At 36.3% G+C, this 70,173-nt stretch overlaps 4 protein-coding genes across 9 annotated transcripts in view; all 4 read left to right on the top strand.

Moving 5' to 3' along the window:
• Positions 1–5,284, top strand: part of LOC306878266 (serine protease hepsin-like) — a 12,369-nt gene extending 7,085 nt beyond the window's left edge. For all 3 annotated transcript variants that reach the window (XM_079430504.1, XM_079430505.1, XM_079430506.1), the window contains 5 exons: positions 980–1,176; positions 1,924–2,019; positions 4,330–4,472; positions 4,619–4,783; positions 4,863–5,284. In XM_079430504.1, coding sequence (XP_079286630.1) covers positions 980–1,176; positions 1,924–2,019; positions 4,330–4,472; positions 4,619–4,783; positions 4,863–4,916 — 655 coding nt within the window. In that variant the 3' untranslated portion in view covers positions 4,917–5,284. The remainder of the gene's footprint in view (positions 1–979; positions 1,177–1,923; positions 2,020–4,329; positions 4,473–4,618; positions 4,784–4,862) is intronic.
• Positions 5,285–9,892: 4,608 nt separating this feature from the next.
• Positions 9,893–14,096, top strand: LOC306877564 (uncharacterized protein). The gene is made up of 5 exons (XM_079429401.1): positions 9,893–10,211; positions 10,531–10,706; positions 11,758–11,902; positions 11,984–12,106; positions 12,226–14,096. Exons 1-5 carry the CDS (start codon positions 10,130–10,132, stop codon positions 12,258–12,260), a joined length of 561 nt encoding a protein of 186 aa, XP_079285527.1. The 5' UTR covers positions 9,893–10,129; the 3' UTR covers positions 12,261–14,096.
• A 6,326-nt stretch (positions 14,097–20,422) lies between these two features.
• Positions 20,423–29,640, top strand: LOC306878265 (phospholemman-like). Of its 4 annotated transcripts, XM_079430502.1 has the most exons (10): positions 20,455–20,591; positions 23,003–23,075; positions 25,205–25,256; positions 25,901–25,951; positions 26,050–26,085; positions 26,212–26,235; positions 26,352–26,426; positions 27,692–27,728; positions 27,835–27,875; positions 28,996–29,640. In XM_079430502.1, the coding sequence occupies exons 4-10, from the start codon at positions 25,918–25,920 to the stop codon at positions 29,013–29,015; spliced, it is 267 nt and encodes an 88-aa protein (XP_079286628.1). In that variant the 5' UTR covers positions 20,455–20,591; positions 23,003–23,075; positions 25,205–25,256; positions 25,901–25,917; the 3' UTR covers positions 29,016–29,640. The 4 variants fall into 4 exon arrangements, with proteins under 4 accessions (XP_079286626.1, XP_079286627.1, XP_079286628.1 ...); XM_079430501.1 differs by lacking the exon at positions 25,205–25,256 and having other exon boundaries at positions 20,450–20,591; XM_079430503.1 differs by lacking the exons at positions 20,455–20,591; positions 25,205–25,256 and adding an exon at positions 21,708–21,804.
• Positions 29,641–35,492: 5,852 nt separating this feature from the next.
• Positions 35,493–37,857, top strand: LOC306878264 (synapse differentiation-inducing gene protein 1-like). Its single transcript, XM_079430499.1, has 2 exons — positions 35,493–35,960; positions 37,333–37,857. Exons 1-2 carry the CDS (start codon positions 35,637–35,639, stop codon positions 37,489–37,491), a joined length of 483 nt encoding a protein of 160 aa, XP_079286625.1. The 5' UTR covers positions 35,493–35,636; the 3' UTR covers positions 37,492–37,857.
• The last annotated feature ends 32,316 nt before the right edge of the window (positions 37,858–70,173 follow it).

Genomic DNA, 70,173 nt, shown 5'->3' with positions numbered 1-70,173 from the left:
TATCAGACTCTGACATTGTGTGATAGAATAACATTATAGATGGTGGAGTACAGAAGCCTACTTCATTTGGGACACAACTTACAACTTAAATCATGTTAACAATGTGCTAAAACATACCAGCAGTGTCCTATAATAAGCTAGAAACTATGGTAAAAACTTGTTAATCCATGTGAGAAACAATGTGCAAAAATTTGCTATAAACATTAAATTATCCTAGAAATGTGTTAAAAACATGCAATGCATAGCCACATAGTAATACATGCTAAGAACTCTAGAACCAAGCTAAAACTAGTTTCACCCTAAATATTGTAGCAATGTCTGTGTATACAGACTGCATTGCTTTGAAAGCTTGAAATTAAAGGGTTTTAAATTACTTTAATCTTCAAAATATATTTTTTAAACTATTTCAAACTTTCGGGCTAGGCTTTCTCTAGCCAACATCAAAATTTGTCTACAGACTTTGCTATCTAGTACGCACCTCTAAGTCTGACAAAACTGAATTCTTCAGTTTTTATAAAATTTGGAGAAAGATAAAAAAAACATTTTTGTCACTTTAAAGATGCTTTAAGCAACTTCAATTGTTAGATGTGTATTGGCATTTTACAGTATTTAAAAACATCACTTACAACACCTTTAAGAACATTTATTTTCTTGTGGGGCCTCCACACAAGGAGGGCTTTGCTGTTTTCCATCGACAGTTAGACAAATGTAATTCTTTTGCAAAATATGCAACACACAATTTACAAAACCATATGCTACCTTTGAAAACTTTTTGAAAACAGTTTCTTATGCTCAACATGGCTGCATTTACTTGACCAAAAATACAGTATCAATATTGTGAAATATGATTACACTAAGTTTTCTATTTTAATATATTTTCAAATGTAATTCATTCCTGTGATACATTACTCCAGTCTTCAGTATCGCATGATCCTTCAGAAATCATTCTAATATGCTGATTTGCTGTCTCTATTGTCAGGAGGTATCGTCATGTGTCACGCTGGCGGGTTCTGATGGGATCGATCTACAACACTCCCATCCGTAAGAACATTGTGATCGCTGAAGTGAAGACCGTTGTCTACCACAGCAGCTACCTGCCCTTCGTCGATGCCAACATTGATGACAACAGTCGTGACATAGCAGTCCTGGCTCTGACAAAACCTCTGCAGTTCACTGGTGAGTTTTTACTCAGAGCAACAGGAAATACATAGCCCCACCCACAGTGAAACGTCATTGGCAGAAATCCTGCTCTATGCATAGTAAACATTACATATGTTCTGATTGGCTGTGATTATGCATATTCGCTTTCAGTTTGGACAGAAAAATGACTGGAAACGTTTGTTTTTAGCTCTCTGCATAAAATAATTTTTTATATGTTACTGTGAATGTCATGTTGGGTTTTTTTTGTGAGCAGTATTTGAAGGCATTTCAATACAAAAGTATGTTCATAAAAGAATGCATTCATAAATGAAATGGTTCTGTGTAACAAGGACAAGTCTTTACTGGCAGCAGTATAATCAGTCTGTTTTGAGGTGTTTTTCCTTAGGTACTGGTATGTTACATGCCTGTCTGACTGAACACCGCATTATAATAAAACCCCGCTCTGGTCTCAGGTTGCTCGTCCTGAGAACAAAGCTCCTTTATTTCCAAGGGGCCTTGAATCGAAACAAAAGGCAATACCGGCAGAATTTTCCAGAAGGACAAAGCTTTTCCTCATATCCACAGTTTTCTGTAACCATTAACCAGAATGTTACTCATGTAACCAATGTGATGGATTTGATTCTGAAATGCATTTGTTTCTCATAGAAGGAAATTGAGTGTGAGAAGCTAAAATTCGCTCCTCATTCCCTCTAGTGTCATTTCACAGTATTGCGTTTGACTGTGTTTTCCTCTCAGTTGACATCTTTTGTTTTGGTGTTTTAGATTATATCCAGCCGGTGTGTCTTCCTACCTATGGCCAGCGTTTGGCGGATGGGCAGATGGGTACAGTAACTGGCTGGGGTAACGTGGAGTATTATGGTTAGTAATGTCTCATTCTGTATCTTTAATTAAAGGTCACTGAAGTGCTGCATTCCAGTTTTTCTAATCAGATTACCTGGAACTGGAGACTGTCTGTCTGTCTGTCTGTCTGGCTTTGACCTTTGTGTCAGTGACCTGAGTGAGTGTTGCTGTGCTCGAATGTACCGCATGCATGACCAGCTATCTATTATCAGACAATAATTTCAGCTTCCCTTACAAGTACACTTATGATAGAAGCCTATCAGGCTTATCACATCATTCAAGTGTTGTTATTACTTGTGAAAAAGGAGTGTGTTTAATAGTATTGAATGTGCACTTGTACTCGTCTTAGAGTACAAAATTGTCTTGTACAAAAAAATCTTTAAGTATATTTTTTAAAACTGTTGCAGATATATACTTAATATAATATTCAAACTGTTTTGAAAAGAAGAGGAGATGCAACATTATGGTAAACATGCCCCCATCCCAACTATTTTGAGACCTGTAGCAGGCATCAAATTTGAAATGAGCTAATGTTGTGCATAATATTATAAAATTTCTCGGTTTAAACATTTGTTATGCTATCTATGTTCTATTTGAATAAAATATTGGCTCATGTGATTTGAAATTCTTTTAGTTTTCATTTTATTAAAATTTAGAAAAACGTCCCAACATTTCCGGAATTCGGGTTGTAAATAACATGCAAGGGTCTGAAACATTACATTCATTTTCTTTTAAAGTATATTTTTTTCCATAGTAAGTACTCTTTTATAATGTATGCTAAAGTGCATTTTTTCCACAAGAATAACTAAAATTGTGCTAATATAATATACTGTAAATATTAGATGAAAAAATAAAACTTACACTAAAATAAAATCTTAGAATTTTAAAAAGTAGACAAATAAATAAAAAAATAAACAACAAAAAGAAGAATAAGAAAAGCCTATTTGAAATATGAATAAATACTATGATAGTATGTAATACTAAATAGCACTGCATCGTTATCATTCTAGTATTTCAGTTATGATGGCTATACTTGTACAAAAAAATTGTACAAAATATAGTTATATTTTTTGGAAAAGTTTTAAATGTTTATTCATGACACTGTCCACTTACCTGCTAAGCCTTCATTTACTGTAAACGCATTTCCTGTTTGTTCATAAACACTGAGGGTCATGTATTATTGTCTGTGTAGTAATTGACACATTGGCTGCCTTCATGTCATGTCAAAAAGATCATATTGGTGGTCCTGCGAGGCACGACATTTCGTTCCACTGTATGTCCCCACATGCAGCGGAATGACAATAAAGCTCAACTTGAACTTGAACATATTCAAGAGAAGTGTACATAAACATTGCCAATTTGCAACTCAAATTCCATTAAGTTCAGATTTTTTTTTAATATTTGTTTTTTTATTTTCTTGGCTATGCATTAGCAAAAACATTAAAGGATTATTGTTTTGCAAACATTATGGGAATGTTGACTGGACAATCTGACACAAGCAGTAACATAAAAAAAAAAACCTAGGCGAACATTCAAATAAAATATTTCAGGAAAAAAAGTTCTATGAATGATCACGTTTTTGTGCTAATATTGAGAATGTTATTAAATACCTATTTTGAAGAAATGTTCTACTAACATTACTGGACGAACATGTCTTCATAATTTAGAGAAATTTTGAGAAAAGCAAAGTTCTGAGAACATTTCCTGTTAGCTGGATGTGAGAGAAATTCACAATTATTATTTTTATATCCCAAAAGTGAGAAAAACTAAAGCAAACGTTACTTTCCATAAAAAGGGACAATGCAACACACTGTGATTAATTGCTTTTTACAATAGTAATGTAATTTTGTAACAAATGTGCACCCAAAACCCAAAATTCTGACTTCATTTACTCATTCCAAACCTGTATGACTTTATTTTTTACAACATTCTTCAAAGTAACTTCTTTTATGTTCTACCAAAGAAAGAAAGTCATACAGATTTGGAACGAAGTAAGGGTGAGTAAATGATGGCACAATTTTCATTTTGGGTTGTACAGTCTGTTTAAATATGATAATTCCAACATGACATGACGTCAACAGTAGACATTAGTTTGAAAAAGCATGAATATGCCTTTAAGTGGCCAAGTGGATGCTGCACACTGGTGGTGGTTGAGGAGAGACCCCCACACATGATTGTAAAGCGCTTTGGGTGTACAGCAATACACAATAAAGCGCTATATAAATGCATCATTCATTCATTCATTGATTCATTAAGGACTAAAGAGACTTTCAGAAAAGTTTCAGTTTCACACAAACGCTCTCCTTCACGTCTCTTGATTTCTTGTAGGCACTCAAGCCAACGTCCTCCAGGAAGCCCACGTGCCCATCATCAGCGATGCAGTGTGCAATGGTCCGGATTATTATGACAACCAGGTCACAACCACCATGTTCTGTGCAGGTTATGAGAAAGGAGGAACCGACTCCTGCCAGGTATCTGCCACTCAGCTCTGACATCATCGGTCCAGTGGACAGAGCAGCACATGTCCACTAGAGGGCGACATTCATAACTAGTGTGCATGATGTGGCTGTATGGAATAATGAAGTGATATGAGATACTGTCTCTCATATGATGTCAGGGGGACAGCGGTGGTCCATTCGTAGCTGCAGATATCCTGTCTAAGACCAGCCGCTATCGTTTGCTGGGGGTGGTGAGCTGGGGCACAGGCTGTGCCATGGCCAAAAAGCCTGGCGTCTACACACGTGTGTCACGCTTTCTGCCCTGGATATCCACAGCCATGAGGGTGAGTGATACAGAATCACACTTCAACAGCATATCTATGTAACATAAAAGCAAACTTCCTCTCATGTTTGCCTCCATAGATGTATGAAAACTCCCCAGGAGTGCACAAAATGGCACGGGCGGTCACACCATAGCCATTCAGAGTGGAAAAATGTTTAATATAAGACTGAAATGTTGCCTGTTGAGGGCAGATGTGTTGCTCAGATCAGTCTGAGATCAGACGTCTGGTGTTGATCAGATGTTCTGTGATGATCAACCTGTCCCAAGGACAATATCTGACTCACGGAGGCCAAGAACCATTTCTGATGCTGTACTTTGGGTAAATATGTTTATGAACATAGCATGTGTCATTAACATAGAATATGCCATTTTTCTCTGAAAATCTACCAAAACACAGTTTAATAAGATAGGGTAATCAAGTTAGCAATATTGACTGAGCCCAAAAATACTCATTATATATATATTAGTGCTGTCAAAAGATTAATCGCAATTAATCACATCCAAAATAAAGGTTTTGTTTACATAATGTGTACACAGTGTATACTTATTATTTATATATAAATACAAACACATGCATGTAAATATATTTAAGAAAAATATGTTATGTTTATATATTAAATATATTTATATATTATATAAAATATAAATGTATATACATGTAAATATTTTCTAAATATATACTGTATGTGTGTGTGTATTTATATATACATAAATATACACAGTACACACATATATTATGTAAACAAAAACTTTTATTTTGGATGTGATTAATCACGATTAATCGTTTGACAGCAGTAATATATATATATATATATATTATATATACAGTGCCCTCCACTAATATTGGCACCCTTGACAAATATGAGCATCTGCATTCAGTGCATTGTTTATCCTTTTGATCTTTCACTCAAAAAATGCACAAAATTCTGACCTATCATTGAAGTAAAACAATTGAAAGTGGGGAGAAAATCTCATGATGAAATGAATGTTTTTCTCCAATGAATGTTGGCCACAACCGTTGGCACCCCTAGAAAGTCTCTTGTTTTTCTGCCAGAGGTCCTGAACATTTTGTTCAGATGCATGGCATCGTGGATTCTATCAAATACCAACAAATAAAAAATCAAAACCTGACTGCCTCTGTTAGAAATCTTATAATGGGCCATGTTTGGGTCTTCCACCAGGACAACAATCCAAAACAAACATCAAAATAAACACAAAAAATGGGTCACTGAGCACAAAATGAATCTTTTACCACTGTCCCTGTCCTCTGACCTGAACCCTACAGAAATGAGTGAGGTGAACTGAAGAGTTCTAACATGGAGCTGTAAATCTGAAGGATATGGAGAGATTCTGTATGAAGAAAATGGTCTCTGATCTCTTATTAGGTGTTCTCCAAACTCCTCAGGGTGCCAATAATTATGGCCAACATGAACTAGAGAAAGCATTTATTTCACAATGAGATTTTCCCCCCACTTTCAATTATTTTACTTCATTGACAGGTTGCAATTTTGTGAATTTTTTGAATGACAGATAAAAAGGATAAATAATGCAGATTTATTTTCACAGCTGCCTTTGCTCATATTTACCAAGGGTGCCAATATTAGTGGAGGGCACTGTATGTATATATATGTATATATATATATATATATATATATATATATATATACACACATACTGTATTATTTCCCGACACACAAAAACGTAAATGAAAAATTCATATTTTTAGAATATAGGGTATATTTATCCTACTTTATTACAGGTTTGTACATAATGTATGGTAGCAAAACAAATTAAATCCATTGTCATGTTCAGCTCAGATTGCAAAAATGTTGTTATTCATTTACCTGTAAAAAACAAACAAACAAACAAAAAAAATATTAAAACGTATTTTTCTGTTAATTTAAATAATATAATGCTATACGAAAAGACATAATATAGCCTCCAGACAACAACATACACAAAAAATACAATTTATTTTTAGCACAATCCTCGATCTGATAAGGACTCTCAACTTTATATCAATCTACAGTATTTATCTCAATTTTGTTTACTAGTGGCACAGGTACAGTACAGTATGATACATAAGTCATGATTAAATTTGTACTTAAATAGGTTTTATAAATTGAAATGGCCAGAACGGTTACATTTGAAAATGTTTCATGAAAACCTCACTTTCATGTGTTTTACATGTAATATATTTAATTTTCTCTTCTTTTTTCTTGAAAGATGGGTTAAGCATTGATGTGACGAGCACTAAATGTAAAGATACAAACCAAAGACTGGTTTAGAAAGCAGTATGAATAAACTCGTCGCTGTGGCAGTCAGTATTGTTGCTTGTATTGTTGTACATATGAATAGCTTCCTTATTACGCGATGCACTGTTTAATTAAATTTTTGTCTAATTGTATGTTAAGCTGCTATATTGTTATCCAGATTTTGTCCCATAACCTTCTGAGTAACATCATGTAATAATTTGGTAGCTCTTTAGCACTGTTGAATATGACAACAATAAAACTCCAACAGCATTTAGCTTTTATTCTATAAATATGCTTATTTTCATGTTCATGAAACTGTTATGAATATATGTACAATACAGAAATTCTGACTTTTGATATATAGTAATCTCGCTACTTTTTCTTTTCAGTTCTTTTCAACCAAATACAAATGCTGCACCCATAATATGACTTTTAAATGCTGAAATAAAGACTTAATTTTTTTATATAAAAATTGTTTGTGCTTTAGAAACTTGACATAAAATCACCTAAGCATGTAAACGTTTAAATATATACTTATAAATATATTAAATAAATTAAAAATATTTGTCTTTTCTGTGTGATATATATATCTAACACACACACACACACACACACACACACACACACACACAGAGTATAAATAAATACTTATAAAGTAATACATTTTTTATTTTAATAAAAAAACTATTCATTTGTGGTTACTTTTGTTTGTGCTATATGTATATATATATACAGGTCCTTTTCAAAAAATTAGCATATTGTGATAAAGTTCATTATTTTCTGTAATGTACTGATAAACATTAGACTTTCATATATTTTAGATTCATTACAACACAACTGAAGTAGTTCAAGCCTTTTATTGTTTTAATATTGATGATTTTGGCATACAGCTCATGAAAACCCAAAATTCCTATCTCAAAAAATCATTATTAACTATTAACCTAATCATCTGAATCAACTAATTAACTCTAAACACCTGCAAAAGATTCCTGAGGCTTTTAAAAACTCCCAGCCTGGTTCATTACTCAAAACCGCAATCATGGGTAAGACTGCCGACCTGACTGCTGTCCAGAAGGCCATCATTGACACCCTCAAGCAAGAGGGTAAGACACAGAAAGAAATTTCTGAACGAATAGGCTGTTCCCAGAGTGCTGTATCAAGGCACCTCAGTGGGAAGTCTGTGGGAAGGAAAAAGTGTGGCAGAAAACGCAGCACAACGAGAAGAGGTGACCGGACCCTGAGGAAGATTGTGGAGAAGGACCGATTCCAGACCTTGGGGGACCTGCGGAAGCAGTGGACTGAGTCTGGAGTAGAAACATCCAGAGCCACCGTGTACAGGCGTGTGCAGGAAATGGGCTACAGGTGCCGCATTCCCCAGGTCAAGCCACTTTTGAACCAGAAACAGCGGCAGAAGTGCCTGACCTGGGCTACAGAGAAGCAGCACTGGACTGTTGCTCAGTGGTCCAAAGTACTTTTTTCGGATGAAAGCAAATTTTGCATGTCATTCGGAAATAAAGGTGCTAGAGTCTGGAGGAAGACTGGGGAGAGGGAAATGCCAAAATGCCTGAAGTCCAGTGTCAAGTACCCACAGTCAGTGATGCTGGTGTTGGTCCACTGTGTTTTATCAAGGGCAGGGTCAATGCAGCTAGCTATCAGGAGATTTTGGAGCACTTCATGCTTCCATCTGCTGAAAAGCTTTATGGAGATGAAGATTTCATTTTTCAGCACGACCTGGCACCTGCTCACAGTGCCAAAACCACTGGTAAATGGTTTACTGACCATGGTATTACTGTGCTCAATTGGCCTGCCAACTCTCCTGACCTGAACCCCATAGAGAATCTGTGGGATATTGTGAAGAGAAAGTTGAGAGACGCAAGACCCAACACTCTGGATGAGCTTAAGGCCGCTATCGAAGCATCCTGGGCCTCCATAACACCTCAGCAGTGCCACAGGCTGATTGCCTCCATGCCACGCCGCATTGAAGCAGTCATTTCTGCAAAAGGATTCCCGACCAAGTATTGAGTGCATAACTGAACATAATTATTTGAAGGTTGTCTTTTTTTGTATTAAAAACACTTTTCTTTTATTGGTCGGATGAAATATGCTAATTTGTTGAGATAGGAATTTTGGGTTTTCATGAGCTGTATGCCAAAATCATCAATATTAAAACAATAAAAGGCTTGAACTACTTCAGTTGTGTTGTAATGAATCTAAAATATATGAAAGTCTAATGTTTATCAGTACATTACAGAAAATAATGAACTTTATCACAATATGCTAATTTTTTGAAAAGGACCTGTATATATATATATACACAAACAAACACATTTTTATATATTATAAATAAAGTACTTAATTTTCAAATTTTAGTATATACAATTTTATTTATAGTTTAGTTATTTTTGTTTGTGCTTTAGAAACATATATATATAGAGAGAGAGAGAGCTTTGCTTAATTGCTTTATTATTATTAATATTATTATTAATGCAGTAGAAGTAACAACAACAACAACAACAATAATAATAAGATAATGTGTAATTTAGTTATTGCAATCCTGTTAACTGCTCTAATGTTAGACTCTTATTTTTTTATTTTTTTTTACATTCGGTTTAATCTTTATTAAAGGTTTGTACAAATGAATGCAACACATATCAAATCTGAATGTGTGCAAGATAACTCCTTCATTCATAAAAACTACCTGGGATCCATGGAACTATTGCTGGGTGGAAAAAATGTGACTTTCTGGCTGATGTAAATTTTAGTTTTGGCAGTAAAATGCCTCATACTCAAATGGCAGTTCAGTAATGCTAGGAAGAAGGGAAAGCATAAAGAAATCAGTGCTAAGCACACAAGGAAGTGTACAGAGAGCGACGCGCGTGGCTGTAAAGGTTGGAACAGGGTATGTCCCAGCCCAGCCTAAAACTTTCTTGGAAGAGGTTCTTGCAAATGAGCATCCTCCATCCTACAGGGTGTTCTTCAGCGCATTGTCTACTAAGAAAGAGCACAGCTCTCATCTGCTCCGCTACTGAGATATCGCCCGAGGGACTGGACCAGCAGAGAGGGCTTTTTTTGGCCCTGTGACGACTGATGAAATGAGAAGGATGAAGACCCAAACCGCTGTCCATCTGATGTGGCTTCTGATTTTAGTGCTACAGTTTGCTTCGCTTACAAAAGGTCTGTTTTTAGATTTAATTTTAATGCTTACAGTTGACTGTTTTATGATAGATATGGATAGTTCACTTTCCTTGACTTTTAAACTTAAGTTAAATGTGCTGTTGCGTTTAATAGAACAATACAAACAGCTATTGGTAAAGAAGGATGTCTCGATCTTTTGTATTGTTCAATGGCTCAGAATGAGAGTATTTTATGTTATTTGGACTTTATTGACTAGTTTGTGTACAGGTGTGGTCATTAGAATAGTCAAGTTCATCATTTCTTAGTCAAATGAGTGAAACCCTCCTCCTTACCCTTTTGCTTCTCTGCTCTGCTTTAGGTGTGAATCACTTTATAGTTCCTCAGAATTTGACCTCGGAGACCGGAAAAACTGTCACCTTTGAATGTGGTGTTAGTGGATTGAACGGGCATAAAATCTGGTTTTACATTATGGGTTCAAAGGTCAATGATTCTGTGTCTTGTCCAGGAGGCAAAACCAAGTACCTGCCTGCTCAGGTGACTTCTCTTTAAACTATTGTGTACTGTACACTAGCAGTCGAGTTTGGACAGACCTATCATTATGACACTCTTCAACATTTCAGAATCATCAACACTAGGAAACAACACAAATGGAGTGATTAACAATCAAAACCAGATGATAAAGTAGCCAGACTTGCCTACACTCCTAAAAATAAAGGCTCCAATTGTGTGTTTCCATAGAAGTGACATAGAATAAAAAACATTTTTCCTCCAAAGAACATTTCAGTGATCAGTTCTTAAAAGAACCATTTGACTTTTTTCTTGGTGTAAAACATTTTAATAAAATATAGAACCTTTTACCATTATAAAGAACCTTTTGTGGAATGGAAAGGTTCTGGAAAGGTTACAAGTTCTTCATGAATCCATCAATGCCGAAAAGAGCCTTTATCTTTAAGAGTGCAGATTACAGCTCTGCACATTCATCTGGTGACACAATGATACAAAATAGGGCTCAAAACTCTATTTATTTACTTACTTAACTTCAAAATCATTACAATTATTTCAAACTAACCTCAGTAAAGTCTAAACTGTTTTTTTTAATATATAATTTGTAGTTATTGATATGAATTAAACTCCCATAAGTCAAAGAATTATTATTTTTTAAATTCTACAATAACGAGTGTAAATGAGCTTGACAAAACTGCTGAACACAACAAATTATGTAAGAAAATATTATTTACTGTCATTTCCTTGGTGTCATAATTTTATGGAATGTGTCATTTTTAATTTAAATATACAAATGATTTTTTTTTATTAATTTGATTTTAATATTTTTTAAATAATTTCATTTTTATGTATTTTTTCATCAAAATTTTATTTTTTTTAATAACATTTTAACACGTTTTTGTATATATTTTAACTTTTTTTTATTTTACATAACATGTATGTACAGTATGTATGTATGACTATAATATCTAATATATATTTTAAACAGTTTTTTAAGAAATAGAGTTATTTTCATTTCTCAGTTGTAAAATCATAGTGCCCTTAATTTATATTAAACCATTAATCTTCCTCTTTTCATCAGTCAATGAAAGCTTACTGTTATACAAAATCTAGTGGAGACGTAGCTGCTTGGGAAGTAGCAGGAACATCAGAAGATGACAATGGCACTATTTTTTTGTGCAAAGTCAATGATGCAGATGACAAAATCGGACACCTTTATGTGTACGGTATGTTACCAGCAATTAAAAAGTGTGTGTCGATGTGAACAGACACTTGTCTTCAAGTCTCTCGCTCTGTGTTTCTTTCAGAGAATGATTCCTACTATGCTAAGCTCATTGGATACGTGATTGGAGGATTTTTATCTGCCCTCGTTACCATCATTGTGGCTTATGTCCTGTTGAAAAGATCAGAGAAAGTACAGCATTGCTTCAGTAAGTTTCTCATTTCTCATGTACTTTGCACATTAGATTCTAAATGTTTTACTCACTGGAATACATGAAGAGATACAGACAGCTCGTTTCTAAAGTTTGGTCTTGTTCTGCGTTTTTAGGGTCAGTGGGTGGAATCCAAGATGACGTGCAATAGCCACAATCTAAGCAATACTGAAACCCCTCGAACAAATGTGGGTTTGAAGGGCTTATAATAACAGCACAAACATCGTAATATAATATATGTAATATACAACACACAATTAGTTTCTATAGATTTGAATGAAGGCCTGTGTTTCTCAAGTTTCAGTCTTGTCCAGTAGAGGACGTCTTCACTTCTCTGTTCACAGCCATCAATGTTTTAGTTTCTCATGTTCCTGCTTCAAAATCCTTTTTTTTGGTCATAGAGATTTTATGCTATATATAGTAACTTTAAATATAGTTACTATCACAACTATATTTCAATAACTAACCCTAATTTACCCTAAAATCAGAGGGATATGATCCAGGAGTATCTATAGGCTAATCCGCTTTAAGCATCAAATAATTAATTAATGTTTATCATAAAAATACAAAGATTGGATTATTTAATCGTGGATCTGCTGTTTAATGAATATTCAAGTACTCTGTGTCATTGTCGTGCTGCTTACAATATGCATTTTAGTTAGTTTCAATTTTGACTGATTTAATTGAATTTTATACTGCTTTAAAAGGCTAAATGACAAAATTCACAGCACACAAATGAGGCTTTTGGGTTGCGTGGAGTAGATCAATAGTAGATGGGTCAATATTGACTCAGGTGGTTCACTGCACCCTGGAACGGCCGTGTTTTATTGTACTATGCTTTTCATAGTAAATATCAGTCCGTGAGCATTTAGTCTTAAAGTTTTAAGGGCTCAGAAACTGCGCATTTAAGCCTGTTTTGAAGCTTTGACAATTTGCATATGTGCTCTGGCATTTGTAAACACTCAAGAAGTCACATTACAGCGCACAACAACCATCTGCTTTAGCTCACAGTCACACTTAAGTTTAATGTTGTTTGATATTTTCAGAATGTGCTCATATCAATTGAAAATGTAAACATTCTTGTAAACATCTGAAATGTAGATGAGAGCATTTCAAATCAGATTAGACAGTCAAATCTAAAACATTTATTTTGTTATTTTTGGTTTAATTTGGACTTTATTTTAATGCTTTCTGTTCTCCTGAGAGACTCCAATGCTGTTTGTGTAAAAATAATCATAGTAATTGAATTAACCTATTATTTTCATTTTAAATTCTTGTAATATGTTCCACTGACCTTATCAAAACCCAGTAGACAGATATTATTGAGGCTTCTACTCTCTGTTTTATCAGCCTGTACTTTTCATAAAGGTGATTATCTTGTATAGAGACTTTTGTTTGGGGTCAGTTTGACCTCGGTATAAATGTATTTTAGAATAATACAATAAAACGAATAAAAATCAACAAGTGGCAGGTGTATTTCTACGGTGTGTACACCAACTAAAAAATTAAAATGTGAAAATTCATTGCATTTACTAAAGGTGTTTCTAAAACCCCTGATAGATAATAGTTTTTCATGGAGAATTTTAACATGTTCAAATTTTATTTATAACCAGTTCTTAAAAGATTCAGAAAAGTCAACCTAAACTGAAAATGTTATGCTCAAATCAGTCAGCAGATTTATATCTTTATATTTCGTAAGTCTTGGTATATGTTAAAAAAAATTATATTTAGTTTTATTTTTTATGGTATTTGGGCCATCACAGCAAAATAATGATGAAAGAGTCACATAAGCTGAGAGTTTCTGCATGTCATTTTTCAGTTGACTGCTTCTGATTCATGTGTTTGCTGGAGATGCCCCAGAGAGCAGCTCCTCCCTGACTGCCTGTCCAGGCTTAAATACTGCGGTTAGGACATATCATTTCTTCTGTAATGGTGCAGTAGGGCAGATTTTTGTTCTCTATGTGCATGACTGTAATTGGTACTGTATAAAAAATAAAAATAAAATAAATAAAAAAACTAAAACTATTCCTGGACTACAAAATTTTCTTTGCAGTGATTAGTATGATTTCTCAAGCACACACTTAAAAAAAGGGACATTACTTTGCTTATAACCACCGCTTTGGTTACTTGGTTGCTTGACTTGAAGCCTTTCTAGAGACTTCCACAACTATAAGATATACATCAAGGTATAGGCTAATTATTTTTTTTCAAGCTGAAAATGTGTAGTAAGTACTGCTGCTCCATAGTATAAACAGAAGTTGTGTCCGAAACCGCTCCCTATCCACTACATTTGGATTTTTTTGCCATTGTCATTTTGTAGTGCTGTCTGATTTCTGAGTTAACTACATTCCCTACATTTGTTCACTACTTTTTACCCACATTGCATTCTGATTTCTACACTCGCTGAAGCACTATTTCCCACAATCCAATGCGGAGAACCGACAAGCTGGAAGAGAGAGCAGGAGCGAGCAGGTTTGAATGAGAGATGCCGTTTAAATGACATAAATTATGATAATTTGGTATATATTTAAATGTTCGTTGGTGGCAAATTCATTCTGATGTCAAATTAACGGTCGCCTGAGAGCACTCTACGGACATTGTCATCTTATATGTGAGGAAAAAACGCTGCTCAGGAGAGTTTTAAGATACAAACAATAAATACATAAAATTATGAACGTGTTAATGTGAGTTTTTTGTTGACAGTATTTTAATAGTATTTAATGATTATGAACATAAGCATTACAAAACAAATTAATAATATACCATCAATTAAACCACAAAGCTGATTACAATATCGTGATGTCTATCAGCCATCGGCGATGGACGATGGCATCGTCTATCGGCCCAACCCTAATATATAATATGCATTTTTTTATATACACTGAACAAAATTATAAACGCAACACTTTTATTTTTGCCCCCATTTTTCATGAGCTGAACTCAAAGATCTAAGACTTTTTCTATGTACACAAAAGGCCTATTTCTCTCAAATATTGTTCACAAATCTGTCTAAATCTGTGTTAGTGAGTACTTCTCCTTTGCCGAGATAATCCATCCACCTCACAGGTGTGGCATATCAAGATGCTGATTAGACAGCATGATTATTGCTCAGGTGTGCCTTAGGCTGGCCACAATAAAAGGCCACTTTAAAATGTGCAGTTTTACTGTATTGGGGGGTCCGAAAACCAGTCAGTATCTGGTATGACCACCATTTTCCTCACGCAGTGCAACACTTCACCTTCGCATAGAGTTGATCAGGTTGTCCACACCTCTCCAATGGCTGTACGAAGTTGCTGGATATTGGCAGGAACTGGAACATGCTGTCATATACGCCGATCCAGAGCATCCCAAACATGCTCAATGGGTGACATGTCCGATGAGTATGCTGGCCATGCAAAACTGGGATGTTTTCAGCTTCCAGGAATTGTGTACAGATCCTTGCAACATGGGGCCGTGCATTATCATGCTGCAACACGAGGTGATGGTCGTGGATGAAAGGCACAATAATGGGCCTCAGGATGTCGTCACGGTATTTCTGTGCATTCAAAATGTCATCAATAAAATGCACCTGTGTTCGTTGTCCATAACATATACCTGCCCATAGCATAACCCCACCGCCACCATGGGCCACTCAATCCACAACGTTGACATCAGCAAACCGCTTACCCACACGATGCCATACACGCTGTCTGCCATCTGCCCTGTACAGTGAAAACCGGGATTCAGCCGTGAAGAGAACACCTCTCCAAAGTGCCAGACGCCATCGAATTTGCCCACTCAAGTCGGTTACGACGACGAACTGCAGTCAGGTCGAGACCCCAATGAGGACGACGAGCATGCAGAGGAGCTTCCCTGAGACAGTTTCTACAGAAATTCTTTGGTTATGCAAACCGATTGTTGCAGCAGCTGTCCAGGTGTCTGGTCTCAGACGATCTTGGAGGTGAAGATGTGGAGGTCCTGGGCTGGTGTGTTTACACATGGTCTGCGGTTGTGAGGCCGGTTGGATGTACTGCCAAATTCTCTGAAAAGCTCAAAACTTGCGACACCTGTGGCATTGTGCTGTGTGATAAAACTGCACATTTTAGAGTGGCCTTTTATTGTGGCCTGCCTAAGGCACACCTGTGCAATAATCATGCTGTCTAATCAGCATGTTGTTATGCCACACCTGTGAGGTGGATGGATTATCTCGGCAAAGGAGAGGTGCTCACTAACACAGATTTAGACAGATTTGTGAACAATATTTGAGAGAAATAGGCCTTTTTTGTACATAGAAAAAGTCTTAGATCTTTGAGTTCAGCTCATGAAAAATGGGGGCAAAAACAAAAGTGTTGCGTTTATAATTTTGTTCAGTGTAAATATGTATTGTATAACTATTATTATCATTTTTGATATATTCCTACATTTTTTTCCTTTTTTATTTTTATTTAAAGTGAAAGAATATTTGGTGCAAATGGTTTTTGAAAATTTGTCTAAACATGAATTTTGCTGTTACCTTATTAAGGTAACATTCTAATTCAAAATCAAGTGCCAATGATGTATGTCCTTCTATAGGTTAAACCAAACAGAGAGACAGTAATGCTTTGCACCCTTCAAAGTGTTCACGTAATGTGCTCTGCCCTTCAGAATGATGCTTACTTCTGCCCACAGTGACACATTACCGGTGACTGTTGGGTAAAGGGCATCAGCTGTAGTAAAGAACATTTTAAAGGACACTGATTTGTAGGAGTACTCATGTCAGCCTCCATCTTAAACAACTTTTAAGATGTGTGTAATTCATCAACACGCAGGTCATGTTTTGGGCAAAACAGTGGACATGATGACGTGATGATGCACACACCCAAAATGCATCGATCTGATATGCTGTGCTGTGTTTATGTGTATACAGTGAGGAGGAGTTTTCTTTAAAGGTTATAGAAAAGACAGAAAGGTTGTGAGATCAGCCCACCTGAGGAGCTTCATCCAACATCTACTGCTCAGAGAGCCACCAGTTCCTCTGCTAAGGTGAGATCAGGGTTTTCTGATATATTGGATTGTGCTAAATGCGACATGGGAATGATTCAATGAAAAACTACTTCCTTTAATAGTATTTACTTATGTTGCATGCCAGTGTGGATCTTTGGAAAATCTTCATTAATGTTTGATTCATTGCCGTTTGTGATTTAATATATAATCCGAGCTCGGAGTTGTTCGTTTAAGTAAAAATTAACAGGGATTAGATAAAGATTCTGTCTCAGAATCACATCGATAGATGAAGGTGACCTCACACCTGCCATTTTGGATATGTGGACTTTTCGAGAACTGTTTTACATGAAAGTCCTGTAACTATTCCCCAGAAAGCCTTGTTTAAAAAGATAATTCATGCAAAAATTTAAATTCTGTTACCATTTACTCACCCTCAAGTTGTTCCAAGCCTTTATGAGTTTCTTTCCTCTGTTAAACACAAAAGAAGACTGTTAATAACCAAACAGTTGCTGGAGCCACTGACTTCTGGACTATGGAAAAAAAATACAATGGAAGTCAATGGCCAGCAACTGTTTGGTTATCAACAATATCCAAAATCTATGTTGTGTTCAACAGAAGAGAGAAACTCATACAGGTTTGGAACAACTTGAGGGTGAGAAAAATGTCAGAATTTTATTCAAAAATGGCATCCAGACTTCAAGGCCCATGTGTGGTCAGTGAGATCGAGAAAGCACTGAGCTACAAATCCAAAGCATTTCGAGACGATTCTATAACCAGAGGAGGTGGGAGGGCAAACTTTCCAAAACACCTCCAGGCGTTCAAGGGTACACCAGCAGTGTCCTGGAACGTGCTGCGTCCCGACTGCATCGACCCACGGTTTCTGTTTACTTTCAAAACACGAGTGCTGTTTTCTCTCAGCTGCACTTACAGCTGGAGTTTCTTACCAAACATTCCTCGTCTCACTGTTGACCTACATGGGAACGGAACATATTCCATCTAATTATATGTGCTGCAAGTAGCCAACATTATTATCAGACATTATGCTGATGTATACTGATAAATTATTTCAAAAATAAATCTGTTTAATATATTTAAGGGGGAAAATTAACAAAACCGTTTTTGTCATCAGTTGTCATCAAATTTTTGTCATCTTTTCCTCCCTCTTATGATGTTACAAACCTGTATGACTTTATTTTTTGGTGTTTTTAAAGAAATCTTGCACACTTATAATGATATAATGAATTTGATATAATCAAGATGAATTGGGGACTAGAGCTCCGAGCTCCAAAATGATGCATAAAAGCATCATAAGGTAGTCTATATGACTTGTGGATGGTTTTCTTAAGTCATATGAAAGCTTTATGTAAGAAATAGACCTAAATTTAAGTCGTCATTCACTTATAATCTACCACTTCCAAAATATAGTGTCTGATTGAGTGTGTGTGTGTGTCTTTGATCAGGAGGGGTAAAAATGAGCCAGCTCACAGAACTAGTTCTTCTTACAGGTAAGTCATGACTATTTATGTACACAGTAAAGGTCACAGACAGATCTGTGCCCTTGGGCCTGAAATGTCAAGCCTTTCTATCCACATTTACTGTATACTATGACTTAATGATTTGATGGAAGAAAAAAATAATAGCTAAATAAATAGTAAATTATTAAAAACAAAATTAAGTTCTCTTTACAATATATGTACACAGCAAGGTTTTATTTTTTAACTGAAATAGCTTATTTATTTTACAGAACAAAATATATACTTTTATTCTAAATCTTGAAGAAATGTGTTAGTTTGGTAATGTCATAAAGTAATTTCTTCTTTGTGTATGATTTTTCACAAATCTTTATTTTCATTTACAGTCGTCTTGGCGCTCTTCGGTCAAGCTGAAGCAAGTAAGTCAAAAGAGTTTGTTTTTAACAACCGTAACACTATTCAACTTTTGAGCCTATCAGTCTCATGCGTTAAGAACATTAATTTTCTGGCATCATTTTTGTCTGTTTTCAAGAGCAGTCTAACTTTGATCCTTTTTTTTGCCTTTGCAGATCCTTTCGTTTACAGTACGTACTCTGAGGCAGATGCTCAGGAGATCCTTATAATATAACATTTATTATTTTTTTATAATAAATATATAAATGTATAAATATGATAAATATAAATGTATAATAATATATCATTTATAAAATATTTTTCAGTTAGATTAAACAGTCTTAAAATGCTTCTGTTTTTAGACTATGAGGCGCTGAGGATCGGGGGTTTGATCTTCACAGCTCTGCTTGTAGCCGGAGGGGTTGGAGTTCTGTGTTGTAAGTAGCTCTGAAGTTTTACACATGCATTTTCTACCTAACAAAAACCTTATGTTTGACATTATATGCAGAAAGCGTAACAGATTGTTCTCTTCACAGGGGGGCAGTGCAAACCAAAAAGAAAGTAGGTCACCAGTTCTCACTGTCATATTCACATAAAATCATGTACATTTTGAAATCAAAATATTATTTATGATTAATAGAGAAAAATGCTATAATTACTGCATCTCTTTGACATAGGAATAATGAAGACGCAAGCAAAATTTAAAGATTGGGGACTTTCCACTGGATTTTTGACTGAGTAGAAGACTGTTTTTGTTTTCTAGAAACTGCTGATGACTAACTAACTCCACTTCTCACCTGTACTTTATTTTATGGGCGATTTTCCATTATTTCAATATTTTTCAACCATTTAATTTATGCATTAATCACAGGCCCTGCCCTAAAAACTGAGCTGCTTTGAATGTATAGAATTATTCTAGAAATTTTAGCAATCTCTCAAAGTGGCGCTTTAATAAAGATTCTCAGGTATGGGCCTGCAAAATTGCTTGTGTTGTCATTTTTTATGCCTGAATTCATTTTTTGGATGAGAGATGTTCAAACACTGGGAAGATGAAAGTCAAATGTTTTTTTTTTTTTTTCTGTTTTTTTTTTGTAGTAGGAATCAAAGTACAATCAATCAAATGCTGAAATGCATTATTAACAGAGGGAAGATTTTAAATAAATAAAAGTACTTAATTTTTTTTTTACTTGTTTCTCAATGTTGCATATACTGAAATCCAGGCATAAAATTACCAGTAACTTTTCCATTTAGTTTGCCCACATTTCCTCCAACCCTAAAACAAAACACAATACAATGTGTAGTTTAAAGTAAAATACCTGTGAAAAATCAATACTGAAAACTCCTTTACATTAACACATAATTTTACAAACTTTTCTTAGAGAGTTCTATTCCTCTACTTCTGTTGGATCATTGTGTTCACGCCCCAGCAGAATAAATTCAGTCTGAGCGTGCATGACAAACTAAAAACTATCAGAGTTGCTCTCCCAGAGAAAAGATCCTTCATTCAAAACTCAACCCACTCAGGACTGAGCCAACCTGTTGAGCGGATGGTGTAGGGTGTTGCTTTCAGTCTGTCTAGAGCAGATCTTTACGGGTGGTTCCTTCACAACCACGTTTCAAACCTCAACATTTCACTTTTTTTCTCCTTGAAAAGGGTGAGTAATCAGTTCTGATACCATTTTAATGTTTATATAGTGAAACATATGTTACTGCAGACTGATGGTCAATTTAACTGGATATTAGAATATGATAATTAGGGTATTTTAAGGTGGTTTGTGTTCATTCTTTACATGGTGTTTAATGGGGAATTTTAACATTACAACTGAAAGTACTAACAAGTATCTAATAATAATAACTTAGTATCTAATAAGTTTCTATTCTAAAAACATATATAGACAGATATGTATAATCATATATTATTAGTAGCACAGTGGTGTCCAAAATTTTGAGACCACTACTATTATGCAATTTTAGTACTATTAATACTAAATTTATTTTACAAACTACATGTTGTCAGCATAACAATATAAGAAGAAGGTTTTTTGAGGAACCCAAAATGCTTCTTCTATTGCATTGCTGCAAAACCCATTTTTGGAAGCTTTATTTTTAAGAGTGTAGATCTTGGAGGCTAAATCATGAGCTGGCTGTGTATAAAACATGGATGAAATCCAGTCCTTCAATGAAGTAAACACATCTAACATGGTGTTTAAAGTTTGAGATGCACCATGACGGCCCAACATCTGTCTCAACGCGTGTTTTGTTTGGTTAAGCTCTTAACTTTTATAATCAGAGTCCAGCGTTCCAGTTTTCCATGACAAAATAGAAAAAGTGAAGTGTGAAAGGGATACATTTAGATTGTCATGGCCATGTCTTAGCTAAAAATGGGCCAAGATTTAAGTATTGGCATGATCTACTAATGTTTTTGTTAGCTGAAGGGAGCACAAAGACAGCACTACTTTAACCACCGGAACGGGCGGAATTGTGGTTTTTGGAACGATCATTAATTTTAACAGAATGTCTTGTTCCTTCCTGCGTCACTCTGAGCACATGGAGCTGAAGAGCTGAAATAAACTTCTTATATATTGAAGAGTTTTCTGAATAAGTGAATCTGTGAAAACACTGCTGAACTAGAAGGTTTTACTTTTACACATTTTAAAGTGCTTGTGTTACTAAAGGGCATCTGTCAGCGTGTTTGTGCTGGAGTGTATAACCATACAATACTTCAAAGTTCACAGCCTGTTCTCAGGGGTGGAATTTTGTTCCTAATATAGCTGCAGTCTGGATTCCTGTGTACATGGCTTGCATCCTTTGTGTGCCATGTGATTGTGTCAAGTTGTCTTATATGGAGTTGGGGTGTTTGGAAAAAAAGTAGGTGAGAAAAAAAGTGACTTAACTACACTGCACTGGCCACTCACTTTCTCTCACACGCACACACACACACACACACACATGTCGGTTTTTGTGGTTTATGGGGACTCTCCATAGGCGTAATGGTTTTTATACTGAACAAACTATGTGTGCTATTGCCCTACACCTAAACTTAGCCCTCACAGGAGACTTTGTGCATTTTTAGATTTTCAAAAAAACACTGTTTAGTATGTTTTTTAAGCCTTTTGAATTATGGGGACATAGGCAGTGTCCTCATAAACCACCTTCATATTGTCATACCTCTGTCATACCCATGTCATTATACAAATTTGTGTCCTCATAAACCACATAAACATGCACACACACTCACACACCCACACACACACACACACACTCACACACATAATATCCCCCTTAGTACATGATTTATTATTATTATTTTACAGTTTAATTTGACTGAGTGAAAACTCGCCATTTAGCTACGTTATATAGCCTCAATACATTGCGATACAAATAACTTGACTTTGGTCAAAAAACCAGTAGACATGACCTAAATATATAAAAGACTATAATTAGGAGAGAGAAGTGTAGGACTGGCATTAAGTGTCTGTTTATTAATTTAAGTTTTCTAGTAAACTATCATCCAGACAGAGATGTTTTTTGCACCTTATTCAACTCACCATAGATGCTAGGGGTGCCAGGATGTTGCAAAGGTGTTTTGAATGATGTTTAGCAGGTTGCCATGTTAGTTGCTAGGTGGTCTCTAGGGTGTTCGGGGTGGTTGCTAGGTGGTTACCTACTGGAGCAAGTCAAAAGCACACAATCATAAGTTAGATCACTTAAAAATAGTGGAACACCTTAACTCCTGAACACCTGAAACTCATTCATTGCATTTGTGTCATGTTTTCCATAACTGTCTAAAAATGCCTAAATAAAGACATATTTATTCAAGTAGGACAATTAATAAATTAACAATTTTCAGTAAAATATCAAAATTAAGTAAATACACTTTCTTTAAACAAGAAAAAATAAATATGTCAGTGGGGTACAATAATCTTGTTTTCTCTTAGAATTATGTTTATTTTACTTACCCCAATTACATTTTTTTCTTGTAAGAATAAACTCACCTGATGCATTTTAGAAGTTTGTACTGGAAAACAAGACAAAAGTAAAACTGTTTTTTTTTTTTTTTTTTCAGTGCACAACAAACCTCACAATAGGATTAGGGGTTTGGAAATCACTATGTGAAATTGAAACCAGACACAATACAGGTATTCAGACTAAAGTATTGACTTTGCTCAGACACTCAGGGTTAGCAATATTCCTCAGATGTCTTGTTTAAATATCTCATTTCCTGAGTGAGGATTTCATTTTGCAAGTGAGGAGCAAAAAGGGCTAAGAGACAGTATTGTTAGTAGAATGAACTATGGCAACAGTAAAGAAAGAAACAAGGCATTACACTGAAAAGGAGAGGGTCGGATTGTAATGTGAGACGAGGAAGTGATGTTAAACACTAGGACACAATTCCTCATTCTTTCTCATGACTCACACACACACACACACACACACACACACACACTGGCAAGCCAACGTGACCGTGCCCTATCACAAGACTTTCATTATTTTCTCCATGCACCCTGGGTGATTCTGCCTGGCAGGAGTTGCCAAAACGTCCAGACTGTCCAAGCCGAAAACAACACTCTCTCCTTTTCTCTCAGCTCTTTGTCCAGTATCATGATTTAAAAAGCGTTTCAAACAGTTGTAAACAGACAGCTTCGCTTGCCAGATTCTTGGCAGAGTTATCTTTGCACTGCTTGGTACTGGATAAAGAACTATGATTCTGTTATTTAATTTATTGTCATGTAATAGACATTACAGGAAGTTATGAGCGTGTGTAGCCTATGAATTTTTTGTTTTAATCTCTTGGAAAAATAAGTTTCAAACAATAGACTGATGTCTTTCAGTAATCAGTTTTTTTATATAGGCCTATTGCTCCAAAAAGTAATGTCTTATTTTTACGCTAGAAAACTTACTCGTGCTGATGTTAAACAAACATGGTTGCGAGTAATATTTAGTTTATACAACAGTTAATCTTCTCACATTTTAGACAATATTGATAGGTTGTCTGCTTTGTTTTTGAATGACTCGGTTGAGAATGATTGCTAATAATACCCAAATTACAGTCACTTGAAGTCACCTGATGGTTATGCAACTTCCAGAAACAGTCACTATTATAAAAACACTAAAGGCCCAAACTGTCTGTCTCGAACAAGAAAACAACTATGCAACTGTGACCATAGTTGTGACACAGCAGTTCCTTTCGTTTTTTGAACGAATCAGTTGAAAATGATTGAATGACTCACTCACAATAAACAAGAGACTGTCACACGTCGCCATTTAGACTTGCAGACAATAAACATCGCCGCAAAAAGGGACAAAAAATGAACATAAAAGTAGGCCTACAGTTTATAACTATATCTGAAATCTGAATTTTACTATGCATAGACATCACACAGGTTGAAGATTCTTTAAAAATCCTCTGTTTGTGTTACACTGACAAATAACAGCCTAAATGTTTGGAACCATATTTGAGAATGAGTAAATTCTGACAGAATTGGAGCACTGCTCCTTTAATAAACATGGATGCACCATCAGACAAGCACCTGTTTGCAAATTTCGTGTTCTGCAAGTAGAATCTAATTTGACTTGATTTACATAAACAAACTGCTCAGGCTTCCGCGCTTAATCAAATGAAGTTTGCCTATTATATGAATAAACTGAATCCATAAAATATTTAATGACACTCAAAAAAAATGTGGCATGAGTGTACAGGAAGGAGGAAATTAGATCATTCATGGTCATGATAATAGGGTATAAAACAGACACGGGGATTTATTAAACCTCTCTGAAAAGCTGTAGATTAACCACTGCCTTGTTCACTGCTCACGCTGACTGAGGCTGCTCTGATGAAAGGTCTGAAATACTGGACTTTATTTTGTCTCAGCATGTCTCTGGTGAGCCCATTATTTTTCCCCTTCTCTGCCACCATGGTTGGAAGCTGAAGGTGGAGATCGTTACATCATCTCGTGCTGGTAGGGATGGGCACAGCATTCCCTCTGGTCTCTCAGAGACGAAATGGAAAATCCCAGCTAAGCTAAAATGGTGCCAGCATGTTTCCACAGTGCCCTTTTAATTACGATGTAGACATAAGTCAGCATCTGTCATGTCACGTAAACCCCTAGCACTTTGAGAATGTCCTCAAAGGTCGTCTTTTATATGAAAGGGTTTAGTGTCTTTATGCGTTTCCTGGCAGTTGTTTTGTTTGGTGTGTGAAGGTTTGGTTGCTGAGATGTTCCAGGCCTTTGTTGAAATTTGATCCAGGTCTGCTTTGTGTTCTCAGAGCTGCTATTTGTTGCTCCAGTATATTTAATCAGATCAGATGCATTGGCAAGGTTTGTGATCATTTGATTTACCCCATTTTTGTTGATGTGAAGCTGGCCGAGGACAATAATTCAGGCATTAAGGGGATTCATGTTATATTTTGAGCATAATGGATTAGAGTGGATTGCAAAGTATAATGGGAATTAGCTCTTAACAGATACATGATCTGCTTTTCAATCCTAACAGTATTATTTTCCTTGAAAAAGCTCACATTAACAATCCATTTTACATTAGTCAATCTCACTTATGTCAGAGAGAAAAAAGGATATCCAGTGAGAAAATAAAAATGTCGGGAGGAGCTTTTGAAAAATGAATGGATCATAAAGTCCACTGTCTGGAGTGGAGAAATAAAAAAAAAAAAGAGGGCTTGGTGACATCAGCAAAACGGAAAGTCGTTTGAGAGGTGGAATAATTTATTACTTTTTGATTAAAGCAACTGTATGTAGTTTTGTGACTTTGGAGCCCCCTACACTATGTAATTATAGTGGATAGCCGCTGCACATGTGCATTTGTTGCTGCCATACAGCAAAACCAAACATGCACAATAAGACCTACAACATGCATTAAGATATTAAATAGGAAACATTTTTGATTTAACAGAGCATGTGCATCTATGTTATTATTTTTTCATGGCAAACCTAATTTTGTATTGCAGGTTAAATCCACACTGTCATGATGAAGACTTTGGCACTAGTTTTCTTGACACGTAAGTTTTGCACCAATATATATAAATAACAGCAGGCAGTTTAACTGTGAACACACACTAATATACTATGTTGCTAATATACTATATTTATTTTGTAGTTTTGTCCCTTGTGTTGGCTGAAGGTCAGCAGACAAGTAAGAGATTTCAAATAAAAAAAAATTCTGTTCTTCTTTCTTTTTCTGTTTTCATCCTTGTTATAAAATATTATTACACAATGTTACATGCATTTTTTAATGCTTTTTCTGGTTTGGACTTTGCAGCAAAGGATGACCCCTTCTCTTTTGGTTAGTTGCACACATCTTATAATTTGAGCCTACCATCCATAATCCATCATAAGGTGTTCTCAAGATCATCTTTCAAATTTTCTTTGATTGTTCTGTCTCATTCTGTCTCACACCAGATTATCACAGACTTCGGGTCGGAGGTCTGATCTTGGCAGCAGTTCTATGTCTGATTGGCATCACTATTCTTTTAAGTGAGTGTGTTATTGACTTTTTAAATTTGACAAATTTCAGATTTGATCTGTGTTCAGACAAGCTGAGTAACATACTGTATATCTAGACTATATAAAGTGTAGTGATATAGGCTATACTGCATTATCTAGGTCGTTGGTTCGAGTCTCAGGTCCAGCAGGGATTGTAGGTGGGGGAGTGAATAACCAACACTCTCTCCACCCTCAATACCACGACTGAGCTGAGACCCTTGAGCAAGTCACCGAGCCCCAACTGCTCCCTGGGTGCCGCAGCATTAGCTGCCCACTACTCTGGGTGTATGTTCACTACTGTGTGCATGTTGGATGGGTTAAATGCAGAGCACAAATTTCGAGTATGGATCACCATACTTGGCCACACACCACTTCCCCTTTCCCTTTTTTACTAAATTTAATTAACTAAATTGTTACATAGTTCCACCAATATGTGGCGACAAGAGAGTGTTTTGTGTATTGTGAGTGAGTTATTCTAGTTTTCAACTACTGTGATTCATTTAGTTCAGTCTATAATAGTCTATAATAGTGAGTCATTGAATCCTTCAGGATCATTATAACACAAAACACTGCTAATCTGTCTTGGACTGGTTCTCTTTTGTTTAGAACTTCTTAATTTTTATTTATTTTAACACGCAATATTGTGTCTAAAATGTAAGTTACTTAATATTGAATCATTCAACCAATTTCACAGAATCATTAAAAAAAAAAACACCACTATTGTGTGTTGCAGCAAGTCTTTTTGGCTTCGTTTAGAACTATTTAACTATTTTTATTCATTTTAACCGGCAATACTGCATCATGCAATATCATCATCTAATATAATCATATAATCATGCAAGTTAGGCACTCTTTGAATCATTCAGCCAATTTCAGTGAGAAACAAAACACCATTATTGTGTCTCTTGCAGCGTTTCTGTTTTGGCATTTTTTTTTTTTTTTAGAACTGTTTATAACTATTTTTATTTATTTTAACATATCAATAAAATAAAATGTAACTCACTTAGTATTAACTTGTTTTATTGTTTAATTAGATCTATTTGAACCATCGACGGCAGATCTGTGGAAAGCACACATTATTTATGTTATAATCTGTCAAACTGACAATATTCAGACATGCTGATATATACAGTACAGCCATAACTTTTGCTCGTGCGCTTATATTCATGTTTTCCCTTTTGCATTTTGAGGTTAAATGTGACCTTGACATATTTTTGATTCTCTCTGTTTAAAAACATCCTTTGCCATTATTACAGGTGGACACTGCAGATGCAAGTTCAAGCAAGACAAGAGGTATAAAGAGTATATATTTTTAACTTTTACATTATTTCGTTTTACTTTTATGTACATAAAAGTATAGAGATTGTGTAGCTCTAACAGCACAGCTCTCTTTTGACAGGAGGACAGGAAGTAACGCTCAAGCGATGCTCAACGACACAGGTTTGACCGCCTTCATCTACCTGTGCAGTTTACAACCAATAAACCAGTAACATGAAGACAGTGCTGGTATAAATCAGCACTCTCGCCTCAAGTTCCCTTATAAAACACGTCACTGTAACCCTGTGTGGTGTGATGGCTGTGTGGAATCCATCTGCTAATTATTGCTGTGCCAGTGCCCCGTGATGGGATACAGTGGGTCTGTGCTCAGTGGTGGGCCCGTATGGCCCGTCTCCACAGCACCACTCACATGGTTTCCAGGATGAGTCATACTTTCTCCCTTGGGTGTATTTACACTCCATGATCCCTGAGGGTGGGGTTGGAGAAACAGGATACAAAGTGTGCTATGTAAATATTTTATTATATATTCAGTATCTCATTGTTTATAGTAAAGAATAAAGGAATTCGAATTGAATTAAAACATTTCTTGTAACTGGGGTTTAAATTATTCAAAGGGGTGTCAAATTTTCCTTTTGAGATGAAATAATTCATTGTCCAATGGACACATGCTGTAACTTTCAGACCTTGAAATTTTCCATTGAATTTTATTTTAATTAAGAATAAAAATTATATATTTTGTAGTTCTGCAACTTTCTGATATCAGACAGATAACCTAGCATGAACAAATTAAATTAGGAATTAGGACATTGTGACATAAATATAAGTAATACAAATTTTATATTATAAGTGGATATTAAGGGAAAAATTAAATAATTTAAATTACTTTTTATTCCGTTTTATTCACAGATAAATATCATATATTTAATGCAAAAGTGAAAAATATTATATTAAAATATTTAATAAAATCATTTATTTATAAATACATTTACAAATAAAATATAATATAATAAAATATAAAATTAAATATAATAATAATATTAATATTTTGTAATAATATTAATAATACAAAAGTGGAAAATTTATTTTAAAACATGATTAAATAAATATGATAATAAAGATAAGATTTTATATAGATTATTTATATTCATTTAAATAAAGATTATTTTTAAAGCCATATGAAAAATACAAAAATATGACCCCACTTGATACATTGTTGTGTTTCATATCATGAACATGTAAAATCTGTTATATATTTTTAAATGTGATATTACTTTGTTTTCAGCAAAGGCCAGTGAATGCTAAATACCTGCTGACCTGACCTGAACCGATCAGAGGAGACGGTCCGGCTTTATCCCATGTGCTGGTTTATCAGAGGAACCATTTCTCTTTTAAGACGAGGAACCTGATACGAATGTTTTCTGTGTTTTCACTGCCTGTCTGCTCCAGAGGAGGAAGGTGAAAATCCATATACCAATTTTTATGCCAGATGTGTCTTTTTAATATCAAAAATTTGAATGTAAATTGTTTTATATCCTGTCAGCAATTGTATTAAATTATGTTGGATGTAGGTATGCAAGGGAAGGCTTTCAATGGCAGTGTACTGAATCAGTCTATATGGAAACCTGTAACCAAAAGTTACTGTAAGCTCTAGTCGTGAATTCATACAATATACACTGTTGCATTCTACGTGAAGTAGTTTACTGTTCAGACTTGCTTTGGTGTTGAGTAACTAGTTATAAAAAGACATGAAAAGATCACACTATCATATTTACATTGCGATATTGTCATGTGCTTGATTTATTTTCATTTCCAGCCTATTCATCACAGACATGCTAGTAGTATTAAGAGTTTCGTTTTATCCGTCATGTGAAAATTGTCAGTATCAGTCAAACATACACTAAAATAAACTAAAAGACACTAAAAAACACCTGTATCAATGTTTCCTGTTCTCTGTCTCCAGCTGACACCCTGCTGTTTCTCAAAGCCTTTAGATGAGCACGAGATTTGTTTGGATTTTGCGTGATTAAGGCAAGCATTAGACAATGTAGCTATAGCCTTTGACTTGTTACTTTTCACATCCTTTTCATGCATGTGAAATGTTTTTAAGAAGCTATTCAGCTGAAGCTAGATAACACAGTGGAAAATTAAATGTGACTGGGAGAATGATGGGGAAAAAATCAACTACAAAGTCCAACATTTACTCAACAGCACCCTCTACTCAATAATATTTTTAGGCATTACACAGGAACTGTTATCAGAATACAATTGTCAGTCCTGTTTGCAATGTGAAATACAGTTATATATATATATATATATATATATATATATATATATATAAACTGTATTCACTGTATTATTTCAACTATTGTTTACTAAGGTTTTTTAATGGTTTTACATTTCATTTATATTTAAATTTTAGTTACTATAATAACTCTGGCTGTAAGAACAGAACTTACAAAGTTTAAAAAATTTTTTTTCATACCATTGAAAGAAGATAATCTTGATGCTATTAATCATACTTGTATTTTAATTTTTTTTTGCAAAAATGTTTTTGATCTTTTTGCAAACATTGAGACGTTGCATGGTTGGAAAAAGTAAAAAAAAAAAAAAAAAAAAAAAGAGAGAGTGAAAGTACTGGAAATTGCCTAAAATACTTAGTAGTTTTGTATAAAGGTTTTTGCAGTTTAAATTATGATTGCTTATATTGTTGTGGTGAACCATAACTTTGCTGGTCTGTTTATCTGAGTGCATAACCTGAATGCAGTCTACTGTATGCAAGCACACTCTCATTGTCATGAGGTGGTTTTGGTTAGGTGTCTTAGAAATGAAACCTCAGGTTTACCACTTCACTGTCATAAGAAAATCTAGAATCATCTTCCATTTTCTTCAAAGACGTCACAAAGGAAGTGGAGGATATTGTGGACTTTCCAAAGAAATGAGCTTGAAAAGATTATTCATTTTTTAGAAGGTCTGATGACTAACTGAGATTTCTGTGGTGGCTTAATGGAAAATTATGAAGCAAAATCAGTTGAAAACTACTATTCAAAATGCACTATAAATTTCACAGCGAGCATTGTTGAAATTGTAAACGCCAGAGGGTGGCTTGTGCAGGAGTACTGTGTGGTTAAACGAAAAACTAGGCTACTTCTCATTTACTGAGCAAAGTCTCACAGTATTTTATCTGAAAAACAAAGAGCCTCATCTAAAGAAGTAGGGTGGAGGCAGGGACGGATTATGCCGCAGAGGTGCCCTGGGCACGGACTGATTATAGGCCCCCCTCAGTTCAAATTGCGGTCATTTCAAACATTTCAAGATTTTAAATAGCAATGGATTCTATCTACACTAAGTGAAAATAGCAGTATTTTTAGCGATATGTTATTTACACTAAGTGCACGTTTCAGCGATAACTCATCTGGACGCCTCTTATTGGCCATTGTACTCATAAACTCAACAGAATCATGTGTGATTGGTTATAATGAGCAGCGCTGTAGAAAAACGCGGATGTCTCTGACTCCGTCTCAGACAGCGAAGTTGAGCGAACAAAGATTTTAATTTAGCAGCTGATGATGTGCCACACTGAATGATCCAAGCACGTGTGATCGTTTATTAAATATAAAAAATATTACTCAGCTTTTTTTTTTTTTTTTTTTCTTTTGGAAGCTGCATTCAAAATCCAGAGTGATTTTACCATCCCTTTTGCTCATTCTGGATGAGTACAGTTCTTGGAGAGTGGGGAGGTGATTCGTGGAGGTGACCAATGATTCGCTCAGCAGTCCGAACTACCCTCCGTAGTCTTCTGAGGTCAGATTTGGTAGCTGAGCTGAACCAGACAGTTATTGAAGTGCAGAGGATGGATTCAATGATGGCGGAGTAGAACTGTTTCAGTAAGTCCTGTGGCAGGTTGAACTTCCTCAGCTGGCGAAGAAAGTAAAACCTCTGCTGGGCCTTTCTGACAATGTTGTCTATGTGAATATCCCACTTCAGGTCCTGGGAGACGGTGGTGCCCAGGAATCTGAATGACTCCACTGCAGTCACAGTGCGGTTCATGATGGTGAGTGGAGAGAGAGCAAGGGGGTTTCTCCTGAAGTCCACAATCATCTCCACAGTTTTGAGCGTGTTAAGCTCCAGTTTGTTAAGACTGCACCAGACAGCCAGCTCCTTAACCTCTGTTTCTTCTGTTTCTTTTGTCAATAAACTATTGCAATTAACTTATAAACTGCAATTTTATAATACTTGAGAAAATGTGAATGTGCATTAATTCATCCCCCTCTCAAAAAACTGATTTAGTATTCATCAAAATGAAATAAACTGTAAAATGCAAACTCAGAATATGACGCAAACCTGCAATAATTAAATATGTTAAACAACACAAATGTATCTAATCCCATTTTATTAACCAATGTCTTTGCTGCTGACCTTTGATGATCCAGTTCAACCATACTAATAAGCAAAAATGACTTTAGATAAACTAACAATTGTGCTTCATTGTTTTTTTTATTGCTGAAGAGCGTTGAACCTTTTTCTCCTGCGTTCTACTGTACAGACGTGAATTTACTTTTCCTACAGCCTGAGGTTTATTCATTACACTTTTTGGTGTGAAAGGGCTTTTTCATTTACTATAAATAGAACGTCTTATATTAATTAAACTAAGTATAATTCGATCCATCTCAACGTATGTGGAGAGAAATTAAAACTTAATAATTTAGACAACAGAATTCTGTGGTTTACGGTGTCAAAGGCCTTCCTGAAGTCAAGAAACACAGCCCCGGCGACCCCTCCTTTATCTAATAGAGACTTAACTTTTTCAGTGAAATAGCAATTTGCCATCTCAGTTGAGTAGTTTGCTCTGAAGCCAAATAGCATTGGATGTAAAACAAAATAGCTATTATTCAAATAATTAGTGATTTGTGCAGCCACCAATTTCTCTGCAACCTTTGAGACTATAGGTAAAATACTAATAGGTCTGTAATTACTAGCAGAGTGAGGATCACAACTTTTGAATATAGGCACAATAACAGATGACTTCCAAGCACATGGGAACATCCCCTAAGAAACTGAAAGATTGATCATTTTAGTGATAGGATTAACTAACGACTCACTAAGCTTTTTAAGCATTTCCACATCCATACCAAATATATCCTTTGCTCTGGATGGTTTAAGAGATGTAATTGTTCTTATGACGTCTAATTCAGAGACTGTTCAGAGGCTTGTTCACCTGTATTAACTGGATAAATTTCTGTATACTTATATATTCTGTATACTGAAAAACATTGTGTAATTGTGACTATATGGCCTTTGAAACGCCCTTTTATTTTTCAAACTCAAACACTTTTTGGTCCAAAATTTATAAATATTTTTAGAATGCTTCATAAAGATCAAGTTATATATACATACTCAAGGTATACGTCCAAGATTGTGGGTCAAAAGAGGTATTAATAAGGTTGTAGCAGTTCACCTCTTGCTACTTTAAGTCTTGCTACTCTGTGTGTCTGTTTGGGATGTGCCGCTGTTAATTTCTCCAGAGCTGTATGTATTCATTTATTTACCATTTATTGATTGTACTTTTCTTCTCTTTGCACAGAAACCATTTCTTCTTTAGCAGGAAGGTTGTGCATACTATTGCAAACATGTTCATGGGGAAGTAGGTTCAAAGTAGATAAATACACCATAAAAACGTTTGGTGTCAGGAAGTTTTTATTTTTTTACGAAATATTAATTTAAAACATTTCTTATTTGTATTGTTGGTATTTATTATTTTGTGGACACTTTTTTCATGATTCTTTGATGAATAGAAGGTTCAAAACAACATAATTTATTTAAAATAGAAATCTTTTTGCAATTTTAATGCTACAAATGTCAAAACTGTCACTTTTTTTATTAAATGAATGTATCCTTGCTGAATAAGGAATTTTCCAAGCTTTTTAAGCTTCCTCAAGATAACAAACTATTGTGTTTTGTTCATACTAATAAATAAATAATAAAATAAGCATTATGTAATAGGCCTGAGAATATTTCTGAGTACACGGCAGTTTACTTATCTGCACTGGTGCTGTGATATTGATCATTATATACAATGAGGATCCACAGAAAGTTGTGGTTGCCATGAAGGTCAAATACAAGCAAGCAGATCTTCAGCCTGAATTAATCCAAGCCACAAAACCCTTCTTTTTCGTGTTTCTTGCAATGCATCAAGTCATGTGCATGCTTTGGAAAGTCCTGCAGTGCAGCATTGAAAACCACAGTGCTGATGGCATTTAAGGAAGCTAACTTCAAACCAGCATTTGCTTGCTGTAATCTTCAGAACAGTTTGCAGCATTGAGACTCTCTAGAATGTCAAATATTTTTTACAATTCATGATGATTACTTTGTTGGATCTGTTCCAAACCCTGGAGCTGCATTTTTTTAAAGTTTTGTAATGCAAACAGTTTTGCTTGACATTCTGCAGAGTGTTTTCATACTTGCTGAAGGTAGTGACTTAAAAGCAGTTTGACCACTAGCAAGCAGGCACTGTACATAACTGTCCAATCATGATGTGCAAGAAGCATGGGATCCACAGCGAACGGTCTAAGAAATGCATATAATGCATGGGGACCGTAAAAAGCAAGTCAACAAGAAAAGATAAAACCTGGACATTTTAGGCAATTTAGAATCCCGACCAGAACATGGAAATAAAATGACATGTGGTCACTCTAATGTAGCCTAGAGAATTTTATTAATTTTTTTTATAAGATTTTCTTATCTGACAAATGTCACCCAATCTAACACTCACTGTACGCGTTCATCTAATAGCTGGCTTCATCAAGCTTTACCACAGAGTCTTTGTTCACATATAATAGTGTATGTGTTGTGTTGAAAACAAATGGATCAAGCACTGGTTATCATTTCAACTGAGCAGCAAGAGCATCAATCTAGTTCGCAAGCACTGTGCCATAATCATAGATCTGGTCCAGCTTGTTCTGTCATGCTGCACGGTTTAATCAAGTAGCGTTGTTTCATCACATGGCTTTTGATGTTTGTTTCCCTTGTGCTCCAGTAATGCCAAGGTGATTAAAAGATACCTGGCTGTAACTGTAATTTTAAACAAGTACAAAGACATTGCATTGCTCATACATTTTTGAGAGACACAGCACAGAACCTGGACACTAGTGCTTCAATTTGCCAATAAATCTAGGCCTACTTCTTGTACTCCACAACCAATCAACAGTCCCCTCATATCTCGGGCCCTGGGGCATACACCCCGCCTAGCCCTTATGTTAATCCTGCCCTGGGAGGATGTAATTATTAATATTTCCCTTTAAAGCATTTTGTTAGCTCTAATTTTTGACCAATAGTTGCTTTTTTAAGATCAGAGAGACAATGTTAAAAAATAAAAATCTTAAAAAATAATACATTTAAAAAATAAATAGTTTATAAACCACTCATTTTACTGTCTAACATTAAGTCTTCCCTTAAAAAACCCCACATGAATTTCACGTTTTCCACATGTGATCATGCCCACATGCTTTCTGAAACTGTAAGTGAGCCTGGTTTTGATTACCAACCAGCAATATAACTTACACTCACAATGTTTAGATTTGATGATTATTTGAGCGAAAAGATCGTTGTTAATAAATAGTTACAAATATAATAAAAGTTGCTTTAAATGTATTTGCATATTTAATAATTCATATTTTTCAACAAATAACACCAGATAACAAGGACAAGGGAACTAAATCTGACACACCTGCTGTCACTTCCTGAAACGCCATCGCTCCACCTACAATCCACCTCCCATTCGATTCCCATAAATCTCCTCGTGACCATAATAACATCCAAGGTTCGTGACCGGAAAAACTTGATTCCTCTAAGCCAGAGTCTACAAAGGTGTGCCTTCTCTGTATAGCACAAAGAAGATAAGACCGTCTAAATTTACCAAACAGAACAATGGAGCCCCAAGAAGACTGGAATGCGTCAGAGAAAGCCAAGCTGTTGCAGCCTGGGCCACCACCATACCAGGACCATTTTAGACAGCCTCCTCCAGGGAACTTCCAGAGCACTTCTGGCTATCAAGCCCAGCAATATGGAGCTTCAGGGCCATACGGCCAAGGACCGTATCCAGGACATGCTGCGGTCACTGTGCAACCTGCAGTTTATGTGACCACCACTCCACTGGTGTATCCACTGCCAGATTACCTGGGCTACTCCATCTTTACCATGCTGTGCTGCTGCTTACCTCTGGGCATCGCTGCACTGGTTTTCTCTTGCAATGTAAGCATTGGTTCATTTCTTAACCTATTTTCGAATGGTTTATTTGTGTCATACAAATAATATACACAAACCTTGTTAAATCATAAAATTCAAATGTCTGTAGTTAAACCTTTATTAATTAAATCGTAACTGTTTTTGTTTTGTAAAGGTCTATTAATCTTTTCCCCAAAAATCACTTTAATTTCAAGACAAAGTTCACCCTAAAATGATGTCGTCATTTAGGCTACTCCCCCCTCCAAACTCGTATGACTTTCCTTCTTCTTTGGACCATAAAATGTCTTTATTTTTGTCCAGCATGTAGGCGAGTAAATGATCACATTCAAAATAGCATGTTTATATTTGGTTTAAATATGTAACAAATATTTTAAACAAAAGAGAGCAAAGCGTAAGAGTTCAGTTCTGATCACATGACTGTGAGCTTTCAAAACAAAAGTTCACGAGTGTAACTTCCTCATAACGAACACGCTTGGATGAAGATGATTTGACTTTCTAAATTTACCTAATTTTCTAAACAGATGCATGCCTCCATTTTAACAAACATCTTTTGTTCCTGTAAGTGGTGTGAATTTATTGAGAGAGTTATGGCAGTACAGAATGTCCCAGTTTAACCTTTGCTTTGTGCACATCTATGAACTTTCTCTGTGAAGTTACTGAAGTCAAGTCACCGTTATTTATATAGAGCTTTTAACAATACAGATTGTGTCAAAGCACTTAACAGTATCAAATTGGAGGATAGAGTGTCAGTAATGTATAAAAATAAGATTAAAGTTCAGAGATGTCATGGTCTAGCTCAGTTTAGTTTAAATAGTCTCTGCTAAATCAAATTGACGATAATCACTAGAAATTAAGTGTCTCCAACTGACTAAGCCAGAGGCGTCAGCGGCAAGGAACCAAAACTCCTTCTGTGACAGAATGCAGAAAAAAACCTTGGGAGAAACCAGGCTCTGTTGGGGGCCAGTTCTCCTCTGGCCTGGAGATAAGCAGCATATTTTTGTTGGTCTGCAATATGCTATAGTTCACTGTATAAGAATTAAAGACACTAAACGAGTTCAGATAAAAAATACAATACATGATGGTTCAGATAAAGGAAATGAACCCATTTCGGGATGTAACACATACATGCAAATAAGTCTTGATCCTTTGAACTTGCCCTGTGTTTCCATTGTTGCATAAGAGGTCACAATGGGATCATAAAAGCTGGTGTATCATTTTGAAATAGCATCTGTTAAAACATTTGATTTATGAAGAATCATGTGAAACACGGTGCAGGTCACATCATAGCTTTACTACTACAATGTAAAAACTACAAAGCACACTTGGTAAAAAAAACAGAAGTGGAATAACTGACATTGTTTCACATTTATTTTCACAGACTCGGAATGCCAACATGTCTGGACAACAACAGTTAGCAGAAAGCAGCTCCAAAATGGCGTTCACTCTTAACAATATTGCTCTTGGTATTGGCATAGTCATCTTGGTGTTGTATGTCACTCTCATCATTGTCAACAGTAAAAACCAATCAAATCCATAACTGTTCAGGACATCAGAGTTGGACACCAGGAATGGGAAGATAAAGGGCTCTCCAAAAAAATTGTGACAAGTATAATTTTTAATGAATTTGCAGTTTCATCTGAAATATTAAGTCTGTTTGATCTCTAGTGTAAAATTATATGCAGCTAAAACATGCTTTATAGTTGATTATCCTATGTTTCATAACCATGCTGTGACTATCAATGCCTTTTGATTATGCATTAAAACTTGCTCTTTTTCTTTTTATAACCATTTATGTTCTCACCTGAGCACTCTCCATTCATATTTCCGAACAAATCACTCTTTTAAGCCATCTCTTGTGAGTGAATCAAAAATAAAGACTGAATAAATCTGACTCATTGAACGCAACACTTTGGTCATGTCTAAAAAGCTTACCTTTGGTTTAGCACCCGTCCTTCAGATGACTGTTACTGTGTGTTAGTGAAGAGTCCCATCTGTAACTCCAAAATAATGTCAAAGGAGTAGATAAAGAGACCACAAGGTTCTTGACTGGACCAGATCATTTATCTGGGCATCAATAGCAGGAGACTCAAGACAACGTTAATAAATAAATGGCACTTTTATTCTTATACAATAATACTATAATATTAAAACCTCAAAAGGGCAAAGCAGCAGGTTAAGATGGTTATCACATATAGGCCTATACTTCAATTAATAATGTATTTGACAAATGACCTACAATAAATAAACAGTCGACGAGCAGGAAGTATTCAGCAGAGTTTCAACACCTTAAAATTGTTCATGTGCCCGCCAATTATACACAATTTCATTACACAGCAAACACCAAAAGACACAATCCGTAAGTGCATCGGGTTAAATCACACACTTAAATACACACCTAACAAAATCACTCCGTATGGGCCAAAACCACTCTGGCTAACTACTTAGCCGTCGTCAATATAAAACAATATGAAAATGGCACATGAAAGAGGATAACCTGCCCTAATTGTGTGGAAGTAAACAACTTACCGCCGTTTGACAATATAAAAAAACAAGCAAATGTATTTTGAAAATGCGGCAACCCGCCAAAATAAAAGCCTGCTGATTTTAAGTTTGAAAAGGATGAAAATTAATATAAAAAATAAGTAAATATTAACATTTTATTTTTAAGTTTACTATATAATAATTGTATTTGTATTTAATACTCAGTTTTTATTTTACAATATTTAAAATTATGTATTATACTATCACACTTTATTATTTTGTTTATTGTTATATTAAAAAAAAACTAAGTAAATAAAGTGCAATAATATTATATATATGGAGTTCATTTGCAAAATCAGATAACTAAATTTTTATAAATTTTCAAAAATCGTGTTTTTTTCATTGTGCATTCCAATTAATCTATTTTATTATTATTTGTTATTTTGATTAGGTTAAAAATAACTAAAAAATACAGCTAACTAAAACAATAAAACACAATAAAAACATCATTGTTTACATAATGTATGTGTACTGTGTATATTTATTATGTACACATAAATACACATCAGGGAGGATTAATGCACGGGTTTACTGGGCACGTGCCCAGGGCACTGGACCAGAGGGGGGCCCAGCCGAATTACCGCTACTCCCAGAACGCGATTTCAACCGTGCCCCCTCAGATTTTTGAGTGGATTTTGAATGCAGCTTCCAAAATACAAAAAAAAAAAAAAAAGCCGAATAATATTTTTTATATTTAATAAATGATCACATCGCGTTTTTCTACAGCACTGCTCATTATAACCAATCACACATGATTCTGTTGAGTTTAAATAAAATAAACTTGAATATGTATAGCGCTAATATCAGTAATAAATAAGGTAATATATTATTCTAATATGGTTATTTTGTTGGCATATATAACAGTTATCTGTATAAATTATAAAACACTATGACAAGTTAATGTTTAATTTATTATATTAGATATACTTATTACATTTTATATTATCATCTCACACATGGATTGGCATTTTCTATAATGTATTTCTATAATAAAATACATATATGATATGACTTAATATATAATTAGCATCAAACTAAAAATATAAGTCATATTCTCAAGGTCTCAAAGGGGGGGGGGGGGGTGATTACACAACCATCAGTTAGGTGGCGATATGCACTAAACATGTAAACGACCATTGAACAAAAGAAGAAGAAGAAACAGCATGGTGCGCTTTTTCTTAGCGTCCGTTTCCATAGTGACTCGTCGATTCGTGGCTCTGTTGAGAATGTCTTGAGTCTTAACCAGGAACATACTCTTTTTTTTATTATGCCTTACATCAGAACAATACAACGAGAAACATTCAAGTGTAAAAGAAACATAGAAAAAGATGAACAACATTAATATAATGAAACAGTGCCAGAGGACAGTAACAAAATATAATAGACAAATAAATAAATAAAATTACAAACTTTTTTTTTTTTTGGGGGCCTCACTTTATACAATAGCATACCTGCTTACAATATTATGAGTTCTAATAGCCTTTTTATTTGTGCAATTACACAGGACTTTAATACTATGGAAGCCCGTTCCCGCCACCTTAAGAAAATATATAATTATGTAAGTCATAATAATGAGATACTTTCTCATAATTATGACTTAGTATCTCGTTATATTGAGAAACTTTCTCTTAATAATGACTTAGTTTCTCGTAATAATGAGATACTTTCTCATAATAATGAGAAAATTTCTCGTAATAATGACTTAGTTTCTCGTAATAATGAGAAAATTTCTCGTAATAATGACTTATTTTCTCGTAATAATGAGAAAATTTCTCATAATAATGAGAAACTTTCTCATAATAATGACTTATTTTCTCGTAATAATGAGAAACTTTCTCATAATAATGACTTATTTTCTCGAAATAACGAGAAACTTTCTCGAAATAATGACTTGCTCCTAAAGAAAAAAAAAAAAAAAAAAAAAAAGACTTACTCGACGCATGCGCAGTGCATGAGTGGCGGCACGCTAGCGACATCTGCTGGTCAAAGCCATGCAGGAACACCGCAAACATCGCTTGTTCTGTAATCTAAAACTGTATAATATATCATTAAATAACGGTTTCAGATATATTATCTGCATGTAGTCTTGTTAATTCTTCAGCATCCCACACCGCTTCTTGCAGGACAAACGCTTAACCTGAAAAATGCTTAACGTGGCTTGAAGTGCAAAGACAGATTGAACCAAATTCAGTACATAACTTAATGATCATGCATACTGTATATACAGACATTCAGGTGGACCCAAAATATGAATGCAACGCAAAACAGCAACTCTTATGCAGCATTTTCTATAACGGTTTTCTATAGGAAAACGCTTAACATGCAACTTTGGGTGTTGTGTTCAAATTCTGGGTTCTTATGCTTGCCTGTATGCATGATCAATAATACTGTATCATGAATTAGGCATTGTACTTTAAGCCACATTAAGCATTTTTCACGTTCACATGTCCTGCAAGAAGCGGTGTGGGATGCTGAAGACCAAGCGGTTGCTGTGGTAACGAACAATGATGCTTTGTGCTAGCGAGAGGAGATTGGGCTACTGTGGGCTTATGCATTTGATGCATATGGAAAGTGACCGCTAATAAAAAACTAACAAATCATCGAAATGAACGTCTATTCGTTAAGTTTATATGGCTTTCATTTCTTCATAAAATGCGTGTGATTTTTGTTGGAATACATTCCTCTATATCTGAAGCCATGAACTTCATTGTCTGGCAGAGTAACAAAAGACTACATGCAGATAATATATCTGAAATCGTTATTTAATGATATATTATACAGTTTTAGATTACAGAACAAGCGATGTTTGCGGTGTTCCTGCATGGCTTTGACCAGCAGATGTCGCTAGCGTGCCGCCACTCATGCACTGCGCATGCGTCGAGTAAGTCTTTTTTTTTTTTTTTTTTTTTTTTCTTTAGGAGTAAGTCATTATTTCGAGAAAGTTTCTCGTTATTTCGAGAAAATAAGTCATTATTATGAGAAACTAAGTCATTATTATGAGAAAATAACTAATTATTACGAGAAAATAACTCATTATTTTGAGAAACTAAGTCATTATTACGAGAAAATAAGTCATTATTACGAGAAATTTTCTCATTATTACGAGAAACTAAGTCATTATTACGAGAAATGTTCTCATTATTATGAGAAAGTATCTCATTATTACGAGAAAATAACTCATTATTACGAGAAACTTTCTCGAAATAATGACTTACTCCTAAAGAAAAAAAAAAAAAAAAAAAAAAAAGACTTACTCGACGCATGCGCAGTGCATGAGTGGCGGCACGCTAGCGACATCTGCTGGTCAAAGCCATGCAGGAACACCGCAAACATCGCTTGTTCTGTAATCTAAAACTGTATAATATATCATTAAATAACGATTTCAGATATATTATCTGCATGTAGTCTTTTGTTACTCTGCCAGACAATGAAGTTCATGGCTTCAGATATAGAGGAATGTATTCCAACAAAAATCACACGCATTTTATGAAGAAATGAAAGCCATATAAACTTAACGAATAGACGTTCATTTCGATGATTTGTTAGTTTTTTATTAGCGGTCACTTTCCATATGCATCAAATGCATAAGCCCACAGTAGCCCAATCTCCTCTCGCTAGCACAAAGCATCATTGTTCGTTACCACAGCAACCGCTTGGTCTTCAGCATCCCACACCGCTTCTTGCAGGACATGTGAACGTGAAAAATGCTTAATGTGGCTTAAAGTACAATGCCTAATTCATGATACAGTATTATTGATCATGCATACAGGCAAGCATAAGAACCCAGAATTTGAACACAACACCCAAAGTTGCATGTTAAGCGTTTTCCTATAGAAAACCGTTATAGAAAATGCTGCATAAGAGTTGCTGTTTTGCGTTGCATTCATATTTTGGGTCCACCTGAATGTCTGTATATACAGTATGCATGATCATTAAGTTATGTACTGAATTTGGTTCAATCTGTCTTTGCACTTCAAGCCACGTTAAGCATTTTTCAGGTTAAGCGTTTGTCCTGCAAGAAGCGGTGTGGGATGCTGAAGAATTAACAAGACTACATGCAGATAATATATCTGAAACCGTTATTTAATGATATATTATACAGTTTTAGATTACAGAACAAGCGATGTTTGCGGTGTTCCTGCATGGCTTTGACCAGCAGATGTCGCTAGCGTGCCGCCACTCATGCACTGCGCATGCGTCGAGTAAGTCTTTTTTTTTTTTTTCTTTAGGAGCAAGTCATTATTTCGAGAAAGTTTCTCGTTATTTCGAGAAAATAAGTCATTATTATGAGAAAGTTTCTCATTATTACGAGAAAATAAGTCATTATTATGAGAAAGTTTCTCATTATTACGAGAAAATAAGTCATTATTATGAGAAAGTATCTCATTATTACGAGAAAATAAGTCATTATTACGAGAAATTTTCTCAATATAACGTGATACTAAGTCATAATTATGAGAAAGTATCTCATTATTATGACTTACATAATTATATATTTTTTTAAGGTGGCGGGAACGGGCTTCCATACAAAATGGCCTTAACTAGTATACAAAAAAAGAATCTGGTATGGAAGGCTTAACACAATAATACCATATTAGTTCCAGACAAAACATATTACAAAATATTCCAAAAAACACAAGATAAAAAGAAAAGAAACATAAAATAAAATAAATATAATATACCATAAAATATATTATAAATATACCATAAAATAAATAAATAAAATAAATAATAACAACAATAATTCTAATAATAAAAAGAAAATATAATTACAACAAATTATATAATGCAAACAAATTAAACAGTTTTACTGCCTTTGGATTTTTCATTTTACTAAGGGCATCTAAAAAGTATTTTAAATCATTTTTAAACACAATAAACAAGGGAGGAGATTTAAAATAGCGACATTTATGTATAAAGAATTTTGCTAATAATATAATATTATTAATCAAGTCATGCAAAACAGAGCACTCTTTGGTTATTCCGTACATTACATCTTGTAAGGTTAGAGTGAAACTATCAGCAACCACACGCTTCTCTACCATCCAGTCCTGCAATGCTTTCCAAAAAGACTGAGACAAACTACATGTAAAAAATATATGTTCTGTATCTTCCAATCGATTTTTGCATAGATAACAGGGCACATTTTCAAAATTAAATTTTGAGTGCAGAAATTTATTGGAAGGATATATATAATTTAATATTTTAAACTGTGTTTCTTTTACCTTGGGAAGAATAGGAAATTTTAGATAGGATGTTCTGAAATATTTAACAATTCTCCATTTAGATTGTGCTTTAGAAGGGCATCCTGGAGTTGAAGATAGGGCATTTCTGAAAAAGACGTTATTACATTTTTTGTCTAATACATAAACTCCATTAAATGCAAGTGTAGTATAATGATTGTTTACACAGCCATAACATAAATGTGCTTTAAACAAAGTTTTTAAACTGACAGGGATACTTTTAATCACTTTATTATAATCTCTTGGTGAGATTGTTGCACCTTTTAAAGACACAAAATCAGGAAAAGAAAGAATGTCTCCCTGAGCATTGAATAAATCAGAAACAAACAAAAATATTTTGATTCACCCATTCAATGAAAAAAAGTGATTTATTACCAGACAATATATTTTCATTGTTCAAAATAATACATGTGTGCGGGGAGAAATTATGTATAAAAGCAAACTTCCAGGATTCTAGGGCTTGTTTATGAAAATTTGAGAGTTTAGTAGGTAATTTACTACACTTAAAGTTACAGGACAATAAAAATGTAAGGCCACCACAACATTTGAAGATTAGGTTAGGGATCCAAAACCAGGGTAACTCATCATTAGATAAACAATTCTTAATCCAGTTAATTTTGAAAGTCTGGTTAATGGTTTTAAAATCTAACGCATTAAAACCACCCTCCTTATAATTTTTAATCATAGATTTCCTTTGAACACACTCTGTCTTATTTTTCCAAATAAAGCAGAATATCAGAGAGTTAATAGATTTGACAGTTTTTTGATCAACATAAAGGGAAAAAGATAAACTAAGCGTAATATGCCCTCAGCTTTAGTCAGCAGGACTCTCCCATAAATAGTCAAGTCTCTCTGCAGCCAACAACATAATTTTTTTTTTATATTATCTAGCCTTGGTTGAAAATTGTGATGGAGACGGTCTGAATCAGATCTGCAGATATCAACACCTAGATATTTTACCTGACATTTAACTTTAATTCCATCAACACCATTTTTATTTGAATCATGTACATATAAAATTTCACTTTTGTTGGAATTTACTACTAAACCTGAAGCTTTGGAGAAAAGATTAAATTAATTTAAAGCTAACTGACTTATGATCAACGTATTCCCTCCAATATTTATATTGGAGTGCTTTATGTGCAGGCTTAATAGCTCAGCGGCCAATAAAAAAAGAAAAGAAAAAAATATCCTTGTTACATGTCAGGTTTTCTGTTTTCCCCTGTGACCTAGTTTTCCCCATTCAGTTTAATTAGTCATTGTGTGCACCTGTCCATCCTCGTTATCTGTCCCTTTATAAGTTCCTGTGTTAGTGTGTCTGATTGTCGGATATTAGTTCATTTATAGGTGTGCGTGCTGTTCTCCACGTTTGGCTACTCCTGGATTGTATATTAAAAGACTGTTGAATCGTCTCCGCTCGTCGTGCGCTCCTTGCTCCGCACCACACGTGACAATCCTAACACGAAACAATGTTCCTGGTTTAAATCAAATAATGTAACAAAGTCAAGAATAGATTTTTTGTAGCACTGTGTGATGCAGATATTACTTTTGATGAATTGGATAAAGGTAGCTTATCTTTAGACAAATCTCCAGGGTGTAACGGCCTTACTGCAAACTTTTATAAACACTTTTGGAGTATACTAAAATAACCGTTTATGCTTATGTTAAAAGAAGCAATTGAAAATATGACATTTCCATCCACCATGAAACAAGGTATAATAACTTTAATCCCTAAACCTGATAAAGACCCCAACATTTTAGATAACTTTAGACCAATTACATTATTAAATACTGATTATAAAATTGTAACCCTTATATATAGATTAAAAATGTTTTTACACAAAATTATAAGTGAATCTCAATCTGGCTTTATGAAGGGAAGATCTATACACAATAATATTCGTTTAGTGTTTGATCTTTTAGATTACAGACATCTAATAGAAGACAATGGTTTTATTCTCTTCATTGACTTTTATAAGGCATTTGATTCAATTGAACACCCCTTTATTTTTGAGTGTTTAAAATTGTTTGGTTTTGGGGAGAAATGTAGAAAAATTATAAAATCTCTGTATGAAAATTCTAATAGTTCTGTTTCCTTACCAGGAGGCACATCACCCAGAATTTCTATTAATTGTGGAATAAAGCAAGGTTGCCCTATTTCCCCTTTTCTTTTTATTATAACCACAGAGCTGCTAACTCAACAATAGCCCCATTAGAGGTACTTGGCCAGACAGTAATCATCAGTCAATTTGCAGATGATACTGCCTTTTTCTTAAAGCAATTATCAGAGGTCCCCAAAACACTACAATCTATTCACACTTTTTCTAAGGCCTCTGGTTTAAAAATAAATTTGAACAAGTGTGAATTAATGCCAATCCATCAATGTCACTTAACTGAGGCTTTTAACGTCCCTATAAAATCTAAAGTTAAATACTTAGGAATGCTTATCTCAAAAGATCCCACTGAAAATGAACTTATGAATGTGTCGAAAATAATAGACAAATGTTGAAATTAGGCTCAATTCTTGGTTATTGAGAGATATAAGTTTATTAGGTAGAATATTTTTGACTAAAATGGAAAGCATTTCAAGATTAATCTATCCAGTATACACAATTGCTATTTCAAATAGAGCTATTAAAAAAATCAGATTAATTTTGGTTACATCTGGAAGAAGACATTACATTAAAAAAGTAGAGATGATACAACAATATAAAGATGGAGGTTTACAAGCTATTGATTTTGATTCTATAAATGGGACCCTTAAAATTAATTGGTTGAAATTCCTGTTAAACAATAACAATTTTTGGTTTCATATTCCCAGAGAGTTATTCAAGAAATTAGGAGGAATGGAGTTTCTGCTAAGTTGTGATTTCACTGTTCAACGTCTCCCAGTTCAATTATCCCAGTTTCACCAACAGGTCTTGTTATACTGGAAGATTTTATATAAACATAATTTTACACCACACAATACACCATTATGGAATAATAGATACAGTTAGAAACAAATCATTGTATGACAAGGACTGGATGGAGAAAGGTATTTGGTCAGTGTCCCATTTAATGGAGAATAGTGGTATTATGTCATACGAGAATTTCTGTGTTAAATATTTAAGTTGCAATCGGGCTAAATTTGAATCTATTGTTAAAGCTATCCCTAACTCTATTATTTGTCGAATCAAAGAAACTCTCTTTTATTCTAACCCCATGACCCTATGTTTACCTCCACTATTAATTGAAGGTTGGGAATTCAGAGAAGGTCAACTTTCAAACAAGAGTATTAGAAATATGTTTAACAACATTTCTTATCCTATCGTAGTTTACAGAAATTCAATTTCATATAATTTCCAAAAAGATGACATTCATACTCTTAGAACTAAATATATAAAATTTCCTTTATCTCCTAAAATTAAAGAAATTCATTTTAAAATTTTAAATGGGATTTATCCATCCAGTGAGTACTTGAGGCTTCGATTTGGATTTGACTCTAATAAATGTATTTTCTGTGATGACATTGAAACCACGTATCATCTGTTTTTTCATTGTATGTATGTGGATGCTTTATGGTCTGATATTCATTACTGGCTTTATCCAAAGGTACATCACCTTGACAGCTTCATCCTAAAGGACATTATCTATGGACTTGAAATGGTCAATAGCAAAGATGATTTTCTGGTTAATAGCATCCTTATGATGGGAAGGTTTTATGTACACAAATCCAAATACTTGCAAGTAAAACCAACCTTGTGTGCATTTCATAATGAGTTTGTTTTGTATACAAAAGCCCTTAAGGTGATGAAGGGGAAGAATGCAATAAATCTGTTTTCTACTATTATAGAATATGGTTTACAAGGAAAACCCTAGCCCGTTTTATGTATTTTGTTTTATTATTATTATTATTATTATTATCTCTCTCTGTTCTCTATCTTTCTGTTGAAGTTGAAGTACATTTAAGGATTGTTCAATAATAAAAAAATAAATAAAAAAAAGCAGAAAATTTGGCTGTAGAGTACGTGGTAGACAGAGAAATTAAACATCTACACAGTGGATGAAATTATAAAACAGACTATTTACTTTTCCTTGCTGATGTGGATGCACCTCTACCTGAAAATGGATAGTTTAATTAAATCTTTTCTTTTTTTCAAATGTTTTTCTCTTTTTAGGCCACTGATGAAGAACCGGCGGTGACTGGGATGAATGCTGGTCAAAGCAATGCTTTTAATGAATTTCTTCTTACATGCATGTTACTTTTTGACCGTTTTCTCTTGTTTTTAATAAGTATTTACCTTTTGAAAGTCATTCTTTGTGTGATTTTAAAATGAACAAGATTTGTAGGTTTAATGCCTAGCTCGATTTGGGATCATTTTAGCCTAACAATGTAGTAATTTTAAACCATAATAAAGCAACCCAGCATGCTGGGTTAAAATACCCCAGCGCTGGGTTCGTCCCCTTTTGACCCAGCGCTAGGTTGCCAAAGTAACCCAAATTCTGATGTTTTTAACCCAGCAGTTTTTAGAGTGTATAAGTGCTCAAGCGCACGCATAAAGCTTGCAACAGCGCACCGGCAGAAGTAATTATTAATGTGTCAAGAAAAAACAGTAAGGAGACTGCATTAACATTTTAATTATTTGATAAACTGGTGTTTTCTTTGTATTGAAGTCAGTGACGCTGACTCCTCTCTACAGTAGTGGATGTGCCTGTCTGCATGTTTCATACGAATTACATAATCTGAGAATTTGTTTTCCATTTGAATTGATGCATTTTAAAGTAGACATTTCACTCTATATAGATACATTTTTAATGTCTGTAAGGCAAAGATATACATGGAGTTTCGCGCTCAAGTTCACAGACCGAGACGGAAGAGAGCGCATCATGTTTGCTCTCATTACTTTATAAAAGCCTGTTTTGTTGTTATTGGGAGTGCACGTAGAGTCTTTACAGATTCGAAAGATGTATTACTCTTCTCTGTATAATGTAAAATGCTTGGGTGTGGTGAAATACTCCTGCTGATATTACATGTAGCCCATCTCATCAAGAGTAAATGTTAAACCACAAGGTGGCGCCAGCAGTCACATAGTTTGATGGAAACAGTGGTAAAGTTCTTATCACTCCTCCCCTACATCATGCAAATCACCTCATGTTTGCTGACTGCCTTCATCAGAAAAGAAAAGACCTAACCAGAGTACAGTAATACATCTCTGCAGAGCACAAGGCAAAAAGAAAATTACAATCAAATTCCAATAATCAGAAGAATGGATCCCAGCCAGACTTTCAATCAGACTCGAGGGGCCTGCAGTTCATTTGAGAAATCAGTGATGTTGCAGCCTGCAGCAAAACCACCAACATTCCAGAACAATCCTGTTGGATTTCCAACCTCCTTTCCAAGTTATCCGGCCCCCCAGGGCCCCTCTGCCCAAGGGTCATATCAAGGACAGTCTGTGGTTGCTGTGCAGCCTGCAGTTTTTGTGCCGTCCAATCCAGTTCCACTGGCCAATCCAGCGCCAGAGTACACATGCTATTCCATCTTCACCATGCTGTGCTGTGCACCTCTAGGCATTGCTGCATTGGTTTACTCTCTCTCTGTAAGTATTAGTTCATGTACCTTCCCTTTATTTATGATGTATTTTTGAATACTGCAGTGATAATTATTTTTTTGTGCTTGATTCAGCACTTGAGCGGTAAAGATGGTCCATCAGGTTTATTTGTTGTTGTACAAAATCTCTGAGCTATGTATAACAAAATTGTTCTTGCGTCTGTCAATTTCGGTTTAAATTTGCTTATGTATTTAAGCATATTTACAAAGAAATGGCAAATAAGACATTAAGTTAAATGTGACATGAAGAGGAGCTTGATTAATTGATTCAGGTAACAGGGCTAAAACTAATAGCAAACAGTGGTTTTATTCCTCTTTTTACACTCTATGCAGCCTGAACTGGTCAAACTGCTAGAAGTGAAGAAAAAAATTAGAAAGCAATTGACTCAGAATTATGATCTGCGAGTACCGGTAAAACATTTTTATGAGAACTCAGATCAGTTAAATGAGAGGTTTGCTGTAACCTTCAGGACTTGTTGGTCTGACAATTAGATTAACCATAACAATAACTGGCACTACTAATAAATGAAATATATGAAAATGAAACGTTATTAAGAAAACCCATTGACAGAGTGGAGTTGCCCCCTCTTTTGATAGCTCCCCTATCTGCCTTTGGCTCAAAGAAACTCAGAATGAGAACAGAAGTGGTTGACATTGTGTTTCACAATTGTTTTCACAGACTCGAATTGCCAACTACTCGGGACAGCGAGAATTAGCAGAGAGGAACTCCAAAACTGCACGCACCCTGAATCATGTCGCCGTTGCTATTTTCATCTCTTTAATTGTATTCTTTACTATTTTAAATTTTTTGTTTATTAAAACTACACATCCATAATTGTTAAAGGTGTCATGGTTGGAAGCAGATTATACAAGCAAATTTAGTTCTCTAAATTGTAAACATTATTTGCTTAATGCGTGAATATTCACCCAGTTAAACATGCTTTAAAGGTTGATTATTGGATGTTTTAAACAATAAAAGCATGAACTGAGCCATTAAAATTATCATGAAAAAATAGGCCTACTTATTCTTGTTTTTGTTTATCTATTTTGTTTAGTTTGTTTGTCTGTCTATTTTTTACATATATAATGTTTTCTTTAGACCTTTTGTTTATCTTAAATATCTTGTGTGCAGGGTTTTTTTTTTTTTGATGTTGGTAATGTTTTTACATATTTATAAGTGCTCCAATAGTCCACATTGTGATAAGATGCTACAGTATATATATATATATATATTTATACATATCATTATATTACTTTACATTCATTATACATTTAATTATAGATCTATCTATCCATTTGCTTTCAAAACACCTATGCAATTGAACAACGTGAGGATAAACTAATTAATTAAAATACGATTTTATTACATTTTAGCAAAAGGGTTTAGCTAAGTGTTGTAGAAACTGAGACATGACCACATGAAAAGGTGCGTCTGACAGTTAACAACTACCTGCTACTTTACGAGAAATGAATTTCATCAGAAAAGCATAGGAGCAAAAAATACCACAGTGACATTTGGTTCCTACTGATCACACACCCTCAGCAGAAGTGAACGTGTTTGTTTTGATAAATAATAGGTCACTTTTTCAAAACTCTTCACACAGAGAGCACAATAGCAGTCTATGTGGGCTAAACTGGATCGTTTTCATTGCTTTGGCACAAAATACACTCAATTACCTAACTATCTTTCAATTTAATGTACATTATTTTCTTACTTAGATAGCTGAACACCTACACAGTGTTAATCTTTCAAATTTCATCTCAAAAGAGGACTTTTATTACAGATTGTTTTACAATCATTTTTGCACTAATAACAGAACCTTCATATAATTTTTCAAAACTCTAGACACATAATTCACCACTGATGATCAATATGCACATTTTAAAAAATACTTAACACTTTTTCCAAATGCTTGTTAACTGTTGCATTACTCTTAATGCATAGTTTTTTATGGAAAATGATGAACAATATTACACATTTAGATTATGAAAGTGAAGCACCGAGGACTGCGTGTTCAGGTATGATCAGTTTCAAGATGCCTGTTGTTGGGAGAAACCCCCCCTCCTACAGTAAATGTCTTTTTAGAGGGTGATAGCTGATGAAAACCATTCATATTTTTGGATGAGGCAGGCTTTACCCTGGCCAAGACATGGAGGAGAGGTTGAGCGTCCAGCGGTTGAGAGCGGCCCAGAACAATGTTCTCTGGGGGGCATGACCACCCCCCACTGAATGTGATTTTGAGGGGCCCCACAGCAAAATCAGTGCAAAGGGCCCAGAATTACTAGCGACGGCACTGAATGCAATCATGGTTTCACATCCATCCACAGTTTATCACCTTGTATTTACCCCCATACTCCCTTTTCCTTACTATAACCCGACTGAATAATTTTTCTCCACATGGAGGTGGAGGGTTCACAATAGCCTCACAAACAAGTCACGCTTCTCCAGGCCATATATGATGTGTACAATGTCCAAATGTCAGGCCTGTATTTTCCATGCCAGAAGATTTTTTTTCCAAGATGTTTAAAGGGGTCATATGATGCGATTTCTTTAATGTGTTATGTAGCTGTTTGTGCATGTATACGATCTGCAGAGTTACAAAGCTCAAAGTCTCCCACAAACGGGTTTATTCTATCTAAAAGAGAAGCCTGATCCAGACCGGGCTAAAACGCCATATTCAAACATGCCCCCACATGTCTATGTCACGATGTGGAAATATTTGTGTAATGTTCACGCAAAGAAAGAAGGCGTGGTTTCAGTAACCGCAGTAGTGTCGATGCAGCCATGTCAGGGAGACGCTCTGTGTTTATGCGAAAGCAAAAACTCTTTATCTGGCCTTCCGAAAGCAGATGCAATTAGAAATCATTGATTACGGTTTGTTTACAGCAGAACAGCACAACCCAAAAGTTCAAATTTTTTTATGGACGACAGTTTTGTGAACCTAGGAGAGTACAAGGCTGGCTGTGCACAAAGGCTGTTTCTTAAAAAAACAAAAACAATCCCGTCAATTCTGACTTTGCTATGACAATCTGGTGCTTCTGAATCAGTGACTGTAAGTATTAAATATTAAGTATTTGCTATTTACTGTTCAAATGCATGAGTGTGTGTGTGTGTGTGTGTGAGGGGAACAGGGTCACATCACAGCAGAGTGTACAGCCCGTCATCGTCTTAATCGCGGCTAGTGTACTGCAAATACATACGAGCATCATCACTGTGTCTGTCACGCGACTCTGTTCCCCTGTCAGGCTTGAACTGAAGGTAAAACTAACTTGAAAGCTGAAGATTGCGATTATGGTAAGGGCCGTTACATTTCTGACACATGGTTGTGGTGTTTGGCTAATCGCAATGCACCATGTCAGCTGGCCAATCAGAGCAGACTGAGCTTGTCAGAAGGCGGAGCTTTGTAGAAAAACAATAAGTTTGAGTGAGGCGGGGCATAGAGGAACTACAATTATGTACAGTTTTTGAAAAATAATGAACCCTTTAACTACTGAAAACATCCATTATGATGTGGATGAGAACCTGTGGCCAAATCCACAAGACAGGGTTGATAAAAACATAGAAGAGCAGTGAGGAACACTCCAGTTGACATTTTACAACTACTCGGGACAGCGAGAATTAGCAGAGAGGAACTTCAAAACTGCACGCACCCTGAATCATGTCGCCAAAATACAAAAATACACTCAATTAGCTAACTATCTTTCAATTTAATGTACATTATTTTCTTACTTACTTGTCAGACAACGGAATGAATATGAAATATTGACTGAATCGCGACAAATTAAGACTACATAACCAGCTCTCCCTTCCAAGATGTTAATCTGCACAAAAATCCGGATTTATAATCGTGCTGTCGTCTGATAAAATCAAATAGGCTACTGTAACCCCAAGGCAAAATCCCTATGAAAGAAAAAAATGAATGATGTGCCTTTAAGTCACCCTAGTTGTGAAACCAGATATCAGAGAATCTGCCTGGTGACTAGAGTGTGTTAGCTGATGGAAATTTGCTATTGGTGGAAAGAAAAAAAACATGAAGCTCCGCCCCTCTTTTTTTTTCGGGTGATGAGAGTGACTATTGGAGAGAGTGAAGTGAAAAAAAATGATCTGTTGTGCAGATGCAGGGAAGTTTGAATAGATTACTCTTTAACCGCATTGTATTTATATAAATTGTAAACTGATATAAACTCGATAATCTGATATAAATAGATTATTGAGATTGTCATGAACACCTGAACCGTTGGATTTGAAGCTGTGATTTGTTGATTGTGAACTTGAATCTCGGCCAGGTTTTGTATGCAATTGAATTCTTTCGGATGGAAGATGGCGAGCCAAGCACCCTTGATCGTTGGATCCATGGAGTCATTGATTTCTGCGTGAGGTCTCATGTGATAACACTGTGCGGTAGGATCTCAGTGAACCCTTGAACGCATTTTTTCCTTTTCTCCTAATTCCGGAGTTGGATTGGATATAACATTTTTTGTTGAAAGTTTTTTGCTTTACTTGTCTTTGGACCCAAAAGACAACTGATTTCCTACGGAAGGAAACATTTTTTTTTCATCATCTGAAAGACTGGACTGAAAAAAAAAGGCAAACACATACACTGATTGTGCACTACACTTTATTAATGTTTTGGTGGAAACAATTGTTCTCTATATGTTACATCAATACAGTTCATGTGAAATGGTAATTTGTGTGGTTATCAATGACTTCTGGTTGTACCATTCACTATACTATAATTCAATGATCTTAAGTTGAGTATCTGAACTTCTAGATCCTGTAAATGGTACCATATTGAAGTTATTGAACTGTGTATGCTGAAACTCAAGAAGTCTAATGTAAGCAATAATCTATTTTATTGATCAACACTCCTGCTAATTCATTTTTGTGAGCAGTGAACATGGATATAGTAATTATGGAGAATGTAAAGGTTCCAAACTGTCTTCTTGTAAGCGGGTTATCAGAAACTGCTGTGGATGAAGAAGTTGCTGAATTTTTGCAGAAGCATGGGAAAATTTCAAGAACTGTAAGAATAACAGATAATCAGTCTGAGTACTATGGACAGATAATAATTGAATTTGAACATGGCTCTGCCGTAGAGGCTCTGAGCTCTCTTGGCCTACCTTTTAACAGACCCTGTCTTGGCGATCCCACTGTGATCCATCACATTCAGAGCCTTGCTAGTCTGTATAGCAAAAACCGTGGTACTACCACCACTAAAGCTTATTTGTCGGAACTGAAGGAATTGGCTAAATTGAGTGGCAGACAATTTGAAGATGTTCTGCATGAAGAGCTTAGTAGAATAAGTGATTCTGTTACTGCTCAGTCTATAAGTGATGATAGTGATCCACAGATGGAAACAGAAGGGCCTCTTCTGTCCTGTGGCCAAGCAGTATCGCCCAGTGAGGATATTCAGACAGATTCGTGTACATTTCCTGTAACCACGAGCCCTCTACCACCCAAGTCCGTTGTGAATCAGGATGGTGTCCTGGGACCCAGAACTCCCATAATGCTTTCACCCAGCCAACTTACCACTTCAGAAGTTCAGCGTGTGGTCGTAGAACATATTGTCAGGAGCAGTGAATTGGCCACTCAGTCTCATGCCCCATTAAAGCTTAAGACCTTTTCTGGCAGAATGCCTATTCCAAACTTTGAGGTTGACTTTGATACATGGCGAGCTAATGTGGATCTTTACAGGAATGACCCCACGATTCCAGATGCATTAGTGGTGAGGAGAATTATTGGAAGCCTTGCATCACCAGCGTCTAACATAGTCAAACCATTGGGCCCCTTGGCATCATCCAAAGCCTATCTTGACTTACTTGATTCTGCTTTTGCTGCTGTTGCGGATGGGGATGAGCTCTTTGCTGCATTCTTAAACCTCAATCAAAATGCAGGAGAAAAGCCATCTGATTTCCTTCATCGGCTACATACAGCGCTGAGCTCTGTGGTGAGAAGGAATGGCCTTGCCGCCATTGACATGGACAGGCAACTTTTAAAGCAGTTTTGTCGGGGGTGTTGGAATAATGCTCTTATCGCAAACCTCCAGCTTGAACAACGTAAATGCACTCCCCCAACTTTTCCAGAATTCCTGCTTATGTTGCGCACTGAAGAAGAATGACAAGCCACTAAAAGTAAGAGAATGAGACAGCACCTTGGGATTAGGGCAAAGGTTCCATCCAATGCGAGGGCTACATGTAATCCTTGTTTGATCCAAATTGACTTACATGTGGAAGATGATTACAGCCCCTCCGCAGTCGTACGACCTCTGCAAAAGCAAATAGCTGAATTGCAAGCACAAATAGCAAGTCTCATGGCTTCCAGAGAAGAGAAGACTGTTCAAGAGAAAAAACAAAGAGGTCAAAACAAATTGATAAGCAAGACAAGAAACAAGTAAAACAAACTCCTGCAGTAAATTCAAAGCCTAAACTTGGCTTAAAACTTGGCTTCAAAGCCTTAAACTTGGTACTGCTTCAGATGCGGTGAGGATGGCCATATCGCCTCCTCTTGTAGCAATCCCCCAAATTCCGCATTAGTGCAAGCTAAGAAAATGGAACTTAGAGAAAAGCAAAAAGCTTGGGATATGCAAAATGGTGCCGCAGAGATGCATGATTTAAACGAGTAGAGGCTTCTGTCGCAGGACACACAGGGGCCATATGTAACTTATGTCCCATACCTGAGAGAGTATTGAAATGTGGAATTAAGAGACACACTGTCCATGAAGGCAGGAAACTGCCAAGGCGACTTATTGGAGAAAAGTGCACTGCTGTAGTCGAGATAGCTGGAACAGAATGCAACTGCTTACTTGATACAGGATCTCAGGTAACGACTGTAGCACAATCCTTCTATAATCGCTGTCTTTCTGATCAGCCTGTTCAGCCAATTGATCAATTACTTACTGTGGAAGGGGCGAATGGTCAGTCAGTGCCATATTTAGGGTACATTGAAATTTGCATTAAGTTCCCTAAGGACTTCCTTCAGTCTCAGCCTGAGATACCTACCCTTGCCTTAGTTGTCCCAGACATCAAGTCGAGTGGTGAAGTTCCTCTGATAATTGGCACCAACACTTTGGATGCTGTGTACGAACAGTGCAGCGATGAATCTCCAACTCTAGGCAGTTCCCCCCGCTGTGGCTACATTCAGGTCTGGAGAACATTGAATAAAAGACAAAAACAAGCCACAAGTGGTAGGCTTGGCTTTGTGAAATTTAGAGAACAGACCCAAGAAGTTCTCCCAGCAGGTCAAAAGACTTTGCTTGAAGGATACATAGTTCAGGCTGCTCCGACAAATGATAAAGCATGGGCTTTACTTGAACAGCCTTCAGGATCGGTCCTTCCTAGCGGGGTGTTTGTTGATAATTGCCTCATTACTCTTCCTAAGCACAGCCCTTTTAAGGTGCCGGTTTCTTTGAGGAATGAGACTGACCATGATATTGTCCTCCCTCGTAACTGTATCTTGGCTGAACTTAGTGTTCCTCAGAGGATAATTTCAGATTCTTGTAAGAGTGAACAGGAATTTACTGCTGTAAATTGTTCCAATCTGCAAAGACTTCCGACTTCCGAACCCGAATTGCAGTTCGACTTTGGGGAATCCCCATTACCGAAACAGTGGAGGGACCGCATAGCACAAAAGTTGAATTCCTTTTCTGATGTCTTTTCTCATCATGAACTCGATTTTGGCCATGCAACCAAAATAAAACATTGTATAAAGCTGATGGATCCTACTCCCTTTAAACAGCGACCATGACCAATCCACCCCCGGGACTTCGAGGCAGTAAAGAAACACTTGCAAACCTTGGCAGAGGCAGGCATAATTAGAGAATCTGAATCTCCATTCGCATCTCCAATAGTCGTCGTTCGCAAAAATAATGGTGACGTACGCCTGTGCGTGGACTATCGGAAATTGAACATGCAAACAATTCGAGATGTTTATGCGCTGCCAAATCTCGAAGAGTCATTTTCTGCTCTCGCTGGATCACAGTGGTTTTCCGTGATGGATTTAAAATCTGGATACTATCAAGTCGAGATGGAGGAAGAAGACAAAGCCAAGACAGCTTTTGTATGTTCTATAGGCTTCTGGGAGTTTAATCGCATGCCTCAAGGGGTAACTAATGCTCCCAGTACTTTCCAACGCTTAATGGAAAAATGTATGGGGGACATCCATTTAAAGGAGGTTCTTGTCTTCTTAGACGACTTGATTGTCTACTCTGACACACTGGAAGAGCACGAGACCAGGCTTATGCATGTACTAAATCGTCTCAGAGATTATGGACTAAAGTTATCTCCCGATAAGTGCAAATTTTTCCAGACATCCGTCCGCTACCTGGGACATGTTGTCTCTAGAGAAGGCGTGAGGACAGATCCTGAGAAAATTCGAGCATTAACAACCTGGCCGAGACCCCAGAATCTAAAGGATCTTAGATCGTTCCTAGGATTCTCAGGATATTATAGACGCTTCATAAAAGATTACTCAAAGGTCGTCAAACCCCTGACTAACCTTACAGCTGGATATCCTCCTCAGCGGAAAGGGGGAAGGATAACAGCAAGAGACAACACGTATCTGAACACAAAAGAGCCTTTTGCAGAACGTTGGAGCCCAGAGTGTCAGACAGCATTTGAGGAGATCATCAATAAGTTAGTGTCTGCCCCTGTTCTTGGCTTTGCTAATCCTAAAATGACATATATATTACATACGGACACAAGCACGACAGGGTTGGGCGCAGCCCTGTACCAAGAGCAGAATGGGCAACCTCGGGTCATTGCTTATGCGAGTCGAGGGCTGACTCGAAGTGAATCTAAATACCCTGCTCACAAACTCGAATTTCTAGCCCTTAAATGGGCCATCGTCAAGAAGTTCCATGATTATTTATACGGTAGTCACTTCACAGTAGTTACCGATAACAATCCGTTAACGTATCTTCTCACAACTGCCAAGCTGGATGCAGCAAGCTATCGCTGGCTCGCTGCTCTATCTACATTCACTTTTGACATCAAATATAGGGCAGGTAAACACAATGGGGACGCTGATGGGTTGTCGAGAAGACCCCATGGTGATCTGGAGGACGACATTGCATCTAGAGAGGAGAGGGATAAAATCAAAAGGTTTACTTCTCATCTTTTGGAATCCTCTAGTTCCGTGAATGAACTTGACATGGGGACTGTTCAGGCGGCATGCCAAAGGCATCTCATCAATCAAAATGGCCCTCTTGACCAATCCCTTGGCTATGTAGAGTCGTTAGCCATTCAACCTACTGCCATTCCAATCAACTTTGAAGAACAAGGAATTGAGTGTGGCACCTCGTCTTTGCCAAAGTACAGTGAAGGGGATCTAATGAGGTTTCAGGGAGAAGATCCTGCCATTAGTCAAGCACTGAAAATCTTAAAATCTGGCCAAGAGCTGCCAAGGAATTTCAAAGTTGATGATCATAATCTCCAGTTGATTTTTAAGGAAAAGAATCGTCTTCAAATCAGAGATGGGCTCTTGTACCGGACACGCCTGTGCAATGGCCAGACAGGATTCCAGCTTGTACTTCCTGAAGTATTGCGGCCCATTGTTCTGTGCAGCCTCCATGACGAAATGGGCCATGTAGGAATCGAGCGTACAAATGACCTTGTCAGGTCAAGATTCTATTGGCCCAAAATGTCCTTGGATGTGGAGCGAAAGATAAAAACATGTGAGAGGTAAGTTAAGAGAAAAACACAACCAGACAAGGCTGCTCCCCTTGTAAACATATGCACCACGAGACCCATGGAATTGGTGTGCATGGATTTCCTTTCCCTGGAACCAGACAGCCAGAACACAAAAGACATACTCGTCATTACCGACCATTTCACTAAATATGCGGTAGCCGTGCCTACAAGAGATCAAAAGGCCCCTACTGTTGCCAGGTGTTTGTGGGAGCAATTCCTTGTGCATTATGGATTTCCGGAACGGCTGCACAGTGACCAGGGAAGGGATTTTGAGTCTCACCTCATAAAAGAGTTGTGTGCCATCACAGGTACTCGGAAAGTGAGGACTAGCCCGTACCATCCCCGAGGAAACCCAGTGGAGCGATTTAATCGCACTCTCCTCAGCATGCTGGGCACTTTGCAGAACAAAGAAAAGACTCATTGGCGAGACTATGTGAAGCCCTTAACGCATGCGTACAACTGTACAAAAAATGATGTCACAGGGTTTTCACCCTACGAGCTCATGTGTGGGCGACAGCCAAGGTTTTGGGTTACCTGTCCAAGACTCTAAAAGAGATTGTCATTCCCAATATGTCAAGTATTTGAAGTCACGGCTTAAACACAGCTATGACATCGCCATTGGAAATGCCAAGAAAGTTGCCGGAAGGAACAAGCAACGGTTTGATAAGGTTATCAGGGAGTCAACCTTGGAGGTAGGGGATAAAGTATTGGTGCGGAACTTACGACTACGTAACAAGCACAAACTCGCTGACCGGTGGGAATCTACAATTTATGTAGTGACCAGACGGATGGGAGACTTGCCTGTATACTCCGTGAAGCCTGAAAATACAGATGGACCTGTACGAACGTTGCACCGCGATCACCTCCTACCCTGCGGGTTTCTTCCTGAAACGAAAGAAACGGAGGAATCAATTAGTCCAGCCAAGAAGCCAAGAACAAGACATAATGATGTTCAGTCCGAGGAAGAACATGTTGACTCAGAGGGAGAAGATTATTGGCAACCATCACCTATTGTGTTAGAGCCTACAGAAAGGTGGATTGTGGAAGTGTATGAAGTACCCAAACGGGTTCTTACACCCCTTTCACTGGATACAGGGAACCTACCAATTTGTACTCAAGGTGAGCTTAGTCAAGACCCAAGTATAGGAGAGCAATCAGCACTTGGTGAATCAGTCGCAGAGATTTCTTCTGGTGACACAGTTGCTAACAAACCGGTAAGAAATGTAATCGAGTTCCAGAACTCAGATGGCTCCTTGGAAAGTTGGGGTGAATACAACTTGCCTGCGACATCAATGGAAGGTACAGAGGAAGCAGTACCCAGAGAATCGCCTGAGCAGAGCTCACTTGCTCCTGATTCTTCCAATGGGCAAGGTGTAGACCACAAAGATTCCGTAAAAAGCAAAACAGTGAGGCAAAGAATGATGTTATGAGTATACCAGATGAGAGTCCTAAAGATTGTCCTGTACGTAGATCGGATAGAATTCGCAGACCACCTGGGGTATTTCATTATCCAGAGTTAGGGAAACCCCTAATTTCCTTTGCACAGACCTTGCTAGAGGGATTTCATAAAGCATTCGTTGACACACTGAATGACAGTCAGAATATAATTCCAAGGAACACTGTATCTTCAGAGTATCGTGTCATTTAAAATACATGAGGGACTCATGTCAATTTAGTGGGGGAGGATGTAACCCCAAGGCAAAATCCCTATGAAAGAAAAAAATTAATGATGTCCCTTTAAGTCACCCTAGTTGTGAAACCAGATATCAGAGAATCTGCCTGGTGACTAGAGTGTGTTAGCAGATGGAAATTTGCTATTGGTGGAAAGAAAAAAAACATGAAGCTCCGCCCCTATTATTTTTTTCGGGTGATGAGAGTGACTGTTGGAGAGAGTGAAAAAAAATGATCTGTTGTGCAGATGCAGGGAAGTTTGAATAGATTACTCTTTAACCGCATTGTATTTATATAAATTGTAAACTGATATAAACTCTAAAAGATTATTGAGATTATCATGAACACCTGAACCGTTGGATTTGAAGCTGTGATTTGTTGATTGTGAACTTGAATCTCGGCCAGGTTTTGTATGCAATTTCATTCTTTCGGATGGAAGATGGCGAGCCAAGCACCCTTGATCGTTGGATCCATGGAGTCATTGATTTCTGCGTGAGGTCTCATGTGATAACACTGTGCGGTAGGATCTCAGTGAACCCTTGAACGTATTTTTGCCTTTTCTCCTAATTCCGGAGTTGGATTGGATATAACATTTTTTGTTGAAAGTTTTTTGCTTTACTTGTCTTTGGACCCAAAAGACAACTGATTTCCTACGGAAGGAAACATTTTTTTTCATCATCTGAAAGACTGGACTGAAAAAAAAGGCAAACACATACACTGATTGTGCACTACACTTTATTAATGTTTTGGTGGAAACAATTGTTCTCTATATGTTACATCAATACAGTTCATGTGAAATGGTAATTTGTGTGGTTATCAATGACTTCTGGTTGTACCATTCACTATACTATAATTCAGTGATCTTAAGTTGAGTATCTGAACCTAGTGTGTACTTACCCTTAGAGGAGGGTTACACTACACATAAAATAAAGACAATAGCTGTGCTGTGATTTCGGCTATACTTGCATGTAAAATTAGAGAAGCAACATATCTGTGTTTTAACTGAAAGTGCAGTTCCTTTCAGTCGCTCGCTGAACAGAGCAGACGCAGAGAGAGAGGTGTGTACGCGCTGGGAAAGAGAGACCTCGCACGTGTGCAGCAGTCAGCTTCAGATGCATAATATTTTCATTTGCTACAGGATACACAAGAAGCACGTTCAACTCAGACACTCCGACGGTTGCCGTGGTAATAAACTCCGTAAACAGCAACCGTTTGCATGTCCACACTTAATGCGCATCTCGTATGAATCATTTTAGGGGGCCCTTGGCTTTTGGGGGCCCAAGGCAGTCGCCTACCTTTGCCTAATGGGTAAGTCCACCCCTGGTTGATCCACATATGATAGCCTCTGGACTTGGTCAATACTAATCTTATGTACAGGCACTGGACTAAAAATAGCCTATTCAATCAGTCATCGCCTCCCAAATTAATTCAACGTTATCTTGTTAATGCTTTAAATTAATTACAACAATAAAATAAATGTTCATCATAAACAAGAACATGCACAACAATATCACATTAGACCACAGAAATTCCAAAATGACATTTCCCTTATTCAACTTCCAGTGCATTCATCTTTGCCATGTTATATTAATTTAAGGCCAATTCACACCGCACAGACAAACGCCAAAAAACTCCAACAAACAAGTTGGCTCAAGTTGGCCGTTGGATTTAGAATCTTATGAAAAATAACTGTCATGTTCACACTGCACCAACAGACACCAACCAACTCTCACTGACTGGGGAGAAAATGGATGATCCTATATCTATAAGCATGTTCAGTCGGGTAAAAACAAACTCCAACCAATGCCAACCAACGCCAACAGGGGTAACACACTGATCCAACAAACTCCAACAGACTAGTTTGTTGGCATTTGTCTGTGCGGTGTGAATTGGCCTTTAGTTGACTATTGCTATACGCTGTATTAACCAAAAATATTAATGGCATTAATAAAAACACTTATTTGCTTACAAGCTATGTGATATCGCGTTCATAATCGAATGCGATTCCTCTGCGATTATGAACGCGATATTGCGTAGCTTGTCAGTGATCTACGGCTCTGTGTATTACATGCCGCTTCATCTGAAAGGCATGAAGTTACCAAAAAGGCGATTAAAACTGCCTTAAAACTGTGCATGCATGCAATATGTTATATATGCGTCACATTTAAGAACATGTCTCTGAAATGGTTTTAAAAACTGTCCTGAGGCACCCCAGCACTGTCTCCCTCATCTAAAACACCCGATTCAACTCGTCCGCTCATTAGTAGAGACTTTAAGACCTGAAGTGGGTCAGAAAAGGTAAAGAGATTTGTCAGAAAATAAGATGCATATCAGATCCACGTCACATTCAGCAGCAGCAGCTTTTAAAGCAATAGCAGGCAAATAAGCTAATAACCAGCTGCTGTGATGTCTATTAATCCAAGAAAAAAAGAAAAAAGAGGAAATCTGTAACTTTTATAGCTTTAAAGGGTACATCTATATTTAATTTAAAATTTAGTGTTTGGTAACTATTCATTTTCTGTATATTTCTGCTGAAGGACACAGGTTGGTAAATACAGAGCAATAAGCATGTATTTGACCAAAATTCCAGAATTGTCAGCAAACATGAATGTTTATATGATTGTCAACCAATGGGATGCTTCATTTCATTCTTTCTGACATTAAAGCACTTGAATACGAGAAGCTCGTAATCACGACTTCATAAGTGGGAAATAGGAAATTTCCAATAGCGCAACGAAGGCAGCATTAGTTACGCCACTGCCAGAGGGGATGCTTTCTGTCATTTTTTTCAACAAGGGGGATGCCATTCCCCACATGCCCCCTCAATTCAAGCCCAACCTTTAAAAGTAACCCGAAAGTATTAACATGCACCCTTTATGGGTAAATTGGGTACAAAGGTGTGCCTTTTGAAAGGGTCATGCTGTAGTGACAGCATTTGTTCCTTTCTGAGAGTGGGTATTTTGCTAGGGAGTCTTTACTACCAACGCAAACTGAATAGTAGCACTCAACCTTTTAAATCTCTTGCTGTCTGCAGACAGTGGTTTAAGGTTAGAGGTCTGATGTTTCAGAAATGTTTTTGCGCGCGGTTGGAAGAAACTAGGGTAACCTCAGAATGAGTAGCTATGAAAGTCAGAAGTGTTTCACATGTACAGTAGGTTTCATATTTAATTTCAGTGTCAACATCTCCTCCAGAGGTCAACGAGCAGAGGCAGAATGACAGGCTTCGTTCTTTTGTTATCATATACAGTACTTCTTTGCTATGTGCATCTACACTGGATATCTTAAAGCGGTCACGAAATACATTTAAAGAAAATATATATTTGACAATGTTTCCTGGTGTGCACTTATAATCTTTGTATGTGTCACACCTCATGGACCTGTTTTATTGTGTTTTCTCGCTCATGTGCTCTGTTTGTTAGGTTCTTTCTCCATCTGTTTTCATTGGTTTCAGGTGTGTGTCATTAATTACCCTCATCAGCCCTCCTATATTAGATGTGTTCTGTTCACTGTTTGGTGTCCGGTCTATTAAGACCCTATGTGTGTCTCCTGCCAGTCTTTTTGTTGATTTACCCTCTTGTGGATTATTGAAGACTACTTGCATTCATCTTCTTTGTGCGTGTATCTCACCGTAGCGTGACAGTATATTTTTTTTAGGTCATGTTTTACATATAAATGGTCATTTTCTACCCTGAATTTATCCCTCTGATCTGAATGTTCTGACTTCAATGTAAACACCCAATTTTATGATTGGCTGTCTTTGCATATGAAATGAGCATTACATGTGTATCTCACTAGAAGACTTCCATCACTTTTACTATAACAGCCACCAATGTTAAAGAAATTTGTGAAGTGTTAATTATAGCATAATATTTAGAACTACTTGCGTATCGAAGTTTGCAACACTATAGCTGAACATGTCATGTCTACTGTGCACATGAAGTAATACAACTTCTGCAGTTACATTAAAAATGTTATCTTAATTAACAAAATGAAATCATGATGTAAATAGGAGACTCATTGAGTAGTGTAAACTGTGATATCGATCAGTTAATTGTCATTGAAATGGCGAAGATCAAATCACTGATTGACTCGGGCTTATCTTGAAGAGAAAAGAGAATGATTTTTGATTGCTTTCTATGTAGAAAATAATCACAACAGATGATTTTCATGCTATAACAGGGACAGTGTGCAGTTGACTGTGTAGTCCAGGGGTGGGGAACTTTGATCCTGGAGGGCCGGTGTCCCTGCAGAGTTTAGGTCCAACCCTAATCAAACACACCTGAACCAGCTAATCAAGGTCTTCAGGATGCAGTTAGGTAATTGTTTTTTTCAGGGAACTGGAGCTAAACTCTGCAGGAAAGTGGCCCTCCAGGATTAACGTTCCCCACTCCTGGCGTAGTCGGATCTGCAGTATTTTCATCAGTAAACCACTCTGCGACAAATAATGTAGGCCTACATGAGCCCATACATCACACCAGATATTATATTATCACAGGTCATGAATTCTTGTTTCATATTTTTATTGATTTTTAAAAAACAATTTAAGACTTTAGTAGGGACTTCCCTCGATTATTCTGGTCGACTTGTTGTTGTTCATTTTAAGCATTAGTCAACTAATCGCATGTTTATTATTAACCATTTAAATCATTATGATTAACCTTTAATTGCCTATGAGTGCGCAAGCGCACGCATAAAGCTTGCAACAGCGCACCGGCAGAAGTAATAATTATTAATGTGTCAAGAAAAAACAGTAAGGAGACTGCACTAACATTTTAATAATTTGATAAACTAGTGTTTTCTTTGTTTTGAAGTCAGCCACACTGACTCATCTCTACAGTAGTGGATGTGCCTGTCTAGCCTGACTACGTCAGACTTTGTACTTCCGGTCAATTTCATTTCGCTTCTGTACTCAGTCTGATATAGCAAACCAGCTCCCAGATTATCTCCAGCTCCGCACCAGCCGTCCAACCAATGAACAGAGGGTGGGCTGAGAGCCGTGATGTAGACGCTAAGCGCCAAATTTAAGATGGTAGTTTAGAGAAAGTAAACGATTGTAGTTTAGGTTAGGTAAATCTAAAACGACAGCGGACATGGAGACACGGGATGCTATTCGCTCTGTTGTGGAGAATATTCCAGGCCAGGTCAGTGTCTCCTTTCTTTTCCAGTCCTTGAATATTGGCATGTCATGCTGTAATCTTTCAATTAAATTGTAGCGTTTCCGACAGACTCATAATGAACGAAGAGCTGTGTTTAACAGAACTAATCCTAACTTTGACAGTTGGCTGCAAATGTTTTCTTGTTTGTCTCTACTGTCAAATATTAGTTTAGATGCACTAATTGTACCGTGGATGCATAGATTTACTTCACATAATCTGCAAAAGTCGTTCACAGCCATCTTCACTCCGATATTTCGCTCGATGGTTTCCACATACCTGTGTTTACAGCGGAAGTTCGAGGCGTTATGTGATTGGCTTACGGGTACACCAATGATTTTAAACTTCAGACAAGCGCCCTCCCACGAGAAAGTAAACGTTTGTCAATTATGCCCTTCCAGACTCTGTCTACGAAGCAAAGCGAAGTAGCAGAGTTTGGTATTACCAGGCTAGTGCCTGTCTGCATGTTTCATACGAATTACATAATCTGATAATTTGTTTTCCATTTGAACTGATGCATTTGAAAGTAGACATTTCACTCTATATAGATACATTTTTAATGTCTGTAAGGCAAAGATATACATGGAGTTTCGCGCTCAAGTTCACTGACCGAGACGGAAGAGAGCGCATCATGTTTGCTCTCATTACTTTACAAAAGCCTGTTTTGTTGTTATTGGGAGTGCACGTAGAGTCTTTACAGATTCGAAAGATGTATTACTCTTCTCTGTATAATGTAAAATGCTTGGGTGTGGTGAAATACTCCTGCTGATATTACATGTAGCCCATCTCATCAAGAGTAAATGTTAAACCACAAGGTGGCGCCTGCAGTCACATAGTATGATGGAAACAGTGGTAAAGTTCTTATCACTCCTCCCCTACATTATGCAAGTCATCTCATGTTTGCTGACTGCCTTCATCAGAAAAGAAAAGACCTAACCAGAGTACAGTAATACATACATCTCTGCAGAGCACAAGGCAAAAAGAAAATTACAATCAACATCCAATAATCAGAAGAATGGATCCCAGCCAGTCTTGCAATCAGCCTCCAGGAGCCTTCAATTCATCTGAGAAACCAATGATGTTGCAGCCTGCAGCACCACCACCAGTATACCAGGACAATCCTGCTGGATATTCTGGTTCTTTTCCAGGTCCCTCTGCCCAGGGGCCATATCCAGGACAGTCTGTGGTTGCTGTACGACCTGCAGCTTTTGTGCCTGCCACTCCACTGGCCAATCCAGTGCCGGAGTACACATGCTATTCCATTTTTACCATGCTGTGCTGCTGTTTACCTCTGGGCACTGCTGCACTGGTTTACGCTCTCTCTGTAAGTATTAGTTCATGCTCTGTACTTTATGGTGTATTTTTGAATACTGCAGTAATAACAATTTAATTTATTGTGCTTGATACTTAAATGGTAAAGATAAAGATGTTACTCATCAACAGCAATGTTTTAGAATTTAAGAAGTTTTAAGGGAAAAAATAAGTTTCAAGTTTCAGTCATTCTACTTAAAATTGCATGTTAAATTCATTGTTACTTTTTTGTAATTGTGTACTTACTATCATAATTTTTTGAGTGAAAATTATTTCTACACATTTTTTCACTTTTGTTTAATCTCCTTTCTTAAGTGAAATTTCCTAAATTGAAGAAGTAAAACTTCAGTTGCAAAAAATCTCTGAGCGTGAATTATAATGTCAGAAGTGCGCATTCGCAGTTAGTTTTACCATGCTACGCATCAGCAATTTTACTTACATCTGTCATTTTCCATTTAAACTTGTATTTAGTTATACATATTTATAAAGAAACATAAATTAATGTATTGAGCTAAGCATGACATTTGAAGATGGTTCAGCTGTCAAACTGATGTCAAACAACTGTTTTGTTCCCATTTACGTTAATACAATGATGTGGCCTGAACCAGTCAAACTTTATTTTAGCTAAATACAGCTAAATAAAGCAAACAATTCAGAATTATGATCCATTAGTATTTTATTTTATTTTATTATTGTATAATATATGTCAGTTAAATGAAAGGTTTGCTGCAACCTTCAGGATTATATTGCCAGTGGTCTGACAAGAATATTAACCATATTAACAGTAACTACTGCTGCCAATAAATAAAATATATGAAATTATTAAAATCTTATAAACTTGATTAAATGTTTGTGTGACTTGTCTGACTAGTGTTTCAATAAATAGATGTTACTTGCTTGTTGGTAGGCTTATAGGGTAAAAACCTACACTGTAAAAAAATAAATAAAAAACAATTGTTGTCAACTTAAAATAATTTGTTTCCCCGCTGACTTTTTTAGTTTAGGTCATAGTTTTTTAGTTTTAGTTTAGAAATTTTTAGTTTAGGTCAACTAAAATATTCCAGTTGTCCCTTAAATTAACATTGAGTAACTTAATATTTAAAGTTGACTAAACAAAAAATTTAAGTCAGCTGGGTAACAAATTATTTTAAATTGAAAACTTTTTTTACTTTTTTTTTTACAGTGTATTTACTATCAAATTAAAATAAAACATTGAGAACTCTCCCATCTGTCAGTGGCTGACTTTGTTTCATAATTGTTTTCACAGACTCGAAGTGCCAACTACTCAGGACACCAAGAATTAGCAAAGAAGAACTCCAAAACAGCGCTCACCCTGAATCATCTCTCAATTGTTGTTGGCATTGTTTTCATTGTATTGATATTTCTTTACGAGTTTCAGAATGAAATCACAAATCCTTAAATGATGCAACGAAGCAAATGTATGCAAGACAGGGTAAAGAATTTAAAGACTTATAACTGCAAACTCACTTATAATATTTTTTTTTTTTTACTGTAGAATTTTATTATTTGGACCTTACCTTGACAAAGGCTTGTTGCTTAAATGTTGGTAAAAATAGTTAACTGAGTGTGCAGTTACATTTTGTCTTTATGACGATTAAAAATACAGATCCATAACTGTTATAGCAGTCATGCTTGAATGCAAATTATAAAAAGTATGTGAATCAAGTATGTGTAACAAGTATGTGCAAATTAGAAATTAGAAAAATAAAAATGAAATAAGTGAGTGTGGTGAATGGATAATGTATTATAGTTGTGTGTTCCACGTTTATTTTTGAGTGTTCATGAGATGTATTGACTGAGGGAAGAAACTGTTCCTGTGTCTGGTCGTTCTGGTGCACAGAGCTCTGTAGCGTCGACCAGACGGCAGCAGTTCAAAGAGGGAGTGTGCTGGGTGTGAGGGGTCCAGAGTGATTTTACCAGCCCTTTTGCTCTCTCTGGATGAGTACAGTTCTTGGAGAGTGGGGAGGGTTGTACCAATGATTCGCTCAGCAGTCCGGACTACCCTCCGTAGTCTTCTGAGGTCAGATTTGGTCCATTGAAGGTGGAAACTTCCATTAGACAAAATCTCTGAATGTTAATGTCTGAAAACAGCATTCACAGCTACAGTATTACAAAGGTTGCATAATGGAAATTTTACTTGAGAATCTTGTCAGTTCTCATTTAAAACGTACTTATGTTAAGCATAAATAATTACAAAGAAATGGAAAGGAAACCATTGAGTTGAATGTGACATTTGAAGATGAACTTGTCAAAAAGCTATTTTATTCCTATTTACACTCTTTTAATACAATAATGTGGCCTGAACCGGTCAAACTGATAGAAAAGGGACAGGGAGAGGGAAAGGAAAGGGGTGTGTGGCCAAGTATGGTGACCCATACTCAGAATTTGTCAACCTGGTCTCATAAAAATACGTACCTCTGTGCACTTTCTGTCCGACACCGTTTTATGTACCTTACTGCGCGTTTCGCCGCAGTTTCAAAGAGAAATGTCCACTGAGTGGCGTTAAAACACAGGTTAAATACGTGAACCCTGCCACATTTTTATTATGTTGATATAGGTACGTATTGCTGTGTTTTTATTAATTTTGATACAGGTACGTATTGCTGTGTTTTTATTATGTTGCTACAAATACGTACTGCGGCGGTTCAGAATTCAAATATCCTGTTTACCCTAAAAGTTAATGCTCTATCGTGTTGGAAATATTCCCTACACCAAACCCAACCCTAAACCTACCCGATAGTGTTAACAAATGCAAAACTGGAATAAAAATGTATTTGCTGATGCAACCGTGCCATTTCAACTTCCTTTTATGCAGATTTGAACTGTTTTGTCGAACTGTAGTTATACGGGATTCCTCGCTTTCTAAGTACGGCTCCATACTCCGTGAGCTACCGAACAAACTTTCCATCTATGAAAACCCATAGATACGAGGCTGGATACGTGCAATGCTAACATTCAAAAGCATCAGTTTTCAAATCTCCCAGCATATTAATATTGTTTTG

This window comes from Barbus barbus (assembly GCF_936440315.1).
Source record: "Barbus barbus genome assembly, chromosome: 12".
NCBI lineage: Eukaryota > Metazoa > Chordata > Actinopteri > Cypriniformes > Cyprinidae > Barbus > Barbus barbus.
The sequence above is the reverse complement of the archived record's forward strand: the minus strand, read 5'-3'. Positions and strand labels throughout refer to the sequence as shown.

Bases quoted from the DNA above. Each gene is read 5' to 3' on its own strand.
- LOC306877564 (XM_079429401.1), top strand. From the start codon at position 10,130: ATGAGAAGGATGAAGACCCAAACCGCTGTCCATCTGATGTGGCTTCTG. The intron at 10,212-10,530 runs GTCTGTTTTTAG...GCTCTGCTTTAG, and splicing joins GTTTGCTTCGCTTACAAAAG to GTGTGAATCACTTTATAGTT. The intron at 10,707-11,757 runs GTGACTTCTCTT...TCTTTTCATCAG, and splicing joins CCAAGTACCTGCCTGCTCAG to TCAATGAAAGCTTACTGTTA.
- LOC306878265 (XM_079430500.1), top strand. From the start codon at position 25,918: ATGATGAAGACTTTGGCACTAGTTTTCTTGACAC. The intron at 26,427-27,691 runs GTGAGTGTGTTA...CCATTATTACAG, and splicing joins TGGCATCACTATTCTTTTAA to GTGGACACTGCAGATGCAAG. The intron at 27,876-28,995 runs GTTTGACCGCCT...CTTTGTTTTCAG, and splicing joins AGCGATGCTCAACGACACAG to CAAAGGCCAGTGAATGCTAA.
- LOC306878264 (XM_079430499.1), top strand. From the start codon at position 35,637: ATGGAGCCCCAAGAAGACTGGAATGCGTCAGAGAAAGCCAAGCTGTTG. The intron at 35,961-37,332 runs GTAAGCATTGGT...TTATTTTCACAG, and splicing joins CACTGGTTTTCTCTTGCAAT to ACTCGGAATGCCAACATGTC.